This window comes from Bos taurus, chromosome 18 (assembly GCF_002263795.3).
Source record: "Bos taurus isolate L1 Dominette 01449 registration number 42190680 breed Hereford chromosome 18, ARS-UCD2.0, whole genome shotgun sequence".
NCBI classification, from domain to species: domain Eukaryota; kingdom Metazoa; phylum Chordata; class Mammalia; order Artiodactyla; family Bovidae; genus Bos; species Bos taurus.
This window is the reverse complement of record NC_037345.1, coordinates 57683917-57741920: the sequence shown is the minus strand read 5'-3', so window position 1 is coordinate 57741920 and position 58004 is coordinate 57683917. Positions and strand designations below refer to the sequence as shown.

General features: G+C 51.2%; 2 protein-coding genes, 3 non-coding genes and 1 pseudogene across 5 annotated transcripts; 1 reads left to right on the top strand and 5 right to left on the bottom strand.

The window, feature by feature from the left end:
- Nucleotides 2755-2949, bottom strand: VN2R408P (vomeronasal 2 receptor 408 pseudogene; annotated as a pseudogene).
- On the top strand, nucleotides 27559-39326 carry HAS1 (hyaluronan synthase 1). The gene is made up of 5 exons (XM_024978777.2): nucleotides 27559-27662; nucleotides 31788-32492; nucleotides 33959-34184; nucleotides 34936-35068; nucleotides 38498-39326. The coding sequence occupies exons 1-5, from the start codon at nucleotides 27654-27656 to the stop codon at nucleotides 39171-39173; spliced, it is 1749 nt and encodes a 582-aa protein (XP_024834545.1). The 5' UTR covers nucleotides 27559-27653; the 3' UTR covers nucleotides 39174-39326.
- Nucleotides 39327-42335: 3009 nt separating this feature from the next.
- On the bottom strand, nucleotides 42336-52359 carry SPACA6 (sperm acrosome associated 6). Its single transcript, XM_059877149.1, has 10 exons — nucleotides 51875-52359; nucleotides 51574-51651; nucleotides 45327-45395; nucleotides 44329-44352; nucleotides 43869-43946; nucleotides 43635-43741; nucleotides 43553-43555; nucleotides 43016-43172; nucleotides 42710-42920; nucleotides 42336-42441 (listed from the first exon to the last, which is right to left on the bottom strand). The coding sequence occupies exons 1-10, from the start codon at nucleotides 52086-52088 to the stop codon at nucleotides 42408-42410; spliced, it is 975 nt and encodes a 324-aa protein (XP_059733132.1). The 5' UTR covers nucleotides 52089-52359; the 3' UTR covers nucleotides 42336-42407.
- MIR125A (microRNA mir-125a) lies at nucleotides 52279-52364 on the bottom strand. The gene has a single exon (NR_030921.1). It is a non-coding gene; the product is annotated as a microRNA mir-125a (primary transcript).
- A 420-nt stretch (nucleotides 52365-52784) lies between these two features.
- Nucleotides 52785-52863, bottom strand: MIRLET7E (microRNA let-7e). The gene has a single exon (NR_031388.1). It is a non-coding gene; the product is annotated as a microRNA let-7e (primary transcript).
- Nucleotides 52864-52961: 98 nt separating this feature from the next.
- Nucleotides 52962-53031, bottom strand: MIR99B (microRNA mir-99b). Its single transcript, NR_030912.1, has one exon. It is a non-coding gene; the product is annotated as a microRNA mir-99b (primary transcript).
- Between the last annotated feature and the right edge of the window lie 4973 nt (nucleotides 53032-58004).

The following is a 58004-nucleotide window of genomic DNA, read 5'->3' as shown; positions in this document are numbered from 1 at the left end:
TTGGGGTCCTGGGAAACACCTTTCTTCTCTCAACTTATGGTTCTACATCCTGCACTGGCTGTACCCTGAAGCCCATACACTTGATTATCACCAACATGGCAGTGGCCAACTTTTTGGTTCTTCTCTTCAAGGGGATCCCCCAGATGATTTTTATCTGGGGAATGACACACATCCTGGGCAACACGGAGTATAAACTTGTGTATTACATCCATAGACTAGCCCAAAGTCTTTCTCTCTGCACCACTTGCCTTTTGAGCAGTTTTCGGGAAATCACCATCAGCCCCAGAACTGGTGGGTGGATGAGGTTCAAGGACAGAGCTTGGAAGAACATCCTTTCTTCCTGCTTCCTTTGTTGGATCTCCAACCTGCTGATAAATGTCTTTGTCCCTATAAATTTAGAGGCTTATCAGCATACTCACAAGCTACGGGATTATGGGCTGTGTTCTTTGAAAAATCCTGAAATGTCTAGTGCTGCAAAATACACCATTATCATGACTTTCCCAGATGCTGTGTTCATGGGACTCGTGACTGGGGCCAGTGTTTATATGGTCCTTCTCCTGCATAGACACCACCAGCGAGTGAAGCATACTCACACCCTCAGAAACTGCCACAGCTTCTCTCCTGAGGCAAAAGCCGCTCAAACCGTCCGGCTTCTAGCAAGCACCTTCATTTTGTTTTACTTCACCAGTTCTCTCCTTACAATCTATAGTGTTTTTTCTAAGTCTCACCTCTGGAGGCAGCACACTACCACCTTTCTAGCTGCATGTTATCCCTCCCTGAGCCCCCTGATATTGTTGCTTCGAGATCTCCAAGCACCAAGATTCTGCTCTTAAATGGTGAAAATAAAAAATCCCAAACGACTAATAGCGCATTCACAACAGTTTCTCTTTTCTTCACATAATCTGGTTATTCACTTATTCAAAGCAAGGATATATGGATGTCTAGCACGTGACACATACACTCAAGATACTGGAATGTATCTTGATGACGATGGAAAGATTTAGAAGACACTGACTTAACCATATAGAAGCTTTCAGCTTCACTAAGAAGGCAGACAAATAATCAAATGAATACAATTCTGTATAGGTGTTAGTATTATCTTGATGCTTTGTGATTGTTTTTTCTTTGAAACAGTTGATGAAAGTGAAGTTGGATAGACATAATTTGGGGACACATCAAAATTTTGAATGGTTTACTAGGGCAATTATTCAATTGTGTTCAGGGTCTTCTCCTCCAGTTAAGACTCTGCCTCCCAATGCAAGGGGCATGGATAGGTTCAATCTCTAGTTGGGGAACTTAAGTTGGGGAACTAAAGATTCCACATAATGCACAGTGTGGCCAAAAATAGTAATAATAAAATGTCTAGCTTCAATAGAAAGTTGTGATACACAAAGCACAGGAAAGTATTACTTTTTACCTTTACACAGGAAAAAAGTAATCCATAGACATTGTCACTGAGCAGTCTCATATATTAGATTTACTACACAAAGACATTAAATCAGCTATTATAAATATAGTCAAGGAACTAAAAGAAACCATCTCTGAAAAACTGAAGGAAAGTATGATAATGATGTTGCATGAAATGCAGAATATCAACAAAGAGATGATGAAAAAAGAGAGAGAATTTACTAGAGGGGCTTCACAGCAGATTTCAGTTGTAGAAGACAGAATAGGTAAACATGAAGATCAGTCAATAAAGATTATCCAGTGTGAGAAACAGGGAAAAGTCAAAGAGAAAAAAGTGAAAAAGAAAAAGTAAACAGAGCCTCAGAAATTCATGGTACACTCTCAAGCATACTGACATATACATAATGGAAGTCCTAGAAGCAGGGGAGAGACAATAGTGGGCATAAAGAACATCTGAAGAAATAATGACAAAGGGAATTTGCAGTGGTTAGGACTCTGCACTTTCACTGCTGAGGGCCTGGGTTCAGTCTTTAGTTGAAGAGCTAAGATCCTGCAAGCCACCCAGTGTGGCAAAAAAAAAAAAAAAAACTTCCAAATTTGATGAAAACAATCTATGTATACAATTAGGTCAACAAACTCCAAATAGCATCAAATTATTTTCTTCCTCAAAGGTTTTAATTTCAGGATACTAAACAGGAAACTGGTTCTTTCCAGAGATGGGTACAAAATGGGTTCTTATTGGATGAATGCTGAGAACATTTCTACAGTGATCTGAGATATGATAAATAGAAACTACTTTCTTCTCCAACTTCCTGCCGCACAAAAAGCAAATCACTTCCAAATCAGTTACATATCATCCAAAACCAGTCACCAGTAGCTTCTCACAAGTTTCTTATTATAAGAATGTTCTTACATATATAGAAACTCATAATACCATGGACATCCTTATACTATCACATAAATTCAATAAATGTTAAATTTTGCCATTTTGCTTTGTGTATATCTTCTAGCTATCATGTATCTATCCATCTCCCTCTGTCTTCTCTCCAATTTACTTTTGGCTGAACTATTAGTAAATTGCAGACATCACGATCCTTCACTCCCAAATACCTCAATTAGAATCTCCTAATTAAAAAAAAAAAAAAAAATCAGAGAAGGCGATGGCACCCCACTCCAGTACTCTTGCCTGGAAAACCCCATGGACGGAGGAGCCTGGTGGGCTGCCGTCTATGGGGTCGCACAGAGTCCGACACGACTGAAGCATTTTAGCAGCAGCAGCAATAATAAAAATATTTTCCTACAAGCCACAAGGTCTTCATGATGCCAGTCTTTTGAGAGTGTGGTATTGGGAAAGAAAGAAGACCAGATACTGAAGAACATCTGCAAACTGAAAAGGATAAGCCTAGTTTCAATAAGAGTTTTAGCCAGGAAAGCCACAATGAGGTTTCCTGAATCCAAAAAGGCGAAAAAAACAAATATACCATGTAAAGCAACAACAGAGCCTTCATTATATTTGAAAATCATACGACCAGGTTCAGAATCAGGCCCCCCACTATGTAAACTTGCACGTGGTTATCAGATCTTGGGACCAGACAACCACAGTCCTTTAGGTTGGTCAAATTTAAGACTGAAGTTCTCTAATGCCTGTAGAAAAAGACTAAAACAATTGAGTTCATCACTGAAGACCCAGCAGGTGAAAGAGAAGGAGATAAAGTGGTAGGTCTTAGGATAGTACTCCCTCTCTTTTTTAAGATTTTTCTTTCGTAATATTTATTTATTTGGCTGCTGAAATGCTAGATGGAAGTGCCCAAAATGAAAAACGTCAAAGAGAAAGAATCGCTTGGATTGGCGCGTTGCCGGCCTGGTCAGCCCCAGTGTCCAACTCAGCTCTCAGTAGGTCACGTGATCCAGAACGGCAACGCACAAGCCAAGATGGCAGCTCCCATCAAAACAGAAGGGCGTTGACGTGGCCATATTGCACGGCGCTAGTTCCCTCCAGGCGTCAGAAACCATCACTCCCTTCCAAAGTGGCCTGGAATGTGAGTGACAGCAGAGACCTGCCACTCACGTCAGCGGAAACGGAACTGTCAGAAGCTTGGCTTCCCCGAGCTTAAGGTCGCGGAATTGGTCTTTGACGTTACTTGAGATTTCTGCGAGTGGCTTTTAGAATCCCTCGTAGTGGAAATTCTGTGGCTTGAGGTGTGGTGTGTGGTGGGTACTCATGGATGATTATTGTTTAAGGCATCCTCGGAGTTTGAAGGGCGTTGTGGGTGGTTTGGGCCGGCATCAGTCTTGGGGAGCGGGGTTGAGGAAGACACCAGAGACAGTGACAGGTCAGCTCCAGCTCGCACCTCCTAGTCCCTAAGCCCCCAGCCCCCAGACAGTGGAGACAGGCAATGGAAGAGCCAGTGATCAAGGGACCCGTCTGGGTGCTGTTGTTGAGAATAGGGCTTGGGGGTCATTCATTGGAATACCCATTGTTGGGGTTTGAGCTTCAGAGGGCCTAGTGGTCCCGATGAAAAGAGATGTCTGGAGAACCGTGAATGGGGGCGACAGTCAAGTGCAGGGTGCAGAGCTGTGTGGGTATCCTTAGGAAAGGCTGAGAGGGTTGGAGCATAGAGACCTCAGGTGGACAGATATTTGGGTGTATACTGAGCACTGGGGTACTTTCTTTCCCAACATTTTAGACTGAAGAATTTCAAGCATACAGAAAAATTGAAAGAATAGCAAAATGTTCTGCAGTATAGCTGCCACTTAGATCCACGAATTGTTAAAATCAACAAAGGTCCGTCTAGTCAAGGCTATGATTTTTCCAGTAGTCATGTATGGATGTGAGAATTGGACTATAAAGAAAGCTGAGTGCTGAAGAATTGATGCTTTTGAACTGTGTTGTTGGAGAAGACTCTTGAGGGTCCCTTGGACTGCAGGGAGATCCAGCCAGTCCATTCTAAAGGAAATCAGTCCTCAATATTCAGTGGAAGGACTGATGTTGAAGCAGAAACTCCAATACTTTGGCCACCTGATGCAAAGAGCTGACTCATTTGAAAAGACCCTGATGCTAGGTAAGATTGAAGACAGGAGAAGGGGACGACAGAGGATGAGATGGTTGGATGGCATTGCCAACTTGGTGTACATGAGTTTGAGTAGACTCCGGGAGTTGGTGATGGACAGGGAGGGCTGGCGTGCTGCAGTCCATGGGGTCGCAAAGAGTCAGACACGACTGAGCAACTGAACTGAACTGCCATAAATATATGTTTATGTGTGTGTGAGGCAGCCAGTGTACACATGTGTTTGTAAGCGCTTGAAATCAAATGAATCCTAGCTTTTTATGTCAGTTTTTCCACTAGTTTGTCTGACTTTAGATAAAGTGTCAAGTTCTATAAGTCTGTTTTCCCATTTGAATAAATCAATTTCTACCTCACCAGTCCTCCTGAAGGCTCCATCTTCCTGACCTCCTGCCTGCATGCTCAGTCACTTAGTCATGTCATGAAGCCATGCAAAGCCATGAAGACCCAGAAAAGCCAATAAATAGTTATTTTTTTTAAAAAAAGCTAGTGCAGTTGACCTTTGAACAGTGCAGGGTTTAGAGGTGCTGATCCCCTATGCATTTGGGAATCCATATATAACTTGATTCCCTCAGAACTTAACTACTAATAGATTTCTGTTGACCAGAAGCTTTACCAATAACATAAACAGTTGACTAACTCCATATTTTTTATGTTTTATATACTAGAGAAAAGAAAATGTTATTAAGAAAGTCATAAGGGGAAATTCCCTGGCAATCCAGTGGTTAGGATTCTTACACTCTTACTGTTGAGAGCCTGGGTTCAATCCCTGTAACACCCCACAAGCCAGGAAATGTGGTCAAAACCAAACAAAAAACACCTATGGTGATAGGCTGATTCGCAGTTTCTCCAACAATGAAAGAGAAGCAAAGTTATAAATCAGAAAACTAACACATTAATTTTATACTAAATATCACCCATCTTAGGCCTATGTAAGGATAGTCTGTCCACTTCCAGTCTTGCACATGATATTCTGCATGATGAATACTTAGGCAATGATAATGGTGATGACATAAAACGTCTCACAGTTCTTGCTATCTCATTATTAGATGCAGAGAAGGCAGTGGCACCCCACTCCAGTACTCTTGCCTGGAAAATCCCATGGACAGAGGAGCCTAGTAGGCTGCAACCCATGGGGTCATGAAGAGTCGGACACAACTGAGCAACTTCACTTTTCACTTTCCTGCATTGGAGAAGGAAATGGCAACCCACTCCAGTGTTCTTGCCTGGAGAATCCCAGGGACAGGGGAGCCTGTTGGGCTGCCGTCTATGGGGTTGCACAGAGTTGGATACGACTGAAGTGACTTAGCAGCAGCAGCAGCATTTTTAGATAACTGAGTACTACTCAGAAACTTTTATATACAGAGTGGATAAACAAGGGCCTACTGTATAGCACAGGGAACTCTATTCAATACCCTGTGATAAACCATAGTGGAAAAGAATATGAAAAAGACTGTGTCTGTATGTATAACTGAATCACTTTGCTGTACAGCAGAAATTAATGCAACATTGTAAATCAGTTCTACTTCAGTAAAAAAAAAAATTTTTTTTTAAAGAATGCATGTTTAATCATTAACAGAGTAGAAGCAGGATGTGTGTCTTCCAAACCAGTCAAGGGCAAAAGTAAAGAGCAAAAATAGAATGACTAAAAAATATTGTGAACCCAAAGAAAGGCTAATAAGCAGAGTACAGGGAATACCTCAGAGATATTGCAGGTTTTTTCCAGATCACAACAATAAAGACAATATTGCAATAAAGTGAATCACACAAAAGTTTTGACTTCCAAGTGCATATAAAAGTTATGCTTGGGGAGTTATTTGGTGGTCCAGTGGTTGGTTAGAACTAGGCGCTTTCATTGCCATGGCCCTGGTTTTAATACCTGGTCAGGGAACTAAGATCCTGCTATCATGGCAAAAAAAAAAAAGTTATGTTTACATCATACTGTAGTGGGTTAAGTGTGCAACGGTATTATACCTTAAAAAGCAATTTACATACCTTGAGATTGAAATATGTTTTTTGCTTATCTGAAGAAATTATGTATAAATATAACTAAATCACTTTGCTGTATACCTGAAATAATATTGTAAATCAACTATACTTCAATTAAAAATGATTTTTCACTAAAAAAAATACTAACCATCACCTGAGACTTCAGCAAGTCATAATTTTCTTTTCAATTGCAACATCAAAGATCACTGATCACAAGGACTTCCCTGGAAGTCCAGTGGTTAAGACTTCAGGCTTCTACTGCTGGGGATGAGGGTTCGATCCCTGGTCGGGGACCTGAGATCCTACATACCACACAGCACAGACAGAAGAAAAAAAAGTCACAGATCGCCATAAAGTGTATAATAATAATTTTCATCTGTCTAGTAACAGTAAGTTTTCGGGTGAGGTAAGGGCCGGTCTCCTGAAATACATTCCAGGTAAGGATATTGGGATTTCTTGGAAGGTTATTTATTCTGGAGGTCCCTGAAAACTCACTCTGGAGAAGCTGACGGAGACTGTAAGGTTCTCCTGAGGCTCTCTTAGTGACATTTAGCAAAACCTCAATCATGTGTCCTAGCTCCAAGCAAGCACTAGGTGGAAGTGAGTGAAGGTCGCTCAGCCGTGTCCGACTCTTTGCGACCCCATGGACTATACAGTCCATGCAATTCTCCAGGCCAGAATACTGGAGTGTGTAGCCTTTCCCTTCTCCAGGGGATCTTGCCAACCCAGGAAACGAACCTAGGTCTCCCACATTGCAGGCAGAGTCTTTACCGGCTGAGCCACCAGGGAAGCCTAGGTGGAAACTGAGTTCTGAGTTTTCATCTGCTCTTGGGACAAAGCAAGGTGACGTGAGTGCCGTCATCAGGTCACACCAGAGCTGTTTCACTTTTGCTGTCTTTTGATCCTTCGGGTTTCTAATTAGTCTGGTTTATTGGTTTTTATCTTTTGGTCAGGACATGAGTCATATGGGGTCTTAGTTCCCTGACCAGGGTTGAACCCGTGCCCTCTATAGTGGAACTGCAAGATCTTAATCACTGGACTGCCAGGGAAGTCCCTAACCTGTATTTTTTAAAAGTACCTCCCCGGCTTTCCCTGGTGGTAAAGAATCCACCCGACAGTATAGGAGACAGGGGTTCAGTCCCTGATCCGGGAAGATCCCACAGGCCAGGAGCAACTAAGCCCGTGCGCCACAACTATTGAGCCTGTGCTCTAGAACCCGGGAGCTGCAACGCCTGAAGCCCATGGGTCTTAGAGCCTGTGCTCCTCAACAAGAGAAGCCAAAGCAATGAGAAGGCTGCTACCACACCTAGAGAGTAGCCCCGCTCTCCGTGAGTAGGGACAAGTCCATGCAGGAAGGAAGTTCCAGCACAGCCAAAAATAAATAACGTAATTAATTAGTTTAAAAAAATACCCCCCCCAAGGCGATTTTGATGGAGCAGCATTGGCTGTAAATCAGCTTTTGGGAAACAGTTACCTGGATGGTATTTGCCACCTGGAGGGGCATGAGATGGGAATGTGAGGCGGGAAAACACAGTTGAACAATCCACAGCGTCCCCAGGTTATAAAACATTTACCTAGGTTCTCTCTTATCTTGTAGCCGTGGTAACTCTTAGGGTGGGATGAGATGCTTGAGAGATCTCCAGTCTCTGGAATGTACATTCTGGAATGAAGGGGACTTCCTAGATTACTTTTTAAAAAAAAAGTTCCTTGGATAAACAAGGTCTTATTGTATTGCACTATTCTGTGATAAACCATAAAGAGAAAGAAAAAAAAAAGTTTCTCGTTCAGATGCACTTAGAGATTCACTCTAGAAGCTCCCATGGAAAATAATTTAACTCCTAAACATTCTCTCCCAATGAAGTCAGAGTGCTCTTCTTGTTATTCAGTCGCCAAGTTGTGTCCAACTCTTTGCGACCCCATGGACTGCAGCATGCCAGGCTCCTCTGTCGTTCACTATCTCCCAGACTTGGCTCAGATTCATATCCATTGAGTCAGTGATGTTATCTAACCATCTCATCCTCTGTCACCTCCTTCTCCTTTGCCTTCAATCTCTCCCAGCATCAAGATCTTTTCCAATGAGTGGGCTCTTCGCATCAGGTGGCCAAAGTTTTGGAGCTTCAGCTTCAGAGAACTGAGGGTGAGGCGACTCATATTTCCCTGTTTTGTGTCTTAGGAGCCACCAGGTGGCGCTTGGTTCCTAACGAGTTAGTTTTCATTACCCATTGGGACAAACTGAGTGACACCACACCAAACCGAGTCATGCCCGGATTGTTTACTGCTGCTGCCTTCTGACTCCTCAGCTCTCCCCGTCCTAATTATGAACTGATGTGATACAACAGTTGCATCTCATTGCTTGGAAGGAATGCTCAAACTACCGCACAATTGCACTCATCTCACACGCTAGTAAAGTAATGCTCAAAATTCTCCAAGCCAGGCTTCAGCAATATGTGAACCATGAACTTCCAGATGATCAAGCTGGTTTTAGAGAAGGCAGAGGAACCAGAGATCAAATTGCCCACATCCGCTGGATCATGGAAAAAGCAAGAGAGTTCCAGAAAAACATCTATTTCTGCTTTATTTACTATGCCAAAGCCTTTGTGTGGATCACAAGAAACTGGAAAATTCTGAAAGAGATGGGAATACCAGACCACCTGATCTGCCTCTTGTGAAACCTATATGCAGGTCAGGAAGCAACAGTTAGAATTGGACATGGAACAACAGACTGGTTCCAAATAGGAAAAGGAATATGTCAAGGCTGTATATTGTCACCCTGCTCATTTAATTTATATACAGAGAACATCATGAGAAATGCTGGGCTGGATGAAGCACAAGCTGGAATCAAGATTGCTGGGAGAAATATCAATAATCTCAGATATGCAGATGACACCACCCTTAATGGCAGAAAGTGAAGAAGAACTAAAAAGCCTCTTGATGAAAGTGAAGGAGGAGAGTGAAAAAGTTGGCTTAAAGCTCAACATTCAGAAAACTAAGATCATGGCATCTGGTCCCCTCACTTCATGGGAAATAGATGGTGAAACAGTGGAAACAGTGTTAGACTTTATTTTTTTGGGCTCCAAAATCACTGCAGATGGTGACTGCAGCCATGAAATTAAAAGATGCTTACTCCTTGGAAGGAAAGTTATGACCAACCTAGACAGCATGTTCAAAAGCAGAGACATTACTTTGCCAACAAAGGTCTGTCTAGTCAAGGCTATGGTTTTTCCAGTGGTCATGAATGGATGTGAGAGTTGGACTGTGAAGAAGGCTGAGCGCCGAAGAATTGATGCTTTTGAACTGTGGTGTTGGAGAAGACTCTTGAGAGTCCCTTGGACTGCAAGGAGATCCAACCAGTCCATTCTAAAGGAGATCAGTCCTGGGTGTTCTTTGGAAGGACTGATGCTGAAGCTGAAACTCCAGTACTTTGGGCATCTCATGTGAAGAGTTGACTCATTGGAAAAGACTCATGCTGGGAGGGATTGGGGGCAAGAGGAGAAGGGGACGACAGAGGATGAGATGGCTGGATGGCATCACTGACTCAATGGACGTGAGTTTGAGTGAACTCCAGGAGTTGGTGATGGACAGGGAGGCCTGGCGTGCTGTGATTCATGGTGTCGCAGAGTCGGACACGACTGAGCGACTGAACTGAAAGGATGGCTGAAAAACCTATTGTTTTAGGCAGATGAATTTTTACCCACATCTGGCCACAAGGAAGAGGCATGAATATTGAGCAGGAAGCTGCCAGTCTATACCTCATCCTACCCTTTTGTCTACCCAGCTTCTTTATGTATTCTTGTCCTCAAATAGAAGTAGACCCATCCTTCCTAAAGAGGACAGCGCCAAAGTTTTATTTTGGAATTTTAGACTCAATCAGGTCTAGAAGTCACTCAGTCGTGTCCTACTCTTTGCAACCCCAAGGACTATACAGCCCATGCAATTCTCCAGGCCAGAATACTGGAGTGGGTAGCAGCTCCCTTCTCCAGGGGATCTTCCCAACCCAGGGATCAAACCCAGGTCTCCCACATTGCAGGCATATTCTTTACCAGCTGAGCCAACTTCGTGGTTAGTATTCTATACGTCACTTTGACGACAAAGGTTCATATAGTCAAAGCTGTGTTTTTTTCCAGTAGTCATGTACAGGTATGAGAGTTGGACCATAAAGAAGGCTGGGCACCAAAGAATTGATGCTTTCAAATTGCAATGCTGGAGAAGACTCTTGAGAGTCCCTTGGAAAGCAAGGAGATCAAACCAGTCAATCCTAAAGGAAATCAACCCTGAATATTCATTGGAAGGATGGATGCTGAAACTCAACCTCCAATACTTTGCCCACCTGATGCAAACAGAAGACTCATTGGAAAAGATCCTGCTGCTGGAAAAGAATGAGGGCAGGAGGAGAAGGGGGAGACAGAGGATGAGATGGGTGGATGGCATCACCAACTCAATGGACATGAGTTTCAGCAAACTCTGGGAGATAGTGATGGACAGGGAAGCCTGGCATGCCGCAGTCCATGGGGTTGCAAAGAGTCGGACACGACTTAGTGACTGAACAAAAATAGCTAGTTCATGTTGTTGTACAGCAGAAATTAGCACAGTATTGTAAAGCAATCATACTCCAATTAAAAGAATACTGGAGAGGATATTCAACAGGTGCTATTGTATTGCAACCAAGGCCAGTGGGTGGGGATAGTAAGAGTTCCCTGCCCTGGCGGCCCCTTTGGAAGCACTTATTCTCTTTCAAGCCTCCTAGTTTGCTGTCTCGTCTTTATTGTTGTGATTTAGTCGCTAAGTCATGTCTGACTCTTTTGTGACCCCATGGGCTGTGGCATGCCAGGCTTCTCTGTCCAGGGGATTTCCCAGACAAGAACACTGGAGTGGGTTGCCATTTCCTTCTCCAGGCAGGGATGGAGCCCTCGTCTCCAGCACTGGCAAGTGGATTCTTTACCACTGAGCCACCAGGGAAGCCTCTTGACTTTATTAGTTGTTCCTTATTTTCCATAGCCACATCTTAGTTGGGCATTGAAGAGTTTACATTTCTTGGAAATTAAAATGCTTTTCTAGGAGTCAAGAGTGCAAATGAGATGGGTAAACTTCTTTGCATTGAAAATGCAAAAACTTTAGGGGTGACATGAAGGGAGAGAAGATGATGGAGGAAAAACAGTGGAGTGGGTGAAGGACGTTTGATAACAAGACCAGGTGATACTCATTTTGAGTTCTTTCTTTTGCCAGTGCATTAAGAATGCGCATTACACAATGAAGGGCAATTTGTGAGTGATCTTTTGCAGAAAGCAAGGGAAAACACCAAGTCCTTTTGCAGATTGATTTATTTCAAAACAAAGTGGTCAGACAACAAGTTAGGCAGGGTACTTTGCCTGGCACAGGGGTTGACCTTGCCTGAAACAATGCATTCTTTGCTAATAATCCCCACCTCCTTGCCCACTACCTCCACCTTTAAAAACCTTTCCTTTCCTGCGGCTCAGTGAAGTTCCTTTCCATTTGCTAGATGGGATGCTGTCTGATTCATGAGTTGTTCGAGCAAGCCAGTTTGATCTTTAAATCACTCAGTTGGATTTGTGTTGTTTAACAGCACAGAAGACCTTTTGTTCAGACCTCACCCTATGTGTCTCTAGCCGTTGATTCATATCCTCTGTAATAACCCAGTAATGTCGTGAATAAATGGGTGTCCAGAGTTCCCTGAGCTGCTCTAGCAAATTAATAAACCCAGAGAGGAGATGCCACAGGAAACTCTGGTTTGTAGTCAGTCAGAAGCACAGGTGACTATCTGGAGTTGGGATCAGCGTGTGAAGTGGGGGAGAGAGCAGTCTTGAGGGGACTGAGCCCTTCTTAACCTGATGGAACCCAATGTGGACTCTAGACCGCGTCCGAACTGAACTGTAGTGATGGGCTTCTGCAAACAGGTGCCAAGTAAAATGTTGGAGACAGAATTTGGGGTGAAGTAGAAAAGAGTAGCTTTATTGCTTTGCCAGGCAAAGGGGACCACAGCGTGTGTGTGTGTGTGTGTGTGTGTGTGTGTGTGTGTGTGTAGGATGTCTGGAAGGGGGCACTGGGAACATTCTGCTTCTCTGGGTGCTGGTTCTTCAGAGGTGTTGAAATTGTGAATGTTGAATCAGTTCAGTTCAATTCAGTCGCTCAGTCATGTCTGGCTCTTTGTGACCCTATGAACAGCAGCACGCCAGGCCTCCCTGTCCATCACCAACTCCCAGAGTCCACCCAAACCCATGTCCATTGAGTCGGTAATGCTGTCCAACCATCTCATCCTCTGTCATCCCTTTCTCCTCCTGCCCTCAATCTTTTCCAGCATCAGGGTCTTTTCCAATGAGTCAGCTCTTCGCATGAGGTGGCCAAAGTATTGGAGTTTCAGCATTAGCATCAGTCCTTCCAATGAACACCCAGGACTGATCTGCTTTAGGATGGACTGGTTGGATCTCCTTGCAGTCCAAGGGACTCTCAAGAATATTGAATAAGTGGAACATTTATGACATGCGCAATGGCCTGTGTGTATATTACATTTCTGTGAAAATTTTACTGAGAGAGGAAAAAGGAGGGAGAGGGGAGAGAGGTGAGAGATGGAGAGAGAAGCGAAGGAGTGAGGGAGAGGAGATGGAGGAAAGAAAAAGGGAGAGAGAAAAAAAGAGAGGGAGGGACAGAGGGCTGGAGAAGGGAGGAAGGGGTGGAAGAAGCATTCCTGGAGCAGCGAATGTAAAGGGCAGTGAGTTTTAGCATCTTCCGCAGCTGAACGGATGACACGGGGTGAGTGGATACAGGCATTCAGTCGAGTCCCTGAAAATACTTTCTTATCCTTCCCCATCCCCACCCCATCCACACACCTGGAGGCTGGGAGAAACACCACCACCACAGACAGAAATAGCCGAGTTCCAAGCACAATCACCAGTGACCTGGGGCAGCTGGACAGCGCCCGAGGCAGAGAGGCCATTGTGGACAAGGGTCCTCTGTTGTCAAGACTATTTCCAGGGGCTGGAACTGGCCTCCGTCTCCCAAGCCTCAAAGTAGCCAGGGCGCATGACTCCTGGGACTCCGACATGACGGCCACCTGTGTCTGTCCCCCTCCCACCCACCCACTCATATATGAGAGGGGGCAACACCGGCCATATGTTGAGATGGCTCATGATGGCTTCCAGACAGCCGTTAACATTTCAGGAATTTTATGAGCCACTATTAGAAATCAATCCTGTAGAGACATCTCTGGTGGTCCCATGGCTAAGACTCCTTGCTCCCAACGCCAGGGGCCTGGGGTTCAACCCCAGCTTAGGGAACTAGATCTCACATGCAGCAACTAAAGATCCTGCACACATGCCTCCAGGAAGATCGGAGATCCTGGGCGCCGCGACTAAGACCTAGTGCTGCCAATAAATAATTTTTAAAAATTAAATGTTTTTTAAAAAAGAAATCAGTCCTATAAAATTACAATGAATAAGTGATAGTCAAAACAAAGGTAACAAATTCTCAGATTCAGCCCTTCCTAATTACTTTGTTACATTTCGATGGACCCTTGAAGTTTCAACATCCATATTCCGTGTTTCACGTTTCCCTCTTATTAACATAAACAAAGATACCAACAGACACTCACATCATCGGTTGTAAGAAGTAGCAAGTTGCCCAGAAACCACCATGGTATGGAATTTACAGTAGAGTGTTGTGTGTTGAAGTCTGATTTGTAAGCTGTCTGCTTTGTTGTTGTTTTTGTTTAGTTGCTAAGTCGTGTCCAACTGTTTTTTGACCCCAAGGACGATTAGCTCACCAGGCTCCTCTGTCCATGGGATTCTCCAGGCAAGAATACTGGAGTGGGTTACCGTGCCCTCCTCCAAGGGATCTTCCCAGCCCAGGGATCGAACCCGAGTCTCCCACACTGGCAGGTGGATTCTTTACCACTGAGCCACCAGGGAAGCCCCAGAGTATCTGCTACATATCATTTATAATCAGTAAAATTTATCATAAACATACATATTTATACACAGACCTACTTTTTTCCCTTGAGAGCTGGCTGTTAACGTTTATCAGCATACCACAGTCCAGACAGCACCTGTGCTTGGGATTCTGGAAGAGCTGCATTCAAACCTTGGCTCTGTTAGTACTTGTATGACCCTAGAGACCTCATCCCCACTTTTTTGAACTTCAGTTTTTCTCTTCTTTAATATGGAAGCTATTATAACTGAGGTCGATGTTTTGCTGGAGCTAATGTCATATACGGACGTGAGAGACCATAAAGAAGGCCGAGTGCTGAAGAATTGATGCTTTCAAACGGTGGTACTGGAGATGACTGTTGAGATTCCCTTGGACTGCAAGGAGATAAAACCAGTCAATCCTAAAGGCAATCAATCCTGAATATTCATTGGAAGGACTGATGCTGAAGCTGAAGCTCCAATACTTCGGCCACCTGATGTGAAGAGCTGACTCATTGGAAAAGACCCTGATGTTGGGAAAGATTCAGGGCAGGAGGCGAAGGGGGCGGCAGAGGATGAGATACTTGGATGGCATCATAGACTCAGTAGACATGAATCTGAGCAAACTCAGGGAGATGGTGAAGGATGGAAAAGCCTGATGTGCTGCAGTCCATGGGGTCGCAAAGAGTCACTGAGTGACTGAACAACAACGTTGAATATGAGGTGGATACGTATGTATCCCACGCGGACTTGGCATATATCGAGGCACCCTCCACGGTATGGCTATTTCGACTTGCTGGAGACAAGCCTGTTCTCCCTCTTGCCTTTTCAGCCCTCTGAGGTCCAGACCACAATGACGTGGCCCTTCCCCCTCCTCCCCACAGCCTTCCTTCCTCTGGCCCCACCCTTTGGCAGTCAACACGGGGGCAAATCCTTCAGCAGAATTTACTGTGACTCCTCAGACCTGGGGAGGGAAGCAAGGGGACACCTTTCCTGTAACCCATTCTGGTCCCTGCTGCCTGAGAAGAGGACGGTCCCCGTGAGCTTCTCCAGGGCAAAGACCAGTTCCTGGTTTACTGCAGGCCAGGCATCAGGCTGATGTGTTGGTCTGCTAGGACTGTTGTAACTCATGACCACAAGCCGGGTGGGTTCAAACCACAGAAATGTATTCTCTCACAGCTCTGGGGCCTAGAAGTCTGAAATCAAGGTGTGTGTGGGGTGGGGAGGGGTTCTTCCTGATAGTTCTCAGGGAGATCCGTTCGAGACTTCCTCCTCCTTTCTGGTGGTTCCCAGCAATCCTTGATGCGATGAATTGTAAGCCCCGCTCCTCCAAATTCTTAAGTTGAGGTTCTAACCCTCCAGCACCTCTGAATGTGACCTTATTTGGATATGAGGTTGTTGCCTATATAGTCATTTCAGTTAAGCTGAGGTCATCATGAAGTCTGGTCAGCCCTTAGTATGACCAGATGTCCTTAGGAAAAGGGGAACCAGCACATAGATGCACACGCAGGGTGAACGTCATGTGAAGATGAGATTTGGGTGATGCTTCTACAAAACGAGGGAGACAGAGGTTGCCAGCAAACCTCCAAAAACTCAAGAAGAAGGCCCAAAAAGACTCAGAGCCTTCAGAGTCACAGTTCAGCTCAGTCGCTCAGTCATGTCTGACTCTGCGACCCCATGGACCCAGCACGACAGGCTTCCCTGTCCAACACCAACTCCCGGAGCTTGCTCAGACTCACGTCCATCCAATTGGATGGTGATGTCATCCAACTATCTCATTCTCTGGCCCCCTGTACTCCTGCCTTCAGTCTTTCCCAGCATCAGGGTCTTTTCCAATGAGCCAGTTTTTCACATCAAAGGTGGCCAAAATATTGGAGCTTCAGCTTCAGCATCAGCCCTTCAAATGAATATTCAGGACTGATTTCCTTTAGGATGGACTGGTTGGATCTCCTTGCAGTCCAAGGGACTCTCAAGAGTCTTCCCCAACACCATAGTTCACAGTTCAGAGTCACAACCTGACGAAAACCTTGACCTCAGCCTTCCAGCCTCAAGATCTATGGGGCAGCAACTTTCTCTTGTTTTTAGCCAAAAGGTTGCGGTAAGCTATACAGAAGTCCTGGAAAATGAATACGCTTGGCTGACAGACACATCCCTCCAATTTCTACCTCTGTCTCCACATCACCTTCTCCTTTGCGTCTCCTATTTACTAATCTCCCTCAGCCTTACTCTTTTTTTTTTTTTTAATTTGGTCACTCATTGTTTTTAAAATTTTATTACTGGAATATAGTTGCTTTCAATGTTGTGTCAGTTTCTGCTCTACAACAACGTGGATCAGCTGTATGAATACATATATCCCCTCCCTCTTGAGCCCCCTCCGCCAGCACCCCCATCCCACCCCGCTAGGGCATCACAGAGCCCCAGGCTGAGCTCCCTGTGTTACACAGCTCCCTGTTTTAAACACGGTAGTGCATATATGTTAATACCACTCTCTCAACTCATCCCACCCTCTCCTTCCCTGCTGTGTCCGCAAGTCTGTTTTCTACGTCGGTGTCTCATTTCCTGCCCTGCATAAGGTCCGTCTGTATTTCTAGAGTCCATATATTACACATTAAGATACGATAATTCTTTTTTATTGGAGTATAACTGCTTTACGATGTTGTGTCAGTTTCTGCTGTACAACAACGTGAATTAGCTGTATGAATACACATGTCCCCTCCCTCTTGAACCTCCCTCTACTCCTCCCCCCATCCCACCCCTCTAGGGCATCACAGAGCCCCAGGCTGAGCCCCCTGTGCTATAACAGCAGCTTCCCTCTAGCTATCTGTTTCACACGTGGTAGTGTCTGTATCTCCATGCTACTCTCCCAATTCGTCCCACCCTCCCCTCCCCCCGTGTCCATATGTCCTTTCTCTATGTCTGCGTCTCTATTTCTGCCTTGGAAATAGGTTCATCTGTGCCATTTTTCTAGATTTCATATACATGCATTAACGTATGTGCCTCACTCTTGTAAGGATTCCGGCATTGGATTTAGGTAGGGGTGATCTCAGGTAAAATTACTTAACCTCATCACACTCACAAAGACTTTTCCCACCTGAGATCACACTCACAGGTACAAGGGGTGAGGACTCTGGGGTGGGGGGGCTACCAGTCACCCCAGTCACACTCACAGGTACAGGGGGTGAGGACTCTGGGGTGGGAGGCCACCAGCCACCTCAGGATACCTGGGGACTCAACCCTCTCATGAAACTGCACTCCAAAATGATGTCCGAGGCGGGAAACTGAGGCTATGAGTGAACAAATCACTTTTCCAAACCCATACATATCAGTCGGATGTGGGCTTAGAATACAGGTTCCTCCAGCATGCTGCAAGTCCTGAAGCCGGTTCGCCTACAGCCTGTGCTGCCCAACAAGAGACGCGCCGCAGTGAGAAGCCCAGGACCCGGACTAGGGCACAGCCGCCGCTCGCCCCAACTAGATAACAGCCCACGCATAGCAACAAAGACCCCGTGCAACCAGAAACTAATTCATTAATTTAAAATAAAGATTTTCCTTCCCTTTTTAATTTTTTTTTTTTTTTCTTAAAAAGACAGACTTCCCTGGTGGTCTAGTGGTTGAGTCCCCCTGCCAATGCAGGGGACACAGGTTCGAGTCCCGATCCGGGAAGATTCCACAGGCCTCCGAGCAACTAAGCCCATGAGCCACAACTACTGAACCTGTGGGCCTAGGGCCCGCGCTCCGCACTAAGAGAATGACGGCAGTGAGAAGCCTGAGGACCACAGTGAAAAGTAGTCCTGGCTCACTGCAACTAGGGAAAAGCTCGCAGCAAGGAAGACCCAGCACAGCCAAAATTAAATAATTGTTTCTAAAAAAAAGAATACAGGTCCCTCCAACCTATTGCTCTTCCATGCTCTATCCCACAGGAGGCCTCGGTAACAGTGTTTGATGAGTGAGTGAATGTGCTGTGCTTAGTGGCTCAGTTGTGTTCAACTCTGTGTGACCCCATGGACTGCAGCCCACCAGGCTCCTCTGTCCATGGGATTCTCCAAGCAAGAATACTGGAGTGCGTTGCCATTTCTTACTCCAGGGGATCTTCCCGATCCAGGGATGGAACCCAGGTCTCCCGCATTGCAGGCAGATTCTTTACCATCCGAGCCAGGATGAAGCAAATTACTCACAGGCCCAGAAAGCAATCTTGTGCAACTATTTCCTGTAAATGACAAATTATCCGTGAGTTTGGGAGCTCATTTAAGGCAGTTTCTGGGCTTGGGACCTCCAGCTGTCTGCAGAACATTGAGTGTATCAAGACCTTAGTTTCTTTATTAGTAAAATGAGGATTATAATACTTGCTTCAATAGGTTTTCAAAGCAGTTAAATGAGGGTAAGCACATAGATCAATGCTAAGCATGAAACAGGAGCCTGGGGAGGGTGCAGAGGTAATGCCACTTCAGAAATCATTTTTTCCCTAGTCAGATGGTTCTCAAAGTTCACACTGTCTAAGAACCCTGTAGGGTTTTTTTGTTTTTTGTGTGTGTTTTTTTTGCCACACTGCACAGCTTACACGATCTCAATTCCCCAACCAGGGATTGAACCCAGGTCACAGCAGTGAGAGCCTGGAATCCTAACCATTAGGTCACCAGGGAACACCCTGATGTTTTGTTCAGTCACTAAGTCACGTCAGACTCGTTCCAACCCTGTGGACTGCCGCATACCAGGCTTCCCTGTCCTTCATTGTCTTTGCTCAAACTCATGTCCATTGAGTCGGCGATGCCATCCAACCATCTCATCCTCTGTCGCCCCCTTCTCCTCCTGTGTTCTATCTTTCCCAGCATCAGGGTCTTTTCCTATGAGTCAGCTCTTTCCACCAGTTGGCCCAAGTATTGGAGCTTCAGCTTTAGCATCAGTCCTTCCAATGAATATTCAGGGTTGATTTCCTTTAGGATGGACTGGTTGGATCTCCTTGCAGTCCAAGGGACTCTATGGGGCATATGTGTGAGTCATTTGCGGGGTCCTGAGCTCACTGAGTCAGAATATATTGGAGCAAGGCCCAGAAATCTGTATTTTTAGCAAATGCACACAGTGGACACTCTGAGGCCCCTAGACCACTCTGTAGGACGCTTGGATGGATGGTAAGAGCAGACATTAGAGCAAGTTTCTGGGTCTGAGCTTTGGGTGCCTTCCGTCATCTGGTCTGATCCCCAGGTCTGTGCTGAGGTTGCCAGGGGAAGGTCGGGGGCCCACCTGTTGCAGCCTGAGGCAGTCATGCAGCCACTCAGCTGTGGCTGGCTCAGAAACAGCTAAAACTCACTTCCAGTTCCATACGCTCTCCTAACCTGTAGGGCTGTCAGTGAGGGACAACTCGCATGTGCGTACTCAGTCATGTCTGGCTGTTTGCAACCCCATAGACTGTAGCCTGCCAGGCTCCTCTGTCCATGGAATTCTCCAGGCAAGAATACTGGAGTGCATTGCCATTTCCTTCTCCAGGGTTGGATGGAACCTGCGTCTCTTGCATCTCTAGTATTGCAGGCGGATTTTTTACCCCTGAGGCATGAGGGAAGCATGGGGGACAACTTGAGATGTTCCCATTTTACAGATGCAGAAAGAGAGGCTCAGGGACTCAAGAACACGTAAGTGGCCGGCTCCCACCTGGGGGGCCCAGGCAGTCCCTCCTGGTCCCCATCATCCTGTCTTCTGACTCCGATCATTGTGTTTCTCTCCTGGGAGGCTCTTCAGGCCCTGGTGTGTGTGGAGGCACGGGCAGGACTCAACGTGGACAGTGGGAACATTGCTCGGGAAGGGAGCCAGGGAGGCACAGAACCAAAGTCATATGTGCAGAGTGACCCGGCTCCAACAGCTCTGTCAGAGCTCAGAAGGTGATGGACTCAAAGGGCTAGGGGTCCAGGACTCCTCTTCAGCACGCAGGAGTGCAGATCCTCAACGCCTCCTCCCTCAGTCCCAGGGGTCCCGACCCCCAGCGCCCTCTCCCCTCAGACCCAAGAGTCCTCCTCCCTCAGCCCCTCCTCCCTCAGAGCGGGGGTCCAGGCCCCCAGCCCCTTCTCCCTCCAGTCCTCCCCCCGGGTGGACAGGCCTCCTGTCCACCGGCCTCTGCTGTCCCCGGGCTGCATCCCTCTGACCAGGAACCAGCTCCTCCCATGCCTCAGTCTCCGTCTCTCAAGATGAGACTCCTCTCTTGTTTTCCTGGAAGAGGAGAGAGCTGCTGACCTGGGAAGCCTGGCCCTGTAGCTGGGCGGGGGCGGTGGGGGGTGGGGATGGGGGGGCAGGGGGGTGCGGATGTCTGCAGCTGGAGAGAGGGTTACAGCCTGACTGGGCGGCCCTCTCCTCAGGCCTCAGAGGTCCCCCAGCTTCTCCCAAGGGCGGAGGGCGGACCTGTGGCCATCATCCCCTTCCCTCTGCCCTCCCCTCCCTCTCCCAGGATTTCGGCAGAATCTGGAGGCCTAGGTGTTTCCCAGAACGCAGCTGAGTGGGAGGAATGGCCAGCGGAACCAACTGCAGCCTGTCCAGGGCTGAGCTCAGAGCGCTGGGACCTAGGCCTGGAACTCCTAGAAGGCCACATGCTTCCGGATTCAGATCCTCACTCATTCTGGGAAGCCTTGCCCAGGGTCCCACCTTCCTGGGAACACCTCCTCCCATCCCTCCAGAGCTGCGGGTAGCTGGGGGGTCCTCAGCTCTGGGCTTTCTCCCCATCAACCCCTCACGTTCCCATCTCCCCCCATCTCCCTCCTCCTCCTCTGCCCTCCTCCTTACCCCTCCCTCTCCCTTTCCCTCCTCTCCTTCCGTCCTTTCCCTCCTGTCCCCTCCCCCTTTTCCTCCTCTTCTTTCTCTCCCGTTTTTTTTTTCTTTCTTTGACAGCACCCAGAGGCTTGTGGGATGCAGCATTGTAGTTGCCCAACCACGGATGGAACCCCAGCCCTTGGCTGTGAAAGCATGAAGGCCTGACCCCTGGGCCACCAGGGGATTCCGTCCTCTTCCTCTTTCCTGCCTCCACCCAGCGTTCTGACTCTCCATCCCAGTCTCACTCACTCATTCACCCCGTATTTCTCCATCCAACACCTGCTACACAACAGGTACCCGTCCAGACCCAAGGAAACGGAGTCATCAACAACGCAAAGGCCACTGTCTGTGAGCAGCTCGCATTCCAACAAGGGAGAGGCAGGTTATACAGGAAAGAGACTCCATGGACAAGTTGTGCTTTATATAGAAGTATATGCTGTGGGAAAAAAGAGAATTAGAGGGCAGTGAGATCCAGGAGACCCAGAGTGGGACAGCTTTCTGTATTAAATAGGGTGGTCAGGCTAACCAGCATCCCTCCCCTCCTCTCTTCCCCCTCCTCCCCTCCCTCCCCTCCTCCCTCCCCGCCTCCCTTCCCTCCTCCCTTCCCTCCTCCCTTCCCTCCTTCCCTACTCTCCTCTTCTTCCTCTTCCCTCCCCTCCTCCTCCGTCTCTTCCTTTCTCCTCTGACTCTCAGTGTCTAAATTCTCCTAAAGCACTTCCCTCCCACCCAGGACCCCTTGCAGAGAAGTCATTTGCCTGGACTAAAGCATTTAACAAAATGCTTCTTCACAGACTTCTTCAAGCTGACTCCCTAGGCCCGGCACCCTCCCTAGTTCTGAAGGGAGGCAAATGTTGTCAGAAGGAGCTCAGAAAGAGGACTTCCCTGCTGGTTCAGTGGTTAAGACTCTGAGCTGCCAATGCAGGGGGCACAGGGGCACTAAGACCCACTAAGATCCCACATGCCCTGCAGTGTGACTGAACTATTAACATTTAAAAAAAAATTTTTAAAGAAGGAGCTCACGAAATATGTTTCTAATGAGCAGTCTTGTTTAAGAACAACTGGACTAGATGATGATCATTTACTTTTATCTAGTTTGTTTCACTTTTTCTATTTCTTACTCAGTGCTCCCATCTCATTTAGTTTGTTTTCCAACTTCTCCGTCTCTCCTCTTTTTTTTTTATGTTGTTTCTCAAGCATTTATGCAATAGAAAAGTTTTTGCATTCATATATAAATAATATGTATAATATATGTATTTTAGAAAGCTTACGAATTTTTACCTAACTAAAAAATTTATGACATTTTGATTCCACTTGTTTGACTTCGTATGAGTAGAATGCTAGATTTCTAACTAAAAAATATGCAAAAAACAAACAAGGAGCTCAGACAAAAAGGGTCAGCCTGTCCGCCCCCACACCTGTCTGCCTCCCTCTCTCAGCCACCCTCAGGGCTTCCCCTCTGGCCTCTGCTCCCCCAGCTCTGCAGGTCCCCGATGCTCCTCCAGACCCGCAGCTGCTGCCTGCATCCCAGCTCACATTCCACGCTCTCTTCCTCCCAGAGAAGATCCTGAGGTGAGCCCACCACGTATACCCCCTGGCCAAACACCCCTAGTCTCTCCATTCCCTGTGTCCCTCACAGGCACCCAGAGTGGACCCTGTCCCTCTCCTGCCCCCAGCCCTCCCCTGGCTCCCCAGCACCCAGGACAAAGTCCCAGCCTCTGAAGCTGGCATTCAAAGCCCTGCCCAGGGTGGACTGTGTTATGTAGCCAGCCCTGTGCTTCACCCTTTCAGCTTCCGCAACATCAACTCTCAGGTACTTTCCTGACTGTCTAGGATGTTCTTTGCCTCGGATGCCCTTCTTGTTCCATCTTTCAACCCCCAGCCCCCTTACCCTAACTAACTCCTCCACACTCAAGGACTCGGCTCCTCCAGGATATCACCTCCTCCAGGAAGCCCTCCCTGACTCTCCTGCTGGGTTTGTGCATCCTTGCTCGAACTGGTCTGTGATCCTCTGTTTATACAGCTGTCTTCTCCACCAGATTGGCATCTCCTCAAGGGCAGGGCCCGGGCTGAGTCATTTCTGTGTGCCAGGCATCGCCCAGCTGAGAGCCCAGCCCCACCAGGAGCTGGGGGCAAAGGAGATGTCCCTCCAGTGAGCACATGTCCTTCCCACTGCCTTTTCTCTGCTTCGGCCTTATGGTCTCCCCGCTTTCGCTCTGTCCGTCCTGTGTTCTGTAAACCACACCCTGAGTTTTTCGATGATGATGGAAATCTTGGGAGGGTCACTGTGGACCCAGGGCAGGGACCCAAGGGCCACCATTGGAGTGGCGGATTCTGGGAGAGATGGCTGTTACTGAGGGGAGCAGGGGGTGGTCCTGCCACTGTCAGCCCCAGCCTCCTGTGCGAGTGCCCATTTTATCTGTCCTTGTCTTTCAGCTCTTGGCTTGGCTGTTTCCAGCCTTGGTCATCTCTCCCTGCAAGGAATTCTGGGAGACTGGACATTTAGGTCCGAAGGAGGAGAGCATTAGGGTCCTGAACTCTTGGATCCAAGGGAGGAAAGGCTGGGGTCCTGGACCCCTGGGTCTGAGGGAGGAGGGGCTGGGGGCCCCAAATCCTGGGTCCTGGAGAAAGACACCATTGGGTCTAAAGTCCTGGTCCCTCCTTCCTCGTCCGCACTCTGGTTTTAGAAACAGCTGGTTTTATACAGCTGCTCCACCCGGGCAGGGCGGGGTGGGGGCTGGGCAGCCAAATGCCCAGCTTCTGAGTGGAGCCCGGGCTCCCCCAGCCTCCCCCCGGGGTAGAGGGATTGCCCTCCCCTCATGCTCTGGGCTGGGCTCCCATCGGAGGACCCATCACCCAGACACGGCCAGACACCAGGCGGCGGCTGGGCTCCCAGCAACCGCGTCAGAGACGCCCTGCCCTGGAGAAGGGGCGGGGTACCCCTAACTCGGGGCCTGAAGTAGCCTTATTCTCCCTGACAGCCAGGCTCAGGCAGAGGCCCAAACTGGCCGGGGCTCCCCCACACCCTGCCTGTCTGGGGAAACTCAGGGAGCGAGAAGTTGGCACCTTGCAGGGGAAAGTGCCAGAACAGGCGGGGAGAGATGGAGCAGCAGGGAGATACGAGGACCTGGAGACAGGAAAACAGAGACAAACAGTGTGAGAGAGAGTGTGAGTCAGAGAGAGACACACACACACAGAGCCTCGGAGATACACAGAGATGCAGAGAGACTTAGAGAGGAGACACACACACACAGATGGACAAACAGACAGACGAACACACAGACAAAGGAGAAACAGGCAGCCACTGAGAGGATCCAGGAGAAACAGAGAATCAAAACTGGGAGACAGGAAAAAACAGAGTTAAGGATCCAGATAGAATCAGAGAGAAGGTGACAGACGTACGCAAAGAGAGACAGGGGCAGAGAGGAACCCACAGAGAGCGAGGAACAGAGAAAGAGAGGAAAGGGAAGAGAGAGAGAGAGAGAGAGGCAATAGAATAAGGAAGTCAGGAGGTGCGGAGTCAGAAACTAAGAGACAGAAAGATGCAAACCCAGAAGAAAGCAAGTAGAAATGGACACACACACATACACAGAGGGAGCCACAGAGAGATACTGGAAGACAGAGAGAAAGAACCAGACAGACAGACAGAGAAACAAAGCCAGGGAGAAAGAGACAAAGTGTGAGACTTAAAGAAAGACAGATCTAAAGAGAGAAGAGATGGTCAGGCACACAGAAACATAGGGTCACAGAGAGATGTTAGCAGTTAGGGTTAGGGTTAGCAGAGAGAATTCAGTTCAGTTCAGTTGCTCAGTCATGTCCAATTTTTTGTGACCCCATGAACCGCAGCACGCCAGGCCTCCCTGTCCATAACCAACTCCTGGAATTTACCCAAACCCATGTCCATCGAGTTGGCATCCAACCATCTCATCCTCTGTCGTCACCTTCTCCTCCTGCCCTCAATCTTTCCCAGCATCAGGGTCTTTTCAAATGAGTCAGCTCTTCACATCAGGTGGCCAAAGTATTGGAGTCTCAGCTTCAACATCAGTCCTTCCAATGAACACCCAGGACTGATCTCCTTTAGAATGGACTGGTTGGATCTCCTTGCAGTTCAAGGGACCCTCATGAGTCTTCTCCAACACCACAGTTCAAAAGCATCAATTCTTCAGTGCTCAGCTTTCTTTATAGTCCAAGTCTCACATCCATACATGACCACTGGAAAAAACATAGCTTTGATTCGGTGGACCTTTGTTGACAAAATGTCTCTGCTTTTTAATATGCTGTCTAGGTTGGTCATAACTTTCCTTCCAAGGAGTAAGCATCTTTTAATTTCATGGCTGCAATCACCATCTGCAGTGATTTTGGAGCCCAGAAAAATAAAGTCTCGCACTGTTTCCACTGTTTCCCCATCTATTTCCCATGAAGTGATGGGACCAGATGCCATGATCTTAGTTTTCTGAATATTGAGCTTTAAACCAAACTTTTCACTCTCCTCTTTCACTTTTATCAAGAGGCTCTTTAGTTCTTCACTTTCTGCCATAAAGGTGGTGTCATCTGCATATCTGAGATTATTGATATTTCTCCCAGCAATCTTGATTCCAGCTTGTGCTTCATCCAGCTCGGCGTTTCTCATGATGTACTCTGCATATAAGTTAAATAAGCAGGGTGACAATATACAGCCTTGAAATACTCCTTTTCCTATTCGGAACCAGTCTGTTGTTTCATGTCCAGTTCTAACTGTTGCTTCCTGACCTGTATACAGGTTTCTCAAGAGGCAGGTCAGGTGGTCTGGAATTCCCATCTCTTTCAGAATTTTCCATAGTTTATTGTGATCCACACAGTCAAAGGCTTTGGCATAGTCAATAAAGCAGAAATAGATGTTTTTATGGAACTCACTTGCTTTTTCGATGATCCAGTGGATGTTAACAATTTGATCTCTTGTTCCTCTGTCTTTTCTAAAACCAGCTTGAACATCTGGAAGTTCACGGTTCACGTATTGCTGAAGCCTGGCTTGGAGAATTTTGTGCATTACTTTACTAGCATGTGAGATGACTGCAATTGTGCAGTAGTTTGAGCATTCTTTGGCATTGCCTTCCTTTGGGATTGGAATGAAAACTGACCTTTTGCAGTCCTGTGGCCACTGCTGAGTTTTCCAAATTTGCTGACATATTGAGTGCAGCATTTTCACAGAATCATCTTCTAGGATTTGAAGCAGCTCAACTGGAATTCCATCACCTCCAGAGATTTTTTTTTAATCATGAAAACAAGGGCATACAGTCCAGATTCGATGCATGATGCTGGATGCTTGGGGCTGGTGCACTGGGACGGCCCAGAGGGATGGTATGGGGAGGGAGGAGGGAGGAGGGTTCGGGATGGGGAACACATGTATACCTGTGGCGGATTCATTTTGATATTTGGCAAAACTAATACAATTATGTAAAGTTTAAAAATAAAATAAAATTAGAGGAAAAAAAAAATAAAGATAAAGGAGCCAATATTAAAAAAAAAAAAAAGAAAACAAGGGCATAGAAACAACGACATGTATGAGTCTTCTGGTTCTGAGAAATCGGGGATTCAGACTCCCCAATAATCCCCATTCCACTTCTGTCTGTGCTCTCTCTGACTCAGTTGCCCAGAGTCCCTGGGGCAGCTGACCCACAACTCTGAGTTCACCCTGGAGACCCTGGGGAGTCAAACCCCAATGCCCCAGCCACCTCCCCAGACCCTGGCACATAAGCGTGTGCCCTGCGCACACATGCACACACACAAACACACACATCCACACGCAAGCATACGCACGTGGACAGGAATCAACCAGGCACCGAACGTTCAGATGTTCACTCACTGCTCCAGTTCCAGATAGCCCACCTCCCAGACCAGGGCACACACAGTCACACCCACCAGCACGCACATGTGTGCCTCTCATTCCATCTGTCAGTGGCCAGTCCCCAGGGAAGCCAACATGGGAGAGATTCCAAGGATTCGAGGGGAGTGGCGGGCATTGTGTGTTGCGGGGGGAGATAAGAGGGGAAGCGAGGGGGGCTGGGGGTAGTGGGGAAGAGAGAGAAATAGGGGAGAGAGGGGGGAAAAGGGGTGGAGAGAGAGCGAGTGGGGAGAACGAAAAGGATGGAGAGAAGTCCAGACATAGAGGAATGAGATGAAGGCAGAGAGACAGGAGGAGAAATGGAGGGGAGAGATGGGGCCAGGAGTTGGGGTGTTGGGGGCTTCGGGGGGAGAGGGAAGGGGAGCGAGAATGAGGGGCTGGAAGGGGAGGCCCATCTGGTACAGGGGGGCGGGGGTGATGGCGGGAAGCGGGTGTGGCTGCCGGAGTCTCGGCCGTGACCTCAGAGCCCCTGGCCCAGCTCATCCCTGACGTCAGCCCCTCCTCCCGCCCCCGCCCGCCCGGCTCTTCAAATCTGCCCCAAGCTCAGGGGCAGCGGGGAGACTCGGGAGCAGCCAGCTGGCGAGGAGAGAGGCCGCCGGAGCCGCAGCGATGACACAGGTGTGTGCCTGAGTGTGCGTGGGCACGCGTGAGACTGCGGGCGGGAGGCCTCCCCGCACGTTTGTGCGCATGTGTGCTCCTGTGCGTGACAGCAGCCCTGTGAGTCTGTGTGCCTTCTGGCCTGAATGCATGTCAGGTCCAACCTGCCTGTAAATCCGTGTAGGTCCATGTGCCCCGGACCGGATCGGGCAGAGAAGAGCTGTCTTTGCACCACATGTGGGTCTAAATTTCTATTTTCTTGTGTTCGGTAAATATTAAGGTGGACTAAATGAAATCGCCCATCTCTGGTTACTTTTGACTGATGAAAATGGCAGTTTCCTATGGTTCAATCTCAACTGTTAACTTTTTTTTCCTGACCTTGCCTGGTGAGTGTGTGTGTGTGTTTGCTGGTGGTGGTGTTCTTATCTGCTGAAGGGCACGTGCCCTCGAGTTCACCTGTGTGGCTGTCAGTGGAGGGGGTCTCAGGATCACTAAATTCTACTGGCAGGTGTCTGGGGTCATCTTGTCTGGGGTGTGTGTCCATGGCATGTGACTGTGACTGTTGTTGGCGTTAGGATTCTCCGGATGCCCACCTGTCCCTAGGATCCCCACCATGAACTGGCCCACCCCCAGGAACTCAGGCACAGCTAGGTTTGGGCCAAAGGGTCTCAGGAGGAAGATTCCAGAAGAAATAATAACAGTGGTTAATACTGAGCGATTACTAGCACCAGGCTAAAAGCTGTAACTTAGCTCTGCAGTAGGCAACCCACTCCAGTGTTCTTGCCTGGAGAATCCCAGGGACGGGGGAGCCTGGTGGGCTGCCCTCTATGGGGTCGCACTGAGTCGGACACGACTGAAGCGACTTAGCACCAGTACCAGAGAAACATTAAACGAGTCGCAGACATCATTTAAAATTTTCTAGTAGCCACATTAAAAAGGAAAACGAAACAGGTGTGATTAATTTTAATAATAAAGTTTTCTTTAACCCATGGTATCAGGAGTCAGCAAACTTTTTCTGTACCAGGCCAGACAGTCAATATTCGGGGTTTTGAGGGCCATATGGTCTCCATTGTAACTACACTTCTTTGGCATAATGAGGAAGCAGCTGTAGACAATATGTAACCAGATGTGTGTGGTGTGCCAAGGAAACGATGTTAAGAACAGTAACATTTGAATTTCATGTAATCTTCTTTATTCCTTTATTTTTATTGAAGTATAATTGATTTACAGGGCTTCTCAGGTGGCTCAGTGGTAAAGAATCTGCCTGCCAATACAGGAGACGCAGGTTCCATCCCTGGGTTGGGAAGATCCCCTGGAGAAGGAAATGACGACCCACTCCATTATTCTTGTCTGTGAAATCCCATGGACAGAGGAGCCTGGCTGGCTACAGTCCACAGGAGTCACAAAAGACTCAGGCACGACTTATTGACTAAACAACAAGAAGTTGATTTACAATGTCATGTTAGTTTCAGGTGTACAGCAAAGTCATTCAATTATATGTATATGTATATGTATATGTATATGTATATGTATATGTATATATATATGCTCTTTCAGATTCTTTTCCCATGTAGGTTATGATAAAATATTGAGTGTAGTTCCCTGTGCTATACAGTCGGTCCTTGTTGTTTATCTATTTTATACATAGTAGTGTGTGTATTCATATAATTTTCATGTCCCACAAAATATTATTCTTGTTTTGACTTTTTTCAACATTCTAAAAACATAAAAACTAATCTTAGCTTGCCAGGCTGTAGTGAAAAAGGAGGCAGGCATTTGGTCCAAGAGGCCGTAGGGGGCCGACTCCCTGCTATATATATCAAAAATTACCATTTCAGTACAAAGACATGAATGCGGTGTTTTACTTTCTTTTTTCCACACTCAGGCTTCACAATCGAGATGTGTAGCACATCTCATGCAGATGCTATGTTTTCACTGGAGATGCTTGATCTGTATTTTTAGATTTCATAACATCAGTTGAAAAAGAAGCTTCACAGATCCTACTTGTTCCAAACATGGGTAAAAGCCTTCCAATGACTGAATTAAGGATCTGTTTTAAATGTATTTTTATTTTAAAAAATATTTATCTATTTATTTTTGGTTGTGTCAGGCCTTAGTTGCAGCACACAGGCTTCTCTCTAGCTGTGGCACGGTCGCCCCACGCAGGCTTAGTTTCCTAACCAGGGATCAAACCCATGTCCTCTGCATCGGAAGGCGGATTCGTAATCACTGGTCCACCGAGGAAGTCCCAGTTTCTGAATTCAAACATTGAAATTGAATACGATTAAAAATTCAGCTCCTCAGTGGCACCCGCTGCATTTCAAGTGGTCTGTAGCTACAGGTGCCCATGGGTCACGTACTGGACCGTGATTCATTTAACTCATAATGAACCCAAGAGGTGCGAACTGGTGACAGAGGGAGAAGGCAGTTTAGCGTAGAGGATGGTGGAGCCAGAGGCTGGAGCCTGAGTGACCTTAGATGAGAGAACACACCCACCTGGGTCTCAGTTTCCTCATCTGTAATAGGAAGCGTTAACAGTATTCACCTTACCAGGGCTTGGCACGTGGAAGGGGCTAAACCCCCATTTTACAGACAAGAAAACAGAGGCACCTCCTTCCCTTTGATTATGAGCTCTGCCAGTCACATGTACTGGGCACCTGGTCCTGCCAGCCACTCCTTCTGGCTAATCAGTACTTGGTTTTGCCATCTCTATGGTGGTGGCAGGAAAGATTATCTGTTCCCCCACCCCACCCCCTGGGGTGCTGGTGTGGAGTAAAGCCAATATATAAGGTTGTGGTTCAAATCTTGGCTTCTCTGACACATTTGTGGTGACCAAACGGGAAGAGAGGTGCCGAGGTGCAGAGGGAAGGGTTGAGAATTTGAGATTAGCAGTTGCAAACTGTCACATATAGAATGGAGAAACAACAAGGTCCTACTGTAGAGTCCAGGACACTGTATTCAATATCCTGTGATAAATTATAATGGAAAAGAATATATATGTTTAACTGAATTACTGCTGAACAGCAGAAATTAACACAACATTGTAAATCAACTATACTTCAATAAAAATAATTTTTAATGCAACACCCCCCACCCCCCCAAAGAAAACACACAAAGGCTTGACTTCTCTGCTTTCCAGGCAGACCTTGGGCAGGTCGCTGCACCTCTATGTGACTCAGATGCCTCACCTGTAAAATGGGGATGGGACTTCCCAGGTGGCTCAGTGGTAAAGAATCCACCAGCCAACGCAGGAGACGCAGGAGACACAAGTTCAGTCCCTGGGTTGGGAAGCTCCCCTGGAGTAGGAAATGAGAACCCGCTCCAGTATTCTTGCCTGGGAAATCCCAAGGACAGAGGAGATTGAAGGGCTAGAGTTCATGGGGTTGCAAAGAGTTGGACACAACTGAAGTGACTAAGCACATACACACACAATAATAGTACCTACCTCACAGGGCTGTTGTGAGGAAAATAAGTTAGTTTTTGTAAAACGTTTAAAGCACATTGCATTCTTCTCTGAGATGTATTTTTATCACTATTATTATCTTAACACTAAGAAAGCTTTATGCCAAGGCAATGGCACCCCCCTCCAGTACTTTGCCTGGAAAATCCCATGGATGGAGGAGCCTGGTAGGTTGCAGTCCATGGGGTCGCTAAGAGTCGAACACGACTCAGCGACTTCACTTTCACTTTTCACTTTCCTGCATTGGAGAAGGAAATGGCAACCCACTCCAGTGTTCTTGCCTGGAGAATCCCAGGGACGGGGGAGCCTGGTGGCTGCCGTCTATGGGGTCGGACATGACTGAAATGACTTAGCAGCAGCAGCAAGAAAGCTTTATGAGATGAATCATTTTCCCTGCCACTAAGAAGGAGGCAAGGAACCCCTGTTAATTCAACTGTGACACTCCACTGAGTGTAATCCTTGTGGATTTTAAAGCTGTTAAACACGTGGGGAAATAGCATCACAAGCAGAGAAAGCAGGTATTCAGCCTTGATAACTGTTTGCCACATTTACTTAACTGTGCAGTACCCAGGGGATTCTCTTTATGAAAAGGAGATGTGACCGTTGGCCTGGAAACAAAAGCCAGGAGGGCTTCCCTTCCCGGAGAGCATCTCAGGACTCTTCTTTCCCCCTTTCTTTTCCCGAAGGACGTGCCCAAGCCCAGCCAGGCAGCCCGCCACTGCTCCGGCCTGGTCCGCCGGGTGCTGACCATCGCCTTCGCGCTGCTCATCCTGGGCCTCATGACCTGGGCCTACGCCGCCGGCGTGCCGCTGGCCTCCGATCGCTACGGCCTCCTGGCCTTCGGCCTCTACGGGGCCTTCCTCTCGGCGCACCTGGTGGCGCAGAGCCTCTTCGCCTACCTGGAGCACCGGCGGGTGGCGGCGGCGGCGCGGCGCGCGGCGGCGCGGGGGCCCCCGGAGGCGGCCACGGCGCGCAGCGTGGCGCTCACCATCTCGGCGTACCAGGAGGACCCCGCGTACCTGCGCCAGTGCCTGGTGTCGGCCCGAGCCCTGGTGTACCCGCGCACGCGCCTGCGCGTCCTCATGGTGGTGGACGGCAACCGCGCCGAGGACCTGTACATGGTCGACATGTTCCGCGAGGTCTTCGCCGACGAGGACCCCGCCACCTATGTGTGGGACGGTAACTATCACCAGCCCTGGGAGCCGGCGGCGGCGGGCGCGGCGGGCGAGGGCGCCTACCGCGAGGTGGAGGCCGAGGACCCCGGGCGCCTGGCGGTGGAGGCGCTGGTGAAGACGCGCAGGTGCGTGTGCGTGGCGCAGCGCTGGGGCGGCAAGCGCGAGGTCATGTACACGGCCTTCAAGGCTCTCGGCGACTCGGTGGACTACGTGCAGGTGAGTGGGGGGCGCCCCCGCCGCGTCTGTGACCCTAACACCCCCATCCCACTTCCCTCGGATCCTTCATTCAATTGGAATGAACCTCTCTGCTTCCTTTATTCATTCATCCATTCAATGAAGAGATTCCTTCCTTCCACCATTCATACTTCCATTTATCCAGCTAACTATTAGGGAGATAACGCATTCTTTTTGTTCATTCATTTATCCATTCAGTGAAGAGATTTCTTCCTTCTTTCCTTCCTTTTCCATTCATTCATCCATTTGATGCAGAAACTCTCATTAACACATCCATCCATTTATCCATCCATTCAATATAAAGATTCATTTACCCATTCAATACAGAATGTCTGTCCTTCTTTCTCTTCCTTCTTTCATTGTATCTTTTCTTCATTCATTTATCTTATCATCCACTACAGAGATCATTCACTCCTTTATTTATTCATCCATTCAATACAGAAGTTCCATCTTTTCTTCATCCAAGGTAGAAATTCTTTCTTTCACTCATTCTTTCATGCATCCATCTGTCCATCCAATATGGAGATCATTCATTCATTTACTCATTTACCTAAATTAAGTCATTAAATGTAGAGATTGGTTCATTCTGTTTCTTCATTCATTCAGTGTTGAGATTCTTTTGTTTATCCTCCATTTACCTATCAGTATAGAGATTTATTTGTTCATTTCATCATTCATTCATCCATTCAATGCAGTAATTTATTCATTAATGCATTGCAACAGGTTTTTTTTATACTGCTGCATAACAAATTTCCACACATTTGGCAGCTTGAAACAAAACACATTTATTATTATCTCATAGTTTCCATGGGTTAGGAATCTGGGCAAAGCTTGACTGGATCCCTTGTTCAGGGTGTCATCAGGCTGCAGTCATGGTGTCAGTTGGAACTTGGTCTTATCAAAGGTTCCAGGACCTGTTCCAAGCTCACGTGTTTGTTGGCAGAATTTGTTTCTTTGCAACCATAGAACTCATAGCAGCTTGCCTTGTGAAGACCAGCAAGAATCTGACTTCTAGACTCTCTTTTAAAGGGCTCACCTGATTAGGTCAGGCCCACCCAGGATACTCTCCCTTTGATTAACTTAAAGCCAACAGATTAGGAATCTTAATTACACTGCAAAACTCCTTCACCATTTCCAAATAAGAGAACACGGTTATGGGAGTTCTATATCATCACTTTGGCCATTGGCCATATTCTATAGGTTAGAAGCAAGTTACAGATCTTGCCCACACACCAGAGGAGGGTATTTTACAAGAGCGTGGGTGTGTGTGTGGGAGGGGGGCGGTCATCTTAAAATGTGATAAAACATTGAACATGACTAAAAAACTCAAAGCTATGTTCAGATTGGCTGCAGAGTGTCTGAGCTGGTCCTCATCCTTTGTAAGGGACCCTCAATTGCCAGCCCTGTGCAAGGATCTTGCCTGAATCTTGGCCGCTTCCATTTGTCAGGTCTGTGACTCAGATACGAGGCTGGACCCCATGGCGCTGCTGGAGCTGGTGCGGGTGCTGGACGAGGACCCCCGTGTAGGGGCTGTTGGGGGCGATGTACGGATCCTGAACCCTCTGGACTCCTGGGTCAGCTTCCTAAGCAGCCTGCGGTACTGGGTGGCCTTCAATGTGGAGCGGGCTTGCCAGAGCTACTTCCACTGCGTGTCCTGCATCAGTGGGCCCCTAGGTGAGCAGGGGTAGGGCTGGGAGGGCCATGGATGGTGTGGAGAAGGAAGGGAGAAGAGGAGCAATTGAAGATGCGACTGAGACAGGAGACAAAGATGGGGCTGGGGCAGGAACTGGGGATGGGGTAAGATTGGAAGCTGGAGGTGGGGATGGTGTCTGGTGTTAGGAATGGTCTGGAGAAAGCATGTGGATAGTGATTGGACTGGGGCTGGGCAAAGGATTGGGGAAGGGGATGAGATGGGTTTGGAACTTAAGAACACTGTTGGTGCTAGGCTTAAGGCTGGAGATGGGTTTTTTGGATGAGGATGAGTAGGGGGTGGAGCTGAGAATGGATACCAGATTGGGGATGGGTTTGCAGTCAAAGTGGCTGTGGGTCAGGGATGGGACTGGGGCAAGTTTGGGATGGGTGTGGGGTTGAGGAAAGAGGTGAGGTTGAGAACAGGATCATGGCTGGAGTTGTCATTGGAGACAGGGTTAAGAATGGGATTGAGGTGGTTAAAGATGGGGCTGGAGGGCCTACAATGATGGTCCAGTGGCTATGACTACATCATCCCAAGGCAGGGGGCCCAGCTTCAATCGCTGGTAGGGGAACTAGATCCCACATGCCACAACGAAGTCCTAGAGCAGCTGAATAAATAAATAGAAATAAATATTTAGAGAAAGGATGGGATTGGAATTGGAGATGAGTTGGGCTGGGGGTGGTGCTGGCAACAGCAGCAGCTGAGGCTCCTGTGTGCCCCTCCCTCACCCAGGCCTATACAGGAACAACCTCCTGCAGCAGTTCCTTGAGGCCTGGTACAACCAGAAGTTCCTGGGCACCCACTGCACCTTTGGGGATGACCGTCACCTCACCAACCGCATGCTCAGCATGGGCTATGCCACCAAGTAAGCTGAGGGCACTGGGTGGCTGGGTGTGTGCAGGGGCCAATGAGTATCTCAGCAAATGTGTGTGTTTTGCTTCTGCTGCTGCTGCCAAGTTGCTTCAGTTGTGTCCGACTCTGTGCGACCCCATAGACGGCAGCCCACCAGGCTCCTCTGTCCCTGGGATTCTCCAGGCAAGAACACTGGAGTGGGTTGCCATTTCCTTCTCCAATGCATGCATGCGTGCTAAGTTGCTTCAGTCATGTCCGACTCTGTGTGACCCCATAGACAGCAGCCCACCAGGCTCCTCTGTCCACGGGATTCTCTAGGCAAGAATACTGGAGTGGGTTGCCATTGCCTTCTCGGGTGTGTGTGTTGGGGTTACTCCAAAGTTAAAGTAAATCATAGGACATTTGGGTCTCTCTAGCAATATTTCAGAGGAGACAGAGAGAAACCATGAAGAACAGATGGGACACTTGCATTGAATCATGAGCTATAATGTTGGCCAAAAAGTTCATTTGGGTTTTTCGTAACACATTACCAGTGAACTTTTTGGCCAATCCAATGCATCAAGTGAGACACTAGAGGAGAGTAGAAGATACCATAGGGCCAGGGGTGGCCTTTACATGGAACCATGTGACCCAGTGGACTCTGCCAAGTAGGTGAGGTGAGGGTGGGAATGCCACCTAGAAGATAAAACATGAAATTGGGCAAGATGGCTCCACTATGGAGAGCACAGACTCCCCAATCTGTTGGAAGAGAAAGACATCAACAGAGTGGGATCAGCTAGTGAGAGAGTGAGAAGATTCACGTGGGAGAGGAGGGGAGCCCCTAAACCCCAATAAGTGCTTCAGGAAGAAGGGATGTAACTGAAGGAGATTCAGGGGAGTGTGGCTAGACCAGGTGACATACGAGGGAAAGATATTTCTACAAAGTTAGACCAGTGACAGTGCCAGAGAGAACTCAGCGTATACCAAGGGAACCCATATCTTTATGCACTTGACAAATATTCTTCAAGTGCCTCCCAAGTTTTCAGCTCTGGGGATGCAGCAGCAAACAAAAGAACTGCAAATTCATGCTTACACTGATTGCGGAGATAGACAATAAGTAAAATGTAGAAGTTGGAAATATAGCCTATTAGAGAATGATACATCTGGTGAAGACTCTTGACAGTCCCTTGGTCTGCAAGAATATCAAACCAGTCCATCCTAAAGGAAATTGGTCCTGAATATTCATTGGAAGGACTGATGCTGAAGCTGAAGCTCCAATACTTTGGACACTTGCTGCAAAGAGCCAGCTCATTGGAAAAGACCCTGAGGTTGGGAAGGATCGAAGGCAGGAGGAGAGGGGGATAACAGAGGATGAGATGGTTAGATAGCATCACTGACTCAATGGATATGAGTCTGAGAAAATTCTGGCAGATAGTGGAGGACAGGGAAGCCTGGCATGCTGCAATCCATGGGGTTGCAGAGTGTTGGACACATCTAGCAACTGAACAACAGCACATGCTAAGGTGACATATAAAGCCAGGAAGGTGGATAGAAGTTTCCAGATAGAGAGTGAAATGACAAATTAGGATAAGATAGGAATGGGGGCTGAAAATAGAGCAGCTGGACCAATAGCAAGGGAGAGAGCGTCAGGAGAGGACAGAGAGCTCACAGGGTGGAGGGTCCACTCATGAGAGCCTCTGTGGTCAAGAACTGTGAACTAAGGAGAGGGAGCCATTGGCGGTTTTGAGCAGAGGGGTAGCATGCTGTTGTAACAGGACAGCTGTTTTGAGTATGGACTGCAGGAGGAAGAGGATTACCACGGAGGTCACTGAGGATCCCAGGTGGCACAGGGGGAGGAGACTGGGCACTGTCAAACAATGCCCCTGGGGACAGAATGGTTTAATCCCTCCTAACAAGCTGACTGCTGGAGGCCACTTCGATGATGTCTCACATAAGTGATTTTAGCTTTGTGGGGGCTTGGCTGGAAACCTGGGAGGGATTGATTAGTAATGTCTGCCAGGGCCACAGGAAGGGAGCTTAATAGTTCCCTTGAGAAGCTTTAAGGCAAGGGCTATCCCAAGTAGGAACCATGCCTGGCTCCTTCCTCACCCTGAGGTCTGCCAATAACAGTATTCGTAATAGATTAGTGATAGTATTAGTATAGTATTAGTAATAGTGTTGGCCACTGCAATGATAGTAGTAATGCCAAGTTACATTAGTCATAGTAAAAATAGTAATAGCCACCATCAGTTGAGCAAGTACAATATACTGGTCTTAAGCACTTGACATTAATCCTCCTTCAACCCTCATCTATTAGGTAGGAAACATTGTTGACCCCATTTTACATATGAGAATGAGACAGGCTGGGACCTGGGACCCTATACTTCACTGAAAGTGAAAGTGACACCGCTCAGTCGTGTCCGGCTCTTTGCTACCCCTTGGACTGTAGCCTACCACGCTCCTCTGTCCATGGGATTTTCCAGGGAAGAGTACTGGAGTGTGTTGCCATTTCCTTCTCCAGAGGATCTTCCTGACCCAGGGATTGAATCCGGGTCTTCTGCATTGTAGGCAGATGCTATACCAGTGCTTCACCCAAAGGCCTCCTCCAGTAACAAAATACAAAGAAACGATAAGGGACTAAAAGTAACCCACATGCATGTGCAGCCTGGGCGACTTGTGAACAATGAGACACAAAAAGGCCAAAACTCAACTGCCATTTCTGAGGTGTAGGGAGCAAAAGTGGGGGTACCAGGCCTGATCCCTGCACGGTGCACCACCAAAGGGGTGGGCAGACCACCAAAACTACCCCATCCACCTGATCTACTGATCCGTTCCTACCCTCATCGCATGTAAGGGACCAGTGCCTCCCCAGCCCCACAGGGGAGGGAGCAAGCAAGGGAACGTGTTACTTGCAGCAGGAGTCCCAGTAAAGGCTTCTCTGAATTCCTCCACTGGCCTTTTAATCAATTCCTGTTGGATAAAGAGGGGTTTCCCAGGTGGCACAGTGGTAAAGAACCCACCTGCCAGTACAGCAGACACAAGAGATGTAGGTTTGATCCCTGGGTCGGAAAGATCCTCTAGAAAAGGAAATGGCAACCCACTCCAGTATTCTTGCCTGGAGAATCTCATTCATGGACAGAGGAGTCTGGACCCGTCCATGGGGTCCCAAAGAGCACACACACTTAGATAAAAAGTCCAGGGACCCAGGTAGGTATCGGAAACCCTGAAGTCCAGAAAGAGAGTCGCTCAGTCGTGTCTCATTCTTTGCGACCCCATGGACTGTAGCCCACCAGGCTCCTCCGTCCATGGGATTCTCCAGGCAAGAGTACTGGAGTGGGTTGCCATTTCCTTCTCCAAGAGAGGCTGAGCACACGTGCCCCAGGGGCCATTCCTGGCTCGGATCTGTCCCCGTGGGCTCCAAGGAGAGCCGCGCTGACAGCCCCGTCTCTTCCCTCCCTCCCAGGTACACCTCGCGGTCTCGCTGCTACTCGGAGACGCCCTCGTCCTTCCTGCGCTGGCTGAGCCAGCAGACGCGCTGGTCCAAGTCGTACTTCCGCGAGTGGCTGTACAATGCGCTCTGGTGGCACCGGCACCACGCGTGGATGACCTACGAGGCGGTGGTCTCGGGGCTCTTCCCCTTCTTCGTGGCGGCCACGGTGCTGCGGCTCTTCTACGCGGGCCGCCCCTGGGCGCTGCTCTGGGTGCTGCTGTGCGTGCAGGGTGTGGCGCTGGCCAAGGCGGCATTCGCAGCCTGGCTGCGGGGCTGCCTGCGGATGCTGCTGCTCTCGCTCTACGCGCCCCTCTACATGGGCGGCCTCCTGCCGGCCAAGTTCCTGGCGCTGGCCACCATGAATCAGAGCGGCTGGGGCACGTCGGGCCGCCGCAAGCTGGCAGCCAACTACGTGCCCGTGCTGCCCCTGGCCCTCTGGGCGCTGCTGCTGCTCGGGGGCCTGGTCCGCAGCGTGGTCCACGAGGCCCGGGCCGACTGGAGCGGCCCCTCCCGGGCGGCCGAGGCCCACCACCTGGCCGCGGGCGCCGGCGCTTACGTGGGCTACTGGGCCGTCATGCTGACCCTCTACTGGGTGGGCGTGCGGAGGCTCTGCCGGCGGCGGGCGGGAGGCTACCGCGTCCAGGTGTGAGCCTGGGTGCACGGGGCGCTGGCTCGGGGAGCGGCCCGAGGGGGCTTAGCGGGGTTCCCGGAACTACGCACCTGCTGGGTGACCCCCTGGGCCTCAGTGGCCCTCCTCTGTGAAGTGAGGGGCTCGACCCAAGACTTCTCAGCCTGGACTCTTTTGAGGGGTTGGGCGGGCTGGGACTTCTGGGTCTCTTGGGAGGGGTATTTATTGATCAGGGTGTGGATTTTTAGGGGCAGGGCGAAAGGGGTCCCCACAAGCTGTCCTGGGTCCCCTGATTTCTCTGTTCTTATTTAACCTCCATTTGTACTATGTATTAGAATATAATAAAGAATTTTATTTATTTTCTTCTCAGCCTACTCTCCGTTTTTTTTTTTTTCTTTTCTTCCCCCCCTCCCCCCCAGAACTAAGGGGGGCTGCATGGTTGAGAACTGAGGACTCCTGGCTGGGTCTTGGGGCTTCCCAGGTGGCATAGTGGTAAACAATCTACCTGTCAATGCAGGGGACTCAGGAGACATGGGTTCGATCCCTGGGTTTGGAAGGTCTCCTGGAGAAGGAAAGGGCAACCTGCTCCCATAATTCTTCCCTGGAAAATTCCATGGACAGAGGAGCCTGTTTGAAACTAGACAGGATACCCTCCTTTCTTTTAGCCTGGACGTCCTCTTTGGAAAACAGGGATAGGAATGCCATGGGTCGGGCTTGTTTTGAAGGTGGAATTTCTCAACATCTCATTCAGGTACTATGGAGCATCTATTATCTGCTGGATGCTGGCATTTCACTTCAATCATTCTTTGATTCAGTCAGTCAACCACAAAACACATTTACCAAGTTCCTATTGAATTCCACACACATTGCCAGGTTTGCAAATACAGAAGCTATTAAGAGTCTGCGTCTGCTTTCCAGGAGCTCCTATTCCATTAAGCAAAGACAGTGTTATCCTTAGTTAAGGATTCTCAGGAACATAATCCATTAGTCCTTGGTAGCTCAGACGGTAAAGAATCTGCCTGCAATGCAGGAGACCTGGATTGATCCCTGAGTTGGGAGGATCCCCTGGAGAAGTGAATGGCAACCCACTCCAGTATTCTTGTCTGGAGAATTCCATGGACAGACCACGGGGGTCCCAAAGAGTCGAACACAACTGAGCAACTAACAGGCACATAATCGTCTGTATCTCTTAATCCCCTGCACCTGTCTTGAGGGTGCAGATTTTTGTCTGTTCTGATTTCTTCATTGTTGTGTCTACAGTGCCTTGAAAATGCCTGACACATAATAAACACTCAGTAAATATTTTCTAATTGAATGAATCAGTGAAAGGGAACATACTGGTGAAGAACACTATGAGGGAGCTTACCTTTAAGGTGGGGAAGCCATAAAACCAAATTAAAAAATAAGTTTACATCAGGTCTGAGTGAATGCTGTGCACAAGCAAAAATAGGGGGATGTTAAGATTTTCCAGGCTACCCAGTGGTTAGGACTCCAAGCTTTCACTGCCAAGGGCCCAGGTTCAATCCCTGGTCAGGGAAATAAGATCCCACAAGCCAGTCACACAAAAAATAAAAATAAAATGGGGGGGGGGGCAGGTATCATGTGGGAGGAGGGGAATAGTCAGAGGTGTAATCTGAGCTGAGACCTGTGAAGTGAGAGGGAGGTGGCTTCGTGAGGGTCAGAGTAATCTCATTTCAAGTAGGAAGAACTGCACATGCAAAGGCCCAAGGACAGGACTGAGCTTTGTATGTTCCAGGCCAGTGGGTTAGAGAGTAAAGAGGAGGGTGATAGAGAAGGGGAGTCAGGTACACCAACATAGTGCCTGCCCACAGAGTTGCCCTGGAGATCAAATAGGTTAATGTACATAAAGGCTGTTCAGGGGAAATCATAGCTGAGTTAACTAGACAGAAAGGAGAAGAAACATGATTCTAGGAGGAAAATAGTATGTACCCTAGATCCTGGATAGAACAAGAGGAATAATGGTGAATACAGGGGGTGCTTCGGAGACCTTGAGGGGAGGTGGATTCTGGCCCAGTAGCAATGGGGAGCCACTGAAGGGTTCTGGACAGAGGAGTGACCTGACCTGACAAACTGTAGAATATCACTCTGGAGATTGGAACTGACACACACTGCTGCTGCTAAGTTGCTGCTAAGTCGCTTCAGTCGTGTCCGACTCTGTGCGATCCCATAGACGGAAGCCCACAGACAGAAGCCCACCAGGCTACCGTCCCCGGGATTCTCCAGCCAAAAACACTGGAGTGGGTTGCCATTTCCCTCTCCAATGCATGAAAGAGAAAAGTGAAAGGGAAGTCGCTCAGTCGTGTACGACTCTTAGCGACCCCATGGACTGCAGCCCACCAGGCTCCTCTGTCTATGGGATTTTCCAGGCAAGAGGACTGGAGTGGGGTGCCATTTCCTTCTCATACACACACTACTATATATAAAAGAGATAACTTATAAGAACCTACTTTATAGCACAGGGAACTCTACTCAATACTCTGTAATGACATATATGGGAAAAGAACTTAAAGAAGAGTGGATATGTGTATATGTATGACTGATTCACTTCGCTGTGCAGCAGAAACTAACCAACACTGTAAATAAACTATATTCCAATAAAAATTAATTTAAAAAATTAAAACCTTAGCCAAAATAGCCACACACACACACAAAAAAAGAACACTCTGGCTGCTTTGTGGAGAATGGATCGCACTGGGACAAGGCTGAGCCCACTCTCAACCAGGGAGACCAGTGTGGATACTGATCCAGAGATCCAGGCAAGAGATGGTGGTACACCACAGAGAGGGAGCAACTCCATGAGATATATAGGAATTGAAAAGGCTGAGACTTGGAAATAGATGAGACATGGAGGAGAAACTAAACACAACTTAGGTTTCCAGTCGAGCGGATGGGTGGATGGTGATGCACTTGATGACAGCAAGAAAGTTTTGGGGGACGAACAGGCTTTTGTGGCGACACGAAGGTCCTTATTTGAAGGTGACTGATGCAGGCGTAAATGTCCAGGACACTGCCAGAAATCTGGGGAGGGGCCTGGGCGTGCACCTAAAGCCCTCAGCACAGGGCCCTGCACTGCCACAGCTGTGCCTCTCACCATCATTACGGGGGCATGTGCACCTGGGCATATGCAACGATGAAAGAATCACTTGCAACGATGAAAGAATCTAGAGAGCCAAAATAGATTCTTTATTTTAAGGATGAAAATAGGATAAGGAAAAAAAAAAAAAGAAACCTTTGTTAGTTGCCGCTGCAGTACCATCGGAAAAACATCCTAGGGAAACAAGGAGATTTAGTGTGTGGCGGGGGAAGAGGCTGGGGACCCGAAATTTGGGTCCTGGAGCCTAGGTTCCAAAGGCGGGTGATAGGGCTTGGACTCTTGGATCTGAGAAACCAGGGGCTGGGGGTTATGACTCCTGAGTAGGAGGGGACTGGCGACTCGGAGTTCCGGATCTGAGGGAGGAGGGGCTGAGAAACCCAAACGCCCCAGTCTCAGTAAGGAGAGAGCCGGAGGCTGGGACTCTGGGGTCCCGGGGACTTACCACACCAGCACGGTCACACTGGCTGATGCTAAGGCCACAAGGGCCGCGAGCAGGCACTGATTGCCCGGCGTCAGAGCCTCGGGCCTGGCCAGCAGCTCGCCCAGGCTGGGCCTCCAGGGTTCGATCATCTCCGCCTCCTGCGGCACCCAGCGTAAGACTTCCCGAAAAGAGACCTGGAGCTCAGTCTCCCCGCGCGGCGGCGGGCCCGTCACTGCGGGGACGCGCACGTCAGCCGGGCGCCAGCCCCACCCCCCGCCGCGCAGCCCCGCCCCCCCGTCCCCCCGCGCGGCCCCGCCCGGCCCGCACCGTTAAGAAAGAAGTAGAGCCGCGCCAGGGGGCGCTGGTCGTGCGTGATCACGCAAGAGAAGGTCCCGCGGTGCGTGGGCTGCACTGGCCGGATCCGCGCCAGGTAACCTTGGGCCCGCGGAATATCTCGGAAGTAGGTTGGATCTTGAGTCCGGAGCTGCGGGACGCTCGGGCTGAAGCGGATAGAGGCTGAGGGCGACCGGCCCCGCCCCGAGCGCAGAAGGGAGTCTCTCCGCCCTGGCTCGCCAAACCGCTACGTGAAGCCCCGCCCCTGAGCCAGGCCACCCACCCCCGCCCCCCGCCCTCCCGGAGCCCTGGCTTCACCCTCTTATTCGCCGAGGGTTCACGCATGGCCCCGCCCCCTAAGCCTTGACTCCGCCTCTTGGGCCTAGTGTTTGCTCTCCCGCCTGAAACCCCTACGGATAATTCACCCCTGGGCTCTGTCACTGCATTTTGAGCTTTGACCCTTACCCCCAGACGCCGGGACCGTCCCCTTGCACGAAGCATGAGTCTAGACCGAGCCTCCTCGAATCCCACTCCCTGCCTCCTGACTCTCCATCCTCTAGAGAAGCATAAACCATCTCCTAAAGCCCTTCACGCTGGACCCGCCCCGACTCACACCTCCTGCGAACTTCCAGGAATAGGTGATCTCTTCCTTAGGCAGCTGAAAGTTCACAGTGCAAGAGAACATGGCCTGACGACCCCGAGTCACCGTCAGGTCCTGAACTGAAGACAGGTCTCGCATCGCCACCTCGGCCCGCCCACGTCCGACCCCCCAACCCCAGCCCCTTCCTCGCTCAGCCCTCTCTTCCAGTTTTTCAGGTTTCTCGCCCTTCAAGGCCACGCCCCTCACCTGGGCAGTCAAGTGGGAGGTCGCAGACCTTGGAGTAGCATCCGCGGCAGCGAAAACGCCGAGTGACCTCCTGGAGTCCTGGGGGGTGGGAACGCTGGGTCTGGGGTCCATCTGCCTCCCCTAGCCAGGGTCCCTTCGGCAACCACGTGGTCTATTTAACTTCCCCGGGTTCTACCTGCTGGACAGAATCTGGACCCCGCCTTTCCCGCGCTCATTGGCTGGCTCTCACCACTCTCCAGCCTCTAGGATCCCCATTGGTTTGCCTTCGTTTTGTTTTTGTTTTTGTTTTCCCGGACCCGCCTTTCGTGAGGTTTGTGAACTGGTTTTCTTACTCCTCTTCTCCTGGGCTCGCATTGGCCCCTTCGGATCAGAGGCACCCGTGCTCTTCCAAGAGTCCCAGGTTTTGGCCCTTACCACCTCCTTTCCCCCCGCAATTCTGAGCTTTGAATGACGTGCTTACCGCAGGGAGGAATGCAGACCTGCACTGCGGAGAGAGAAGAAGCGTTACCACCCTGTAAGTCGCGGCAGGTGCCCACCTGAAACTCCCCTAGAGGAAACGTTTCAGGGCCGGATGCATTCATTCCTCCAAGGGACCAGAGCCAGGTATGCCGCGCTCCACCAAAGGGGTGGGGCCAAGCCTGCAGCTTCCCCGCTGTAGGCGGGGCCAGGCCTGCGGTACTTCACCTGGGGACCCTACCAGCCCTGCAGCATTCCATTAAGACGTCAGGCACATGCCTGCTGCTGGCAACCAGGAGGCAGGTCCAGCCCCGGTGTATTCCATCGAGCGGGACGGGCCTAGATCCCGGGCGATCATCGGAGGCTGCTGCTAAGTCACTTAAGTCGTGTCCGACTCTGTGCGACCCCATAGACAGCAGCCCACCAGGCTCCCCTCCCTGGGATTCTCTAGGCAAGAACACGGAGTGGGTTGCCATTTCCTTCTCCAATGCATGAAAGTGAAAAGTGAAAGTGAAGTCGCTCAGTCTATCCGACTCTTAGCGACCCCATGGACTGCAGCCCACCAGGCTCCTCCGTCTATGGGATTTTTCCAGGCAAGAGTACTGGTGTGGGGTGCCATTGCCTTCTCCATCGGAGGGGACAGAGCCTAATTAGGGGGCCCAATCAGAGGTGTGGTCAGGCTGGACGTAGCCCACTAAGACGCCCCGGATGGAAAGGAAACCTGTCACAGAGTGCCCAGGGTCAGACACAGATCCATGAAGAGGCCCGAGCTAGTCTGGGACAGGACTGTCCTACAAAGCCGTCCCAGCTAGAGGTAACCTTGCATCGGAGGCGGGGCCGGACCCAGAGTGGTTCTAGCAGGGTAAGAGGCTGTGCCCAGAGTGACCCACAAGGGAAGCTCGGCTCAGAGATCGGCCGAGGGGTTGGCTTGATGGGAGCAGATGGGGGTCTCCGGAGTTGGGTTTGCTAATTGGGCCGGGGGAAGTAGACAGTCTATTTTACCTTCCTTAAGCTGCAATATAATCTTCTGCATTTTCTCCGCGGCACGAAGAAAGGCAACCCGAAAGGACCCTGGAGGGTGGAGGGAGTCCTTGTAGTAAAGACCCTTCCCCAAGGCTGCCGGAGCTCGACAGGCCTGGCTGTCATCATGTCTGTGCCCCTCCCCCAGTCCCTGCTATCCCCAGGTCTCTGGTATATGCCACAGCCTCCTACTCTATCTGGATGGTGGGCACACCCCCAAATCTCCTTCTGCTGCCTCTAGACTAATCACTCTGACAGAACTCCTCCGCATCTGTGTTATCTTGTTAAGGAGAAAAGGGAGGATAAAGGTCAAATTTCTCCCATGGCCTAGGAGGCCCTGTGTAGTCTGGCCTAGTCTCGTCTCCCTCTCTGTGTGCTAAGTCGCTTCAGTCTTGTCCGACTCTTTGCAACCTCATGGACTGTAGCCCACCAGGTTCCTCTGTCCATGGAGATTCTCCAGGCAAGTATACTGGAGTGGGTTGCCATGTCCTCCTCCAGGAGATCTTCCCGACCCAGGTATGGAAGCCACAACTCTTAAGTCTCCTGCAGTTCATTTCCCCTAATAAGGAAAGCATCATGCTCTCTGCCACCTCAGGGCCTTTGCACATGCTGTCTTCAGTCTCCAGCACACCTCCCCCCCTACTCCTACTCTTCCTTCCTGTCATCCCTCATGTCACCTCCTTAGAGGTTTTCTCAGACCACAAATCTAATTTAATCCAGTCCCCTATTTTTGTCTCTAACAGTACTCCATCTGTTCCATTCATAGCTCTCACCAGTTTGCAAATACATATATTCATATATGCATAGTGAGCATTTAAGACTGTCTCTTAAGTAAGCAAACAAGTCCTTCTTTAGTGCTGTGTCCTCAGAAACCAGGAAAGGGCCCCTGAGTCTTAGGAATAAGTATGTGTAGAATGAATTCCAGGATTCAACTGGAATGAGCACCACAGCTGGAAGCCTGGGGCCACAATTCATCCGCTGGATGTGTTATATTTGGCCTTGAAAATGTTTTTTAAAAATGACCCAGTTGCCATCATGTAAAGTTTGGGAAAAGTCACATAAAATGTTTGGCATCCCTTTACGAAATCTGGAAGAGCTGTAACAGAGGCAGTATTTCCATGAGGCAGCAGTTGGCCGGAGCTTAGCAGCAGCCACCCACTTTAGTCAGGGCACACACCCACTTTCCCAGAGTTCCCAGTCTCTTCATTTCTACCCCTCTTTCACTCTTTCTATGTTCTCTGCTCTTATGGATGTTTGAGTTTTCACCACTGTAATGGCCTTCAAAAAAAAAAAACAACAAACTGGGGGACTTTCTCAAAGTGGATGGCTGCAATGATTTACAGGTGGAGGTGGCTTTGGAAGTCAGAAATGTGACAGGATTTTGTTGTTGTTATTTAGTTGCTAAATCAGGTTTCAATTCTGTGATCCCATGCACCGTAGCCTGCCGTGTTCCTTTGTCCATGGGATTCTCCAGGCAAGAATACTGGAATGGGGTGCCATTTCCTTGTCCAGGGGATCTTCCCCACCCAGGGATCGAACCTGCATCTCCTGCACCACAGGCAGATTCTTTACCACTGAGCCACCAGTGCTCATGTGGCGGGGTGCTATGGGCTGAATTTCATCTCTTCCAAATTCATACGGTAAAGTCCTAAGCCTAGTCCTTCAGAATGTAACTGTATTTGGAGATGGAATCTTAAGGAGGTAATGACATTAAAATGAGGTTTTTTGGGTGGGCCTTAACCCAACATGACTGATTTCCTTGGAAGAGAAGGAAATTTGGACACGGACACGGAAGGAAGACAGTCATTCTGCAAATCAAGGAGAGAGGCCTCAGAAGCAACCCACCCTGCTGACACTGACTCCTTGATCCTGGACTTCTAGCCTCCAGAACTGTGAGCAAATAAACTTCTTTTAGTTAAGCCACCCAGTTTCTGTTTTTTGTTGTTGTTGTTGTTGTTGTTGTTACAGCAGCCCTAGCAAACTAATACACAGGGATTGCCAGTTGCCTCAAAATATCTATTTTCTCCTTAATAACATATCACCACGTTCAGCTGAGAAAGCACCCCGACCCTGCCCCAGTTAAAAGACTACATTTCCCAACCTCCATTGTAGCTAGCTGTGGTCATGTGACCTAGCTGTGGTCAGGTGTCCAAGTTCTGATGGATGAGCTGTAAGTTTAAGAGTGATGTGTGAGTCACAGAAAGTAGCCTTAAAAGAGATATGGTGCCATTTTATTGGCCCCTTTCCCCTTCTTTCATCCTGTTGCCTGAAACTTAGACTTGATGGCTGCTGCTCTAGCAGTTATATAGGACTATGAGGATAAGTAGTATATCCTAGGATAGTAAGGCAGAAAGCTGGAAGGGTGCTGAGTCCCCAGGAAAATGCAGCTGCCATACTAGTCTTAAGTGCCTACCTCAAGACTTATTTTATAAGGAAAAAATAAACTTCTACCCTGCTTAAGACATTGCAGGTTTTAACCTTAGGCTAAACCATACATAAAGGGAGGGAATTGAGGATTCTGATAAGAATCTGGCTGAAGTAATGATCATAGAAGTGATGGTAGAAGCTGGAGAGAAGAGGGCTCTGAAGCCAGGAAGCAGGTGCAAAATGAGGGGTCAAGGACTTAGCAGTCTCTCCTTAGCCACAAGGCAGGCAGGAGCTGTGGTCTGGTGACGGCAGTATGGTCAGGAGGATGTGGTCCGAGTGGCGTGCTCAAATGAGAGGCTGGGATGATGTTGGAGAAGGCAGCCAAGGAATGTCTATGGGCCAAACCAAATGACTCTTGGGGGGACGGTGTGTGGGATATACCAAGTCAGCCAGGGGGCAGGGGAGAAGCATGGGAGTAAATAGGGATGGAGCGAAATGTCCAAAGGGGCAAGAGGCAGGCTTGTGTTAACCACAAAGGGGCACGAGTTATAGTCTCCCCAAAGAGGTGCTTCACTGGGAGCCTCGACCTGCTGATCACCTGAGTTTGAGTTCTGTCTCTCCCAACTATGTGCACACCTGTCTCACTTCCATGCTACCCATCACACGCACTCCTCCCTATGTGACCTTGGCCGGGTATTTAACCTTCCTGATCCTTGGTTTCCTCATTCATAAAATGGGGGCAATATCAGTGTCTACTTCACAGCATTGGTGGTGAAGATTTCACGTCATACAATATAAAAGCCTCCTCCTCCCAAACTATGTGCTGCTGCTGCTGCTGCTGCTAAGTCGCTTCAGTCGTGTCCGACTCTGTGCAACCCCATAGACGGCAGCTCACCAGGCTCCCCCGTCCCTGGGATTCTCCAGGCAAGAACATGGAGTGGGTTGCCATTTCCTTCTCCAATGCATGAAAGTGAAAAGAGAAAGTGAAGTTGCTCAGTCGTGTCCGACTCTTCATGACCCCTGCTAGGTACCATTAAATGACCATAATGGGATAATGTCTGTGTTATAGAAGAGTCAACTACTGGCATTATCATCCCCTAATCTGAGATGCGGAAACCCAGGCACAGAGAGGTTAGGAAATTGGCCAAGGTCACACAGCTAGATTGGAACCCATGTGGCCAAACTCCAGAGCCTCCACGGGTGGCCACCATCTGCGGTAGACACACTGCCCTCAACACCACACTGACAGTGCCAGCGGCCACCACTGGGAGCCACTCTGAGTCCACCTGTCCATCTCTCTGGGCCTCCATTCGGGAGAGACCCAGGAGTCATCCTGATTCTTCCCATCCCCATCATCCTACGTACGTCTGGTCCAGACATCCCCTGGGTCCATCCACGGGAGCCCCAACTTCCCCATCTGGAAAATGGAGCTATAAAACTCCACCTCATGGGGCCAGTACAAGGACATCTTTTAGGAGGATTATTAACATAAATCACTCTTTGCAGACACAGCATCTTCCATGCAAGGGGCAGGTTCATCTCAGCCCCCACCAACCCATCACAACAGGTTCAAGTCACCACTGACCGTCTCCTCCCTGGACCTTCTGCTTCTGCCCTTGACCCACATGGCCTTAGTCAGAACCCCTCTTTCCTGTAAAATCCTCCAAAGGGCCTCCCCACATCAAGAGCAAGAGCTGAAGTGATCATTGGGTATGAGCTGGAAAGAGGGGGTCCTTTGGCTGAAGTTGGCTCAAGGACGCACCCTAGCGGTTCCCAAAGTGTGTTCCCAGCACAGCAGCAGCAGCACCTGGGAACTTGTTAGACATGTCCATTTCTGGGCCCCACCTCAGACCTAAGGCTCAGAAACAGAGGGTGGGGCCCGGGAGCCTGCATTTTAATAAGGTCCCAGGAGATTCTGACATACACTGTGGGGCTGGAGAACCACTGGCCTACATGGTCCACTCCAGCTCCACTGGCCCCAGGGCCTTTGCACTGACTCTTTCTACCACCTGGAAGCTCTCTCCCCAGGTCACCTGCACAGCTCTCTCTGTTCCCCTCATTCCAGTCTTTGCATAACTGGACCGTTTCATTTGCACCTCCCCTGATCAACCTGTTTAGTAAAACGATCACCCCACTGGCCACCCCCCCTTTCTCTCCCCTTTTTGTTTCCCTCCATAGTATGGATCACCAGCTGACATCTATGGCATTTCACTGATTACGTTTAATAATCAATGCAAGCAACCTGAGGGCAGGTGGCTTGCAGTTTGGGTCACAGCCGTGTCCCTGGTGGTGTTCCTGACACAGTAAATACCCGTGGAACGTAAAGCCCCAGCTTCTCCCAGCACCCAGACTCTCGCTCCAGTCCATCCATATGGCCCTCGAGGATCTTTCTACACCCTGAGCTGACACTGCCCTTCCTCGGCTCACAGCCTTGTTCCCTGGGGACAGTCTCAAATCTCCCTGACTCCCAGTTGAACTCTGGACGTCCCCCAAGCCCCTCACAGTCACTGCAGCCTCACCCAGCTGGCCATCTACCCCTTCTCCTGCTCTTCCTCCCAGAGATGACCACTGCCCACTCAGACACGGAGCCAGACCCGGCACACAGTCCCTAACCCTCCTCTTCCCCTCTCCCTGAACAGCTCATCAGACCCAGGCCCAGTCTTTTCTTCACCTTCACAGATTCCCCGCCTCAGGTCTGGCCTCCTTCACCACAGCCTCCACCCTGGGCCTCCCAGCCTCCACTCCCTCCCCTGCTCCAGCTGGTCCCACACACTGCCTTCGGGGGTCTTCTGCACCCAGAGAAGGACTTGTTTCTGCTCTTTTCGAAACCTTCTGACGTAGGGGAGAAGGGCATCTCTGGGAATTCTCCCCCCACTCCCACCCCCACCCTCAGCTCTGAGTTCCTCAGCTCTCCCTTTGTGGGTGGGGGAACCTGCAGCTGAAGTCTTCATGCTGCACCTCCCCTCTGCCCTGGGAGCCCCTCAGATGGATGGGAAGCTCCTGATGTTTGGGGCTCATGTTTGTCAAAAAGCTCAGAGGCAAGAGTAGGAAGCAAAAGCAGTAATAGAACTGAGATGTAGAAATAAGTGCGGAGCCCCCAGACCAGGGACACGGCCATGAACGCTCCCCCACCCATGGTTCCAGTCTCCAGCATGTAGGGGCAGGGGTTGGGGGGAGTCCTGTGTCCTGTGACCACTGTGGCCTGGTGTGATCACTGTTCACACTGCCCCTTCCCACAAGGGTCACCCCAGCCTTGTGGTTCTTTCACACTGTCACACGCATGTGTTGAGCGTGTCTCACCCCCTCAAGGTTGTCACGTGTGCCTGTCTCCCCAGTGATCCTCTCCCTCCCTGCTCCCACCTGTCTTTCAGGGCCCATAATAGCCTCCACAGGTCAAAGATATGGAATCACTTTGCTAACTGTAGGGAATACATTTTATCCTAGCGGAAGCTCTCCTCCCTGAAGTCTGTCTCCATTGCTGGAGTCCCCTCTGTCTCACTGAGTTCCCACGCCTTGCCGGAAGGCAAAGCGGTTATCTTCTTTCTCAGATGGGTGAGTTGAGGCCCAAAGTTGGGGACGGGGGCAGTGAGGCATCCAGAATCTCACAGCCAGGGAGAGGGCAAGCCACACAGGGAGGGCAGGCTTTCACCTCCCTGAGCCCCACTGGCCTCAGACTCTCAAGTTCCTTCTGCCCTGAACCCACCAGGCCCTGCCCGTCTCTGCTCCCTGACAAGGTCACTCAGCTCCCTCGGCATCCTACCATCAAGATCACTGTCACGTTCTGGGCTTTCTCTCCCTTGCCCCTTGCCCCACAAAGGCTCAGACATCCATATCCCAGAGCCACGGACCCCGCCCCACTCACCCTGGGCAGTGGCCATCTCCTGGAGGGAGTGGGTCATCTGGGTGAAGGCATCGTGCAGCTGGCCCCTCTCCTCGTAGTCTGGCAGTGGGAGGCAGGGGCTGGGGGAAAACTGCTTCCCCTGGCACCATGTCCCCGAGGTGGTCATCCCTCTGTCTCCGATCTCTGCTCCCCACGTCTCCATTCTCCCATCTCTGCATCTCGTCCCTCTCAGTCTCTCCAGGCCTCTTGGGTCCCTCCCTCCGCCTACCCCCGGGCACCCCACCCAGGGAGGATGATGGGGAGCAGGGGATGGTCTCCTCACTGATCTCAGTGTCCAGCAGCCCCTTAAAGGCATCTGCGAAGGCCTCCTCACACTTTCCGAGGTCGGGACTGTCCAGGCCGGCGAAGATCTGGCAAATCTGGAGACGCTCCTCATAAGACGTGAAGCAGAGGAGACAGGCCCAGGCCGAAGCCCCAAAGACAGCGAAGGCCGCCAGGGAGGGCAGGACGGCGCTCCAAGGGGCCAGCCAGGCCATGGCGGAGGGTCGCGGCCTGGGGGAGAAGCTGGTGACTTTTGTGAGGTCACTGTGATGCGGGGGAGGGGCTCAAGATGCAGGGGTCAGAGGTCAGGTCTCAGTCACCGATCCAATGTCAGGCTCCCCCTGTGGGGGTTTTCAGGGAGGAAGGGGACAGGGGATCGGCCGGCAAGCCCCAGGCTGGTGGTTGGGCCGGACGCCAGGCTCCCAAGAACCTCACCTGTGACCCTGGACGTCCTCACAGGTTAAAGGGTCTCAGGGACGCAGAGGCCGGCAGTGTGATGTGTGTGTGTGGGGGCCTGCCAGGCCCTGGGGTGGGGGGCGGGTGGTGCCGGGGAAATGAACATGGCACAGAGACACCGTGAGGGCCCAAAAGACAGAAACTGGGCCACAGGGAGACACCGGGAGGCCAGAGATCCAGAAAGCACCATAAGAGACTAATGGAGACAGAGTTTCAGAGGCCACTGCACAGAGACTCAGTGGAGATGGAGAGACAGAAAAAGCCAAGCAGAGATTTCTGGATGGGAGAGAAACTCTCTGAAAGAAAGGGGAGAAAGGAAAGGGACAAGGACAGGAGGGACAGTCCCGCTTCTCTCCCAGGGTCCCTGCAGCAGCACCCCCCTCCCCAGCCTGGCCGGGTGGGGCATGGGACCAGGGTCCAGGGGTCCCCACCGGGCCGTCCCGTGCAGGGCGCAGCCTGGGGAAAGCTAGGAGGCCGTATAGTGATCTCCTTGGGTGTCCTCCTCAACTATACAACCTCCTACCTCAGCCCGGGGGGCGCGGCAGGTGGACAGACAGACGGATGGACGGACAGACAGGGCCAGGGAGGGCGGGGAGGGCCGGGGGAGGCCCCAGCCGCGATGGTGAGCCCCCGACACGGACCCACAGACACGAGCTTGTGTGCGGCGAAGGCCCCGCAAGGTCGGTTCTACGGGTGGGTGCCAGGACCCAGGAATCCGGGCCCCCGGCCCCCTCCTCCCCAAGGAACCCAGGAGTCAGTCTCTCGGTCTCTTCCTCCCCGAAGGTCCCCGGAATCCAGGCCCTCTAGCCCCCAGTGCTTCCTGAGATTCAAAAGTCCGAGTCCCCAGGCCCCCGGCCCCTCCCTCAGTCCTGGGAATCCAGCCAGGCCTGCCTCCTTTGGAGAAGACGCAGCCCGGCTTCCTGGATCCCGGGGCCGAGGGAACCTCACCAGTTTCAGAGTTTGGCCACTTGGGCCAGCTCCCTCCCTGACCCTACCTGTCAGATAATCGGAAATCCAGGAGCGGGGCGGAGGCCGCCCAGGGGCTATAAACCCGTTAAAGCCTGTCTGGGTATCTGCTCCTCTCACACCCCTGCTTTTGGCCTCTCATCAAGTACCACACTGACATCTGCGGATGCCGCCCCAGGCCTGTGTCATCTCTCCGGCGGAGCGCGAGGTGCCATCGGCACCCCCATTTCGCAGGTGGGAAGGCTGAGCCCCGGCAAGCCGTAGGCTGGGGTGGGGTGGGGTGGCGGGGGCAGGAGTGGGAGGGGCCAGGCCTTCCAGGCAAGAGGGCCCAGCGCCCGCCCTCCCCAGCCCGGGGCTGAGTCTGTGCACCTGAGAACCTCCGCCTCGGTCCAGGGCTCCGGCGGTCTCGCTCCCGCCGTCTCCCGCTCCAGCTCCATCTTCCCGGTCCTCTCTCCCGGTCCGGCCCGCTCGCTCTCGGCCTCACCTGGTCCCCATCTCCTGCAGCTTCCGTGTGCTCCTCCCCGGCTCTGCGCTGCCCATCCGCGCCTCCCCCCGCGCGCGGCCGTCCCCGGCTCGCAGGGGCCTTTCTCAGGCCATGTCTCTCCGCCCTCCCCCGTCTTGCTGTCTCTCCTCTCCTCCTTTCTGCTTCTTTCCCTTTCCCTCCGGTCTTGCCCCCTCCCCTGCTCCGCCCCCCTCCCTCTGTCTTTGTCCCTCTCCTCCCGTCTCTCCCTCGATTTCCCTGTCTCACTCTCCTCCCCACCCCCCACCCCCACCTTTTCCCCCCTGCCTGCCTCCCTCCCTCTTCTCTCCATCTCCCGGCCTCCTTCTCCCCCTCCGTCTCCCTCCTTGCCTCTCTCTCTCTTTCTCCTTCTCTCCCTCTCGGGTCTCTCGCCTCCCTCCCCCCCCCCCCCTTTCTCCTTCCTTCTCTCCCTCCCCCTCGCCGCAGCTCGGAGCCAGGTCTGGAGCTGGGGGTGGGGTGGGGGTGGTTCGCGCAGGGGCCCAGGGCCGGGGTAGCGACCTGCTGGGGAGGCGGGGAGGCGCGGAGGGGCGGGGGAGGCCGGGGGGAAGGGCGGAGGGGGGGGCCCAGGGACGGGTCCGCGGACCCCGCTCGCATCCCGCTTCCCTCCTTCCCGGCCTCCCCGACCCTCCGGCGGGGGCGCGAGCCGGGCCAAGGTGGGGAGGAAGGGGAAGGGAGGAGGCGGCCCCCGCCCCCCCGGCCCCCCCAACCTGGCCCGGAGCCCAGGCCCGGGCTCCCAGCATGCCCCGGGGCTGCCGGGGGCCTGGGGAGGGGGTGCGAGCCGAGGGAAGCCGAGCGTCCTCAGGGTTCGCGGGGCCGCAGCATCGCCCCGCGGCTCCGGCACGTCTCTCCTGGGGAAACTGAGGCCCGCAGAGAGCGGAGGGCGGGGGGGCGGGGGTCAGGACCCGCTTGAGGTCACCGCACCGGACCTCGGTGGAGACGCGGACTCCCCGGGCCCGCAGGCCCGACCCGGGGAAAGGGTTGGCGCAGGACTTCGCCCAGGTCTGGGCCCCCCTCCCCCTCTCCGCAGACCCTGGGGAGCCCCCAAGGGTCAGAGAGCAGACCCAAACAGTCTGGCACCATGGCAACCAGTGGCCCCGCCCCCTTAACCCCCAGAGGGCTGGTCTCCAGCTGGGGCCAAAGAAGAGGAGGTGGGGACGCCTGGGTTCGGGAGAGAAAGGGTCTGGGGGCCCGAACTCTGGGATTTCGTGGAGAACCAGGGGGCTGGAATGTGGACCCGGCCCCCCCTTCCTCCCCGCCAAGGGCTGAGGGAAGAAGAGGCTGGAGGCCCAGACTCCAGGGTCCGGGGCTAAGAAAAGGGGGCTGGGGTTCGGACGCTGGAATTCTGCGGGAGGGGCCGGGTCGCGGACGCCCAGGTCTGAGGGAGGAGCGGGCCGGGGACTGGAATCCTGGTCCCCAAGGGAGCCTGGACGCTGGGCCTCTCCTGCGCCAGACATCCCCTGCCCCCGCCGCTGACCCTGGCCTGTCTGGCAGCCCAGACAACCTCCCCCTCCTCGGCAGCCCCCTCCCACTGGCTCGGCTCACCCTTGACCCCTTAGAGCCCCGCAGCCCCTTCCCTGCCCCTCCCCCGTCCCTCCAGCCAGACGTTAACCCTTCCTCGGCCAGAGGCACCTCCAGAGCCAACCTCTCCCTTGAGCTCCCCTGAGGGCGCGGGAGGGCATCCCTCGCGCGTCTCCTCAGGCTCCAAGCCTCTCTAGCTACCCCAGCCCCATCTCTCCCCTCCCAGTGGAATCCAGGAGGTGCTCCTGGCCCGCTCCTCCTCCTGAACCCCGGAATCCAGGCCCCCCCAGTGCCCAGCTCCAAGGATTCGGGACTCTGGGTCCCCGGCCCCCTCCTCCTCCTCCAGGAACCCAGAAATCCAGGGACCCTGGAGTTCGGGCCCCGGGTCCTACGCCCCTGCCTCTCCGTAGACTCACGGCTCCACCGCTCCCGCGTCGGGGGAAGGGTCTCGGCGGGCAGCCCCCCGGGGCCGGGCTGAGCCGGGCCCCGCTGCTGCCGCCGCCGCCGCCAGCTCTCCATCCTCTCCCCGCCTCCGCCGCCCGACGGCCTCTCCCCTTCCTCCCGGCGTCCCCGCCATCCTCCTTCCCTCCTCCCCGACTCCCTCCGGCCTGGGCCTCCTCCCGGTTCTGCGGGCCCGGCTCCCCAGCCCGGGACCCCGGCGGACCAGCCCCCTCCCCAGGGGGCCCCCGCCCCGGCCCCTCCCCACCGCCCGGCCCAGTCCGGCCTGGCTTCCACCACCGCCACCGCCCCCCCACCCCCCCCGCCCCGCCCCTGCCCCGGAGCTGGCCCCGGTCCAGGGGAAAAAATTCCATCCAGCCCCGGGGAGGAGGGAGCGGGGCGGGGAGGCCGGGCCGGGGAGCGTGACGCAGGGAGGAGGGAAGGGACAAAAGGGGCCGGGAGGCGGTAGGGTGAGCCGGCAGCGCTCCCGCTCCTCCCTCCCTCCTCCCTCGGCCGGGGCCAGTTCTCTACTCTCCGCTTTCTTTCGTACCCTCCACCTCTCCTCCCTTTCCTTCACTCTGCCGGCCTCCTCCTGGCCCTGTGCTCCCCCCACCCCACCCCCCGCCCCCGTGTCTCCGTCTCCGCGTCTCTCTTTCTCCTTACATCACGCCCACCCCCTCCACCCCAATCAGGGTCTTCTCCTCTCCTCGCTCTGTCTCCCCCTTTCTGCTCTCCCAGCCTCCTTCCCCTCCCTCCGCTTCGGTCCCTCCACCCGCCCACCCACTGGGGGACAGAAAGGTGAATCAGACCCAGATCTGCCCTTGCAGACCGAGCTCACAGTCTGATGGAGGAGACAGACCCAGACGCAGACAGTTCCAATCCTGGGCGATCGGGGTATGACGAAGGGAGGGTCCAGCGGCTTGTGGGAGCCCGCGGTAGGGGGCAGGAATCCTTTCAGCTGGCGATAGCCGAAAGGGCCTCCAGATAAGGCGGTGGTTGTGACCTCCAAGAACTAGGAGAAGTTAGATCTGAATTGAGAGAGAGAGAGAGAGAGAGAGGCGGCCGTAAGGGCGTTGCAGGCGGAGGGCACAGCTGAAGCAGAGGCCCAGAGGAAACCAGGGGGGAGATTTTGGGAGAAGGGCAGGCGGTCAAGTCTGATGGGAACTCAGGAGCCTGCAAGAGGAGGCTGAGGTGGTGGGCGGGGCCAGGTGCCCAGCGCTTGGCTGGCCGGGGGCGGGGAACTTTCCCATGTGGGTGTCTGGGAGCAAAGAGAGGGGCAGGGTCAGATTTGGGGTGTCAGAGTGATCCCTCTGGGGCCTGTGGGGGATGAGTTGGGGGGAAGAGACTGATGGAGGCTGGTGAGGCGGTTGCCTGATTCGAGGCTGGGACCCTGGGGACCCAGAGGAGGGGGCGGGACAGAGAATGTGAGGAGGAGGATGAGGATGGAAGAGGTCAGGAAGATATAACAACCAGGAGTGTGGCCCTGAGACTGCGGGGGACAGGAGTTGTTCTGGATGGGGAACCAGAGGGAGAAGGGGGTGCAGAAGAGGGCAGGTGCTGTGTGCCAAGTGGGACCTAGTGGACATTAGGGGCCAGAGGACATATTGGGGACACATTGAGGCAGTGGTGAGTGTAGGGTCCTGGGGTTCCAACAGTGAAAAATGCTGTCTCCTCCTGCCCTGTCCCTGGCCACCCACTCCTCTCTGGGGACAGCTCATGCTTACCAGTTTCTTATGAATCTTTCCAGAAGAATTATATCCTTTTGTACTTGTACACTGGGCTTCCCTTATGGCTCAGCTGGTAAAGAATTTGCCTGCAATGCGGGAGGCCTGGGTTCGATCCCTGGGTTAGGAAGATCCCCTGGAGAAGGGAAAGGCTACCCACTCCAGTATTCTGGCCTGGAGAATTCCATGGACTGTGTAGGCCACGAGGTTGCAAAGAGTCCCACAGGACTGAACGCCTTTCACTTTCACACATGTATTATACTAACCCCCTCTGTTTCGTCCCCAGGTGGGATCATATTATTCTATGCTTTGCTTTTTTTTTTTTTTTTTTAAACACTATATCCTGTGTTATCCATCCATGTGTGTGTGCTAAGTCTCTTCAATTGTGTCCAACTCTTTGTGACCCCATGGACTGTAGCCCAACAGGCTCCTCTGTCCATGGGATTCTCCAGGCAAGAATACTGGAGTGGTTGGCCATGCCCTCCTCCAGGGGATCTTCCTGACCCAGG

Excerpts from the sequence above, each read along its gene's own strand:
- HAS1 (XM_024978777.2), top strand. Across the intron at positions 34,185-34,935 it reads CTGCATCAGTGGGCCCCTAG|GCCTATACAGGAACAACCTC; the intron begins GTGAGCAGGGGT and ends TCCCTCACCCAG. Across the intron at positions 35,069-38,497 it reads AGCATGGGCTATGCCACCAA|GTACACCTCGCGGTCTCGCT; the intron begins GTAAGCTGAGGG and ends CCTCCCTCCCAG.
- SPACA6 (XM_059877149.1), bottom strand. The coding sequence starts at position 52,088 with ATGGCCTGGCTGGCCCCTTGGAGCGCCGTCCTGCCCTCCCTGGCGGCC. Across the intron at positions 44,353-45,326 it reads TATATTGCAGCTTAAGGAAG|TGCAGGTCTGCATTCCTCCC; the intron begins GTAAAATAGACT and ends CTCTCTCCGCAG. Across the intron at positions 42,921-43,015 it reads GCTCTACTTCTTTCTTAACG|TGACGGGCCCGCCGCCGCGC; the intron begins GTGCGGGCCGGG and ends GCGTCCCCGCAG.